The 69,219-nt window shown below is 34.9% G+C and overlaps 1 protein-coding gene and 1 long non-coding RNA gene across 3 annotated transcripts; one reads left to right on the top strand and one right to left on the bottom strand.

Moving 5' to 3' along the window:
* Window positions 1–6,550: 6,550 nt before the first annotated feature.
* On the bottom strand, window positions 6,551–19,920 carry LOC127838091 (uncharacterized). Its single transcript, XM_052365670.1, has 6 exons — window positions 19,792–19,920; window positions 13,218–13,308; window positions 12,655–12,816; window positions 12,294–12,439; window positions 11,755–11,970; window positions 6,551–7,214 (listed from the first exon to the last, which is right to left on the bottom strand). Exons 1-6 carry the CDS (start codon window positions 19,811–19,813, stop codon window positions 6,751–6,753), a joined length of 1,101 nt encoding a protein of 366 aa, XP_052221630.1. The 5' UTR covers window positions 19,814–19,920; the 3' UTR covers window positions 6,551–6,750.
* Window positions 19,921–31,371: 11,451 nt separating this feature from the next.
* On the top strand, window positions 31,372–59,045 carry LOC127838294 (uncharacterized). 2 transcript variants are annotated; one of them, XR_008029761.1, is made up of 3 exons: window positions 31,372–31,511; window positions 40,962–41,078; window positions 55,946–59,045. It is a non-coding gene; the product is annotated as an uncharacterized LOC127838294 (long non-coding RNA). The 2 variants fall into 2 exon arrangements; XR_008029762.1 differs by lacking the exon at window positions 31,372–31,511 and adding an exon at window positions 34,963–35,773.
* The last annotated feature ends 10,174 nt before the right edge of the window (window positions 59,046–69,219 follow it).

The following is a 69,219-nucleotide window of genomic DNA, read 5'->3' on the forward strand; positions in this document are numbered from 1 at the left end:
CAATTCTTGCAAATATAACTCTCGCACAGAGTTACATTCATCGTTAAACAAATCTTTGTTGTATAACTGAGTATTCGTTAGATAAAAATGCTTATTATTGAAAAAAGCACATTAAAACAATGCTCTGGCCACGTATCTAATAATGTCATATAACTTTTGAAACGTTTTATTAAAAGAGTCCCTTCAAATTATATCAATACTTCTGACAATATTGTGATAACTTGGTAAGCACAAGATAATGCATGAATGGAAGCGCTCCGTAATTTCATCGTTCCTATTCAAATTTATTTTGAACTGTTGATTATCGTTCTGATCAGGTTTTCGGCAGGCGAATTAAATACGCAAACGTGACTCTATTTATGCAATGGTTCAATAGTGATATTATTCATCAGTAAAAAATGGCGTTTATTCATAAAAAGATAACAGAACAGTTATTAGTCAAACAAGCCGTGTAGTTACAAGTATTAAATAAACGACCATTCGCAATATGAAGGGGCTTCGTTTTGCAAAGATCTATCAATTAAAAGACGTGATTATAAAAAAAAATATCGACCAAAGCCTGTACGGTAGAACAATCAGGATCATAGTTCACTAGTTCAGGTCATCAAATTAATTATTTACAAACTAATATGGGATTCATTCGCAGTTATTACTAACTCTACTGTTAAAATCGCAACATAAAACTACACATCCTAGCAAAATATATACAGAAACATAATTTTCAATTGTTTCAAACAAAGCAGTATTAATGCAAGTATTGACCGGATATTCCTCACGCAAAATGTATGCCCGGCACATATAAATATCTTCAACAGTTTAAAAAATAAGGTGATCCAGTTTTATCTAAATAAAAGTGTCATGATGCGTTTTAAATATGTTAATGCCATATTAGAAATTAATTACTAAATATTACTTTTAGAATTAGTCCATGATTCATACAGAAACCAAATTTCTGAAAACGCAATACTATTTAGAAATTAAGATGATTGCTGTTTCTCCTGTGAGAGTCATTGAAAGTTCCATGAGAGAACGTAAAGCTTACTTTTAGATTCCTACTAGCCCCAGACTTGTTTACCGTTTACGTTTAAGCTACCATTTACTAGCCCACATGTTAACCTTTGCTCCTAGTGTCATTTATCTGTTTTACAAGTGGTCGGCGCTTGTCTGATATCGCCTTTGGAAATTGTTCATACATGGAGCACTTGTACCATTGAGTATTTTTACACCCATTATTGCTGCTTCTTCCTGTATTTGCGCGATGATTATCTGAGATATTAACTCTATGATTCTATATTCTCAAATCTTTTCTATAAAGAAGGAATGTAGTTGACAATTGTTAATAGTTTTATTTAATCGTTCGTCAAAAAGTTGTAATTCTGTTACTCTTGTATCTTCAATGCAATTGAGTAATTAAATAGTAATTAAATTGAATGCGTTTTAATTCCCTTTTATTATTGTTTAATTTGAGTTACAATGCTATGACGTTAAATTTTATTTACAATTAAATGTATTATGAATATTGCTGGGCCAAGTGTGAGGTTGAGCGCTCTATAACCAGGTTTAAACCCCCAATGCTTTGCATTGACCGTTCCAAGGCGGTGACCCCAGCTTTATTCATATTTTGTGTTTATGTTGGTTTGTATTGTGCTGTATTGTGCTGTTTTGTACTGTTTGGGCAATCGGTCACTTGCCTTAAACTAATTGTTTTTAATGAAAATTCAATACTGCTCCAGCAGCTGGAGTTTCACTTCTTTATATTGCTTCCTATCCCAACGCAACCGTTCGCGATTCTTGAAATATTAAAACTCTGGACCTGTCGTTTTATGGAAGATTTTTTTGGAATTATCGGTTGATATACTCAATTGCACTTCGAGCCCAACACTGTTGAAATGTATAAAAACGGTTTAAGATATAAATGAGAAAATTTCAAATTTTGGTGTTTGAGATAAGTGTGTGCATACTTGCATTTAAATCACACAACCATGGCGGTATGCACCTCTAGACAACTTGCAGATGAAGTTTCTCTTGCTCAACTTTAAATTATTGTATGAAGCTATAAATGAGATTGAAGCTTCCGTCTTATTCTGTTATCCATTTATTTATGGCATAATAATTAAACAAACGGGCATAACTTGGAATCAAAATGTAACGGTTTAGTCACCTTGGATATATGTTAAGTCACTTATACATTCGGTTTTTCGGTTGAGTCACTTAAACATTGGGTTGATTCAATTTGGCGTTATGCAAGGTTCAAATGTCATACTGTTGGCTGCCTTAAATAGTCACTATGAAACAGAGTTTGGACAAACAGGCATTTTGTAAGTTCAAGTTTAATTAACATTTAGTTTGTGAGGTCAAAACGGCATTACCAGTACTAATGATGACATTAGGTTGAGTCAAACTGTAATTGTCTTGTGTAAAGATCATATAAGATTGAGCATTTTTGGCAAAAGTTGAGTCACAAAAGCATTTTGTTGGGTCAAAAAGCGAATTGTTTCAGTGATGTTGACATCATGTTCGGTAAATTGGACATTAGTTTGAGTTAATTTACCACTTAATGAGTCACATTAGCTTAATGTTGAGTAAAGAAATCATAAGGTTCAGTCTAGCTGTCATAGTGTTTGGTCAAGGTGGCATAAGTTGATTCTTACATTATGAAAGGTCTTGTTAGAAATGTATTGGATCATATTTGTTTTTGTTCCGTTTTACATTATGTTTAGTCAAGCGTTTATTAGATCGGATCAAATTTGAACTATTTCGGTAAAGTTGACATCAGGATTAGTCAAGTTGGCATTATGTTGGCATATATTCGGCATCAGTTTGAGTTAATTTAATCGGTTGGAGGTTTTATTTCTAGATGACTTCTAGTCACACTTTTGGCATAATGCCACCTTAGCTCAATCAAATGTCAATTGAACCCGTCATAATGGCCACTTGACTTCACCAATTTGCTGTTTGACCCAACAAAACTATAACTTAACTCAACTTTATGTCATATAAACTTTACTTAATGTCAAAATAAAGTCAATTACATTTCAACTGAACTCAACATTATGCCAAGTCGACTCAACTTAATACGTTTCTTTAAAAAAAAGGCAGTTTCGTTCTACAGTCGTGGGATTGCCCCGGACATATGTGCATTTAATAAGCTTTTTTTGACGAAAATAACGGAATATTTGTATATGTGTAAGCGTGTTATTTTTAGCGAAACATTTTATGGGGCGCATATTGTCGCTACTGTGCAAAAGATTCTTTATTTTATTATAGTATTTTAGTAGTAATGTATTGTGTAAGTGTCGGCGCGTAAGTGACCATATCATTTTAAGAATAATATTATAATAAAACTTACTTCTCTTATATCTTCTTACGCCGTAGAATATATCTTTACGATGAAGGTTGTGTATTTGATACAATAGTTGTTACACAAATAAATGGTATAAACGATCAATGTAAAAAGCAAAATAGTTGTTACACAAATGAATGGTATAAACTATCAATGTAAAAAACAAAATATAAATGTCATGTTATTGTTAATACTACTACGCAGATTAAAAAAAATATCAGATATTCGGCATAAGTTGCTGATTAAATAAAGGCCAACATGATCTAACATAATATATTACCCCACCCCAAAACAATATAAATTACATGGGCTAGTTATTATTCACTGACTTAATTTAAATATATAACCCATACAAAATGAACATTGTGAAAATTCAGCTTCATCAGCAGGATGGAATCCGTATTACAGAAGGCGGCCCTTTATTTTGAACAAGTAGCAATTACCAAACATAGAGACACAAAACCTCTTCGAAACGTTAATTGACAAAAAGCATTGGAGGGTTAAACCGGTGTTAAGGAGCTCCGAACATCACACTTGCCCATTGTTATCAATTATACATATAATTGTACATAAAAACTAACCACAATTCTGCTTATATAGCAATCAAACAGAATACCTTTCAATTTCATAACAATTATTAAGTGCTTAAAATAAAATACAGACAAAAGCACTAGAACCGTTACTTTTTGAGACACGATGAAATGAAACAGAAGCGATATTCAACTATGTCTCGTCATTATATTATAGTTTAACATTCAGATCATCGTCGTATTATACAGCGAGAAGCAACAATAAGGTAGTGAATGGCTACATGGTAAAGCTTGCTTGTGTAAGTCTATCTATAGCTAAATAAAATAGTACAACTACTTGCATATTCTAACATCTTCTGCATAAGCTGCCGAATACATTTTAGACCAAATTCCCTAACTTATTATTAAACAAGGGCTGTTTGTAAAACATGCATGCCCCCCCATATGGGCTCTCCGTTGTAGTGACAGCCATTGTGTGAATACGTTTTTTGTCACTGTATGTCAATGACCTGTGAAATGTATCCAATTAATAGTGCAAAAACCAATCAGGACCTATACTAAACAATTATATCCATTATATGATTGAGTCTTTGATTTTTTGGATTCCTTTCACACATTTTGACTTATTTGACAATATGTAAAACGTGCACACAATTTGTTGTTTTATTTATTAATGGTAATGAAACATGTTATTTATAGCAGTTAACTCCCCTAGTCAATGACCACCATAGATAGCAATGCAATCTGATTAAAAATAGCCAAGGCTAGTGTTGTGTTTTGGGCAAATGTATATAAGTGCAACTTGACCACATGACCAGTATCATGTGTTTACCACACACAGAAGTCAGTTATGTAATAGACCATTAATTCCACTCCCAACTTTGGCCACTTGCCAAGACACTGACCAGTATCAGATGGGGTTGTGAAACTGTGTAAACAGTGAACACCAGTCCATGTAATACTGGCCTACCACTTGTACTAGTTGATTTGGAGTTAATACAGTAATGCATGTACAAATGAGACACTAAGCCTAAAAGTTAATTATATGTGCCTCTGAAAACTAACCAGACGAGTGGGTTGAAATTTACAATCTTTACTTGGCATTTGAGGAAATCTGAACTCTCAGGGTTTGGATAGAACATCCCCAAATTCACTTTTCTTTACACTGTTGTTATTTTTGTTCAATACACAAATATTAACCTAACTTTACAAATCCTGTACAGTAAAGGAAACTAAATCTAAGTTGATATTTTAATATGCTTGATCCTATTTATGTATTAACATTGTTTTATACATACAAACTGTGTTGCTGTTTTTCAATTAACAAGCAGATTAAAAATTAATTATATTTTTATGTATAATTTGAATTGACAAAATTAAATGCAAGTTGCGTAGCAAGAATTACATGTTTGATTTATTGTCAGTGAATCGTGACATTTTCTCAATGTTTCAGACCACCAGTTTGTCAAAGCTATCAACCGCTTGGATGGTCAAGCTAAATAGAATTGACCCAGCAAATCACAACTGTCCTATTGCCATATAATATTACATATCATATTACATTGGTGTTTTAAATGTTGAATTCTCACGTCATTTCCATAAACATAGTATTTACTGGCACAGAAACAAAGGCTTATACATCATCATGAATTAACATGTGTCAAAAATTTAATTTGTAAGTCTCTTTACTGGACAGTGTGAAAACAGAATAAACTAGTGACCTGAAAATCAATAGGGGTCATCTGCGAGTCACGATCAATGTACCTATGAAGTGTCATGATCCTAGGCAAAAGCGTTCTTGAGTTATCATCCAAAAATCATTTTACTATTTCGGGTCACCGTGACCTTGACCTTTGACCTTGTGACCTCAAAATCAATAGGGGTCATCTGCAAGTCATGATCAATCTACCTATGAAGTTTCATGATCCTAGGCATATGCGTTCTTGAGTTATCATCCGAAAACCATTTTACTATTTCGGGTCACCGTGACCTTGACCTTTGACCTAGTGACCTCAAAATCAATAGGGGTCATCTGCGAGTCTTGATCAATCTACCCATGAAGTTTCATGATCCTAGGCGTATGCATTCTTGAGTTATCATCCGGAAACCATTTTACTATTTCGGGTCACCGTGACCTTGACCTTTGACCTAGTGACCTCAAAATCAATAGGGGTCATCTGCGAGTCATGATCAATCTACCCATGAAGTTTCATGATCCTAGGCGTATGCATTCTTGAGTTATCATCCGGAAACCATTTTACTATTGCGGGTCACCGTGACCTTGACCTTTGACCTAGTGACATCAAAATCAATAGGGGTCATCTGCAAGTCATGATCAATCTACCCATGAAGTTTCATGATCCTAGGCGTATGCGTTCTTGAGTTATCATCCGAAAACCATTTTACTATTTCGGGTCACCGTGACCTTGACCTTTGACCTAGTGACCTCAAAATCAATAGGGGTCATCTGTGAGTCATGATCAATCTACCTATGAAGTTTCATGATCCTAGGCGTATGCGTTCTTGACTTATCATACGACAACCACCTGGTGGACGGACCGACCGACCTACCGACCGACCGACCGACCGACCGACATGAGCAAAGCAATATACCCCCTCTTCTTCGAAGGGGGGCATAAATATCACCCCCAAAATATAAACACTCAAAACACCAACGTATATTCATACTTAAACAAAAGCCATTTAATTGCATCAGAACATATATGTGTCTGTTCATATACTTAATGAAAGTTGGAATAGGTTTTAATTAGCCAACAGTCAACAGATATAATAGTTGATGCTTGTAAATGACTTTCTATTCTGTATAAAGATTGCTTTACGCGCAGCGATGTCTCGCATGGTGTTTCTTTACATTATTTACTTGCTTGCTGGCTTGCTTACTAACTTGTAAGTACCCGCAATGAGTGCACATGCAAAAACTAGGCCGATGAGGATATATTGTTTATATAAATGGTTGTCTTCCGTAAGTTCCTTGCCGGACATTTGCCTTTGTTCAACTTCATGACGTGAAGGGACAGCAATGGAAGATGGGTCGTTTTCCATCTTATGTTTACTTCGGTCAGGTCGCATAATTTGCCTCAAGAACTTCAGAGCGATGTTGTCAATAAATGGGTTGTCTTCGCTATAACCGTCAACGTAGCTCACCCATTCGATGCAGTTGTCCTGCATTGCACCTTCAATGCTAAAATTCTTTGCCACCTTGTTTTTAAATTCCAGATATTCCTCCTTTGTAATTTGCTCCTGTCGGCGATCTGTACGAAATCTTTCCTGTCCATCCACTAAATCGTACTTTGTTATGACCACCAATACGTCGATATTATCTGAAATGCAAATACATGCAATATTAATATTATTACATATATACTTAGATCATTTTTCAGCTGTTACGATCTATATGTATGACTTAAAGAGATCACAGCCTGTATATAAAGAATATGCATAAACATGATGCGTCCTATGCGAAAGTGACCTTTAAGCATGCAAAATGGTTTTTGTGCGACAGGTCATCTTGATTTTGTAAAGATCAATTGTGACAAATCCCATCATGTATATCAAAGAAATGGGACGGACAAAAAATCTTCTTTTACTGTATCCATTTGATAGTGCTGCAACAATATACCGATATATCGGTATATATCGCAATACGCAATCCGCATATTGTATTGCGATACGATTTTCATCAAACCGGTACGAAAATTTTACAAAAATGCATTCACATTTCGTCCAGACAAGCCATCCGAAATAATGATAACAAGGTAAACAAAACAAAGCAGTGTAAATATTTTTTTTGTAAAAATAGCATTCTGAAAAGTATATTATACGGAGTAGCGGTGTTACATCGGAGCATTCGTTCGATGCTTTTGAACAGATTATCGTTGAATTAATTGCGCACAGCTGTACATGTTTCGTTCGATTCTGAATTGAGCATTATTAAATTTGTAATCCAAATTTCGGAAATACGCTTCAAAATGTTAATGCTAATGCGACAATAAAAAATTATAGCGTCAAATAAAAAGCGCTTTAATCTTTGTCTCAATAAAAAGCGCGCGAAAATTATACAGACATGTAGGACGTCGCATGGAAAGTATGGGTGTATTTTGTGTTGTATAAAAATGGGAACATCACGTCAGGTGAATTACGTGTGTTCAGTGGAAAAAAACGCCCGGGTTGGATATTATTTCATCACATCTTTAAATAGTAACAAATGCCAAAACGTATTTGATACTTAAGAAAAGTTGCGAATGTTTGTGTTTCTTGTTATTCTTGAGCACATTTACCGGTATATAATAAATATTTACCAAAATTTGCTTTAAAACTGGAATATACGGGATTATCGGGTAATTGGCAAGTTATCATTTTGGTACAAGTTAGCAATATATTGCGATATATTGCAATACGGGTTTTTGAACTGACAATATATTGCAATACGGTTTTTGGCGTATTGTTGCAGCACTACCATTTGAGAAACAATTTGGAAAACCATTTAAGCACAACTACGTAGAAATATGCGCAATCTAACGGGGAAATGGTCAATCTTGATTAATTTTTACTTATTTCGTTCGTATTTTTCCATTTATATTATTATTACTTTACGTAAACAGATTATTCTTAATATTACAAATGCATTTTTAAGAGGTCGCCGTGGTGTAATGGATATGGTGTCCGCCTAGCGACCTGGATGTCACGGGTTCGATCCCCAACATGGGAGTGTTCTTTAAATCTCCCCCAAAGACACCAAGTACTGGTTCTAGACCCAGGAAATGGACTCGAGAGCGTTTATATAAGTCATAGGCTTTCGATGCAATCGAGCTAAAATAAATAGGTTTAAACTAAATGCATTTTGTAATTGGAATAATGTTTACTTTAAATGGTTAATTACTCATTTTTGAACTTGTACTTTTAGTTACAAACAGCTTTGGATCAAGTGCTTAATTCCTAATAAAACACGCTAAAATTCTATTTATTAAACTGAAATCATTATCAACCTTATCACAGTTTACTTCCTATATTTTCTGTAGTAACGCCATAGTTTAATTAGCATGTATGTATTTAAGATTTTCAATATAAAGCTTAATCTGACTTTGTGTTTTGTATTTTATTATGTAGTCCTTAAACGGGAAAGACCATAGAGCATATATGTATATATTACCTTATGTTTATTTTATTCGAAAATATGTATATTTATATGCACCACAAGCTATTCGGGGTTTTATCATTCTACTAATTTATGTCTGATGTCACTGTAAAATGTGTGCGGACGTATTGGGAAAGACAACTTCCATGGACGAGACAGCAATTGACAAGTCGATTTGTGGTGGTGTAAGCTGGAAAAACCTCAGCTCTGACCACTAAATTGGGCAATCGTAGTATACACATAAGACTATAAAACACTATCCCACTTCGGGTCGAATACGGCCAATTCCGAATTATTTCGATAGCACCATAGTTTTCCACAACTGGTAGCCTATGGTGACAACATTTGACGTGATTTTCAAATAAAACCTTATGTCCAAATGACATTCAAATTGAACAACATAACAACTCTTCACATTAGTCGCCAGTGGCCACATTGGCTGGTTATTTAAAAATCAACATAATCATCAGCATTACCTTGCTTATTGCTTTTTTCTTAGGTGATATACATTTTGTAAACACAACATAAGGCTCTTCGCCTGATCGACTAATGCGTCAATAGTTAGCTATTTAAAAACGAAAGAATCCTACACTTTAAGAAAATCACTACTCTTCCACGTTGGGTCGCCTTTAGCAAAAAATGGAATTTATTAAAGAAAAGGGTCACGGTAAAGCAATGAAAAGTGATGTAAGGATAACGATTTCCACTTAACTCGTATGGCAATAAGTCTATTTCATTCGAATTCGTGATGTAAGTAAATAACACCAACAGGGACACAATCACACGAACATATATGAGGAACAGCGATTAAAATGTCTTGCATGTATTTTGTAACATAATCCATATATGGCTGGGGATTTGGGCGCATTTTGGCACTGGCGTCGTTTCCGAGAAAAACGACGTTAAGTTGTGACATCCGTTACACTTACCTTTTCAATACATCGTTGGCGATTTATAATAATTTTTAAATTATAACTAAACCGAAATCATTTATATTAATTAGTGTATAATATAAATTGTGTATTTAAAGAAAATTTATTATGTTGCTTGATGGACAAACGTTTACGCTCTTGATGAAAATGTAATGCCAGACAAGAGAAAATCGTGCCAAGCACATAAAAAAAATTATATCACTATTGTGTCAGCAATGCATACATGTTATCTCAAGAAGTAAATAAGCATTATATTTAACATTATTTACAAAATTAGCAATACAGCGGAAATTCGTCGTGAAAATTTGCAGCATGAGTTTCTAGACAACCGGATCATCATTTCTTGAATTCTTGCTAAAACAAGAAGTAAGTCCAAGGGAAGGACTAAAACAGAAAGACGTTCTATTTATGGCGGAAACAATTATCAAGGATATATCAGGTTACGATGTAACATGATACATAATTTACCTCTGGGCCATGTTTAGATAAACAAATCTAATATTCTATTTTATATTGTATTTATGAATAAAGTGACCCCTTCATCGTGGCCAGTTTTGGCCCCTGACGCATGATTTAAGTTCATATATTATTCAAAATGCACTTTATAAGTATGCCAAATTCCGTCAGGTATATAAAATAATTGTTCAGTCGCAGGACATGTTTTGTTGACGGATTGACTGACGCACTGGCAGATGGACAGACAACCAGACATGACGCACAGAGGCTAAACCTTTAGACCATTACGGTGCAATCTGCAGGTTTATTATACTGTATTTCATTTTAAATCTTTACAACACGATTTATCAGCAAATATCATTGTGGAAACACTGTTAGAAGTGAAAACATTCCACATTTTGAAGCCAATATTCTGAACCACAATTTAGACATTGGGTATTTTAGAGAAGACAATATACAGCGAGAGGCGGTGCATAAATAAATACCAAAATTTCCGTTTATAAAAACATAGCTTAATTTTTAACACTATTACTATTTTAAGAGGTCAATAAATATATACACTTAATCATTTTTTATCTTACGTAATATCATTGTTTTAAATTAGCTTTTCTTACATCAGTGTCTAACATAACAAAATATAATTCATCTTCTTTAACGTTGCATAAATTATATTTTCTATTTTCACAAGGAATAGCTTTTGGCATCTACCCGTTTCAGCCTTAAGCCTATGTGAAGAGACTCTCAATTTAGAGAGGGCCATTCTGTACTTGGAATGTTTACATCACTTAAATAGGATTGAATTTTAAAATCGGATAGTGATATGTATATTTCTGTTCTAGTTGATTCATTCCATTCGGTTTTCCAATTTTGTATAAACATATCTGTAATTCTTACTCTTAATAATATTACAAAAATTTATCTACATCCCATACGCCTTGATTCAACTACACATCGTTAAAACCACAATTACCTCATAGACTTTTTAGATCACAAGTTGTTTGTGTGGAGACAATGCATGTATACATTTACAACAAAACGGCCGCCATTTATCAAAGCCAAAACCGATTAGAATTTGTACTTAAAAATGAAATGAAGGTTGATTGAGTTATTCCATTGAAAGAGTTATTATAAAACTAAATCTTTAGATTAAGTTCATCTTTCAATTACAAAACAATTATTTATTTAACTTTTTATAATTTAGAAGATCACCGGCGTTTCACAGTGTCAGTTAAAATAAGAAGTCAATTGGTTAAAAAAGAAGTCGATAGCGTTCGCACTTAGTAGTATAATACTACGAAGATCTGCTCAAAACATATACAACTCTTTAAAACAACTTACATTTTTGACGCCCCGTCTTATCGTCATAAGAATTGAGAACTTCATTGAGACATTCAACCATCTGCATCGGAAAATCCTTTGTACAGCTTACGACAAATACGACTTTTGTCACTTTCAACTCCTCGCTACTAGTAAATGAAAGCTCCGAACCACTTGCTTTGACTCTTTTTAGTGCAGCTCGAAGATAGTCAAATGATGTCCCTACAGGGATACAACCTAAAGAAACAAACAAAGGATTATATATTCGTAATTTAAAAATAACTTTTCGCTCATACTTTAGTTTTGTTATTTTCATTTAATTAATAAAAAAGTGAGAGACGAAATGTAAAGCATCAAACATGTTATGCCAAAATGCAGATTTTCTTTGTGCTCTCTTAAATGTTCTGTACCTGCTTCAATAAACTCGAAGACAAAAAAAGAAGACAATGATAATAACATGAAAAATTGTATTCTGTTAAAATTACAAATATCATTAATCTTTCAGATGAAAGTTCTCAGCAAATATGAAATATTAAGTCAATCTCTATTTTTTTAATAACCTTCAAACACCATCTCCAATATTTCACGCAATTCATTTGCATTTGGATTGTCATTTCCAGGCGCATCTAGGACATTTGGCAACACAGAAAAGTTTACCAACACACCAGGTTGTAGTTCGAAGTCTTCAACGCCACAGTGTGCATACCTAAATGCAGAACACACAAAAACATGTAAGAATAATGGTCCTCCGAAGTGTGATACTTTATAAGAATAATTGTCGTTTGTACATCTAGAGTACATAAAGATATGTTCGCTCACATTTTTAATGATTTGCCTGTTCAATACTTGTATATCTCTTCAAATGCAAATGCTTGTACGATAAAAAAAATCCAATTGAAGAGTGTTAAACGGTAAAATTACCACTGGAGTGTGAGTGTTTTCGATTTTGCATTCCCACTTCCTGTTTTAGCTTTAGGATAGTATTTGCCGCGTATGACCTTGCCCAGAGTGTTTACCATGGCACTTTTCCCAACACCGGCACCTCCAAGAAGAAAGATCACTTCCGGTTTCCTTCTGTCCTGCCTTGAAAATGTTATACATAAACAGTTAAAATTCAAAATTCTTTCATGTAGTTTTAAACACATTAAAAATCCAACTGCTTCCCTATGACGATCTCTCTCTCTCTCTCTCTCTCTCTCTCTCTCTCTCTCTCTCTCTCTCTCTCTCTCTCTCTCACTCTCTCTCTTTCTCTCTCTCTCTCTCTCTCTCTCTCTCTCTCTCTCTCTCTCTCTTCTCTCTCAGTGATAATAGTAAGATATCATCCACGTGTGTTGTTACATTTAATATAAGATTTAATTATGGAATTGAATATAGAAAGACGCGCAATAGTTTTAATCAAGAAAATTAATATATGAAAACCGATACTAGTGTGTTTAGTGTGTGTAAATGTACAAGTATATACATTAAGCATAAACGTATTTTACCGTTTACAAAGTTGGTTGATTTCTTTGAGTAAAGCTTTATTTTCTTCTTGTGTTTCTGCACTGTCTTGGGTGGCTCCTCTTTCATATATAACTAATTATATAAAAAATATGATAAAATGTATATATCTTTTTATGGATGGAGGGTAAGTTGGTTCCTTTTTCGTAGTTCATTTTTCCTTTTTTGAATAAAGAAAAAGGAACTGTTCCTTGATATAGGGTTTTAAAGAAAACTAATGCATACAATTCTTATGTAAATTAAAAACAAAATAGCTCGAATACATTTATGTTATGTCTTACGTTACATGTGCATGTTTCTTCTTCGAGCTTGCATATGATTTCTTGTTTAAACCGGACCGACATTTTCTAATACGAATACTAGCTTCACATCAATAAAACCCACTTACTTTTTCGAGGCTGAATAAGTAACAATAAACCAGTTCCTTATTCCTTATTCAAGCCGAATAAGGAACTGACATTTTCTTACTTAGACATCAATGCAATTGATCAAACGTTAATCACACATAAAAGAAAATCATTATCTATAGGTTGTATATATAAAATACTTGATAAAAAAAAAGGTTAAAGTAAAATAAACTATAAATCAAAATGTGTCAACGTGACGAATAAATCAACGAAAATTATTGTATATGTAGGACGGTTATTAAAAGAATATTAATTGCAGTACATTTCTACGTTGTTGTATTTAATGATAACATAGTTCCTTTTTCGGTTTGAATAAAGAATAAGGAACTGGTTCTAATCGAATAAGGAACTGGCATTTTCTTACTTTACAAATAAACTAAAATGAATAAAAAGACGCATAAATCAAGGAAAATCCATGTAAATGTAGGTTGGTATTTAATATATATATTGCAGTAAATTTCGTCTTAGTTCTCTTTTGTAATGATGCCATATTTATGTATAGTATATAATAATAATTCTTTTCTTACAAAGAAAATAAGGTCAGAATTATGTAATTATTGCTAAAATTGTAAAAATACACGTATAACAGTGTAAGATCACTATGTATTAACCCCATCCATGTGACATTCTCACGAAATATGTTCACGAAATAAGTTTATTTCATGTTTCTTTAAATTTATTGTCCTTTAAAATGATGTGTGTTTGTGTGCCTTTTTCGCGGTTTGCCATTCCTTAAATCCCTATCAGTTCTGTATTCGCACCAAATGCCAATAGGTCGGACAGCGTTGTCATCAGTGCAACGTCACAATAAAGATTTCACAATAAAGCGTGACTGAACCAGAAGCAGCGGCCAAGGTGCCTCTATTAAACTGGAAAGTTTCATCGAAATGCCTCTGTATTTCGTTGTTGCTGTTGTATTGTTGTTGTTGTTGTTTTTTCAATTAAAAATCAAAACATACATAGCTATATTTGTGTAGTTTTATTCAATAGATTTTCGATCTCCGAAGCGCGTTTCCTCGGCGACCTTCAACATTGGCGCACGATTAAAAGAAGAGGGAACCGACAAAATGGCGCTGTTCTCGGTGGTTAAAAGTATTATTTTTGATAGTGCAGCTGGTTACGTTTTCCTTATTTAGCCGAGAAAAGGGCACTTGGTTATCATTACAAAAGAGAACTAAGGAGAAATGTACTGTAATAAATAAATAATAAATAAATCTACATTGACAGTGACTTCCATTTATTTATGTGCCTCTTTATTCATATTAATTTATTTGTTAAGTAAGCAAATGCCAGTTCCTTATTCGATTTGAAAAAGGAATAAGAAACCAGTTCAAACCGAATATGGAACTATGTTATAATTAAATACAACAAAAAAGAAATGTACTGCAATAAATAGTTGTATACCCGTCTTACATTTACAATAATTTTCTTTGATTTAATTGTCTCGTTGGTTCATTTTTATTTATAATTTATAGAAAGATCATGCCCGTTCCAACAGAATAAGGAACTTGATAATCATTACTTAAAACTCAGTGGAAATGTATTGCAATTAGAATTTTAAATATATCACCTATATGTCATTATGTTCATTTATATGTGGTTAACTTGGGATCAATTTCATTGATATTTAAGTAAGAAAATGCCAGTTACTTATTTGGCTTGAATAAAGAATAAGAAACTGGTTCCTTTTTTCTTATTCAGCCGCGAAAAAGGAACTGGATTATAAATAAAAACAAACATGTTGAAATGTACAAGATTGCACTTCATATCGCATAAATATAACATCCTTTTATATAAGTTATGTTAAATGGATTTGAAGTTAGTATTCGAATTAAAAAATATCGGTTTGGTTTAAACAAAAAATGCTATGCAAGCGCGAGGAAGAAACATGAATATGTAACGTAATACATACAGAAAATGTATCTGAGTTATTTTGTTTTGATTTACTTAAGAATTGCTTGCATTAGTTTTCTTTAAAACGCTATATAAAATATGATATGCTTGAATAATGAAAAAGGAACAATTCCTCATTCCTTATTCCAATAAGGAATAAGGAACTAGGAAAAAGTAACTAATTTACCGTCAATTATTTATGTACGCAATACTGAATAAATGCCAAGTTCAATGCAGCTTACTGGGAAAAGAGAAGAAGGCTGATGAGGCAATCGAGTGGGTGACCATCCATTAACAGCTGGTGTCCTGCTCTTCCCTATATGAAATGAAATGCGTGCTCGTGTGTGGAGTATTGTATTCTATCAATAATGAGTGCGGTGGGTTTTCGCCTTCGTATGGTTTTCAGTGTACATATTAATTATTGTGTAATAAAATATTGAGTTTCCCAATATTAAGTGTACATAAAGCTTTCTTCACAAGTAAGGTCGTGTTCTTGATGTGCATTTCATAGGCTATAGGTGTTTCTTGTTTTCCGATCGTTAGCATATTTGCATGTAGTTAATGTGAATAGTATTCAGAAAAGTTCAGAGAGAATCTTCTTTAAATAAAATTTGTCTAAATATAGAAGAAAAACGAAACTCAAGAAACAGTTAAACACTCCACATGATAACAAAGCGTTCGATTTCTCCCAAATCGAAATACCTGACTTCCTTTTATTATGTGTATTAAGCCAACCCTCCTCAACACTGTATGACATAGACTTAAACAGAAGTATATATATAACTGCTTTCCCGTTTGGTCATCAATGTGTATCTTGAGAAGAGTTTCACGGTAGTATTAACCTGGAGGAATGATAAACTTACTGATATATTTAATTTGAATAACAGATTTAAGACCGTCCATGGATTAAAATAATCATTTCTTTATTAAACTGTTTTTAAAAGCATGGTGCACACAGAACGTGTTATTTTTTTCTTTTAATTGTGTTCATTGTTCATGCATCTTAGTTTTAAATAAGATAAAGTGGGATCAGTGGTCTAATGGTAGGACGCTGGCTTAGGGATCGAGAGGTCCCGGGTTCGAATCTCGCCATGACCACTGTTATTTCCTTGAGCAAGAAACTGTCCCACATCTGCTCCTCTCCACCAAGGTGTATAAATGGGTACCTGTGAGGGAAATAAGCCAATGTGCCGTGGCTGCCTGGTGCGCCACATGTAAACGGGCGACTTAGATCCCAGTGATCGGTGATCGGGGGGGGGGGGGGGGTTGATTGTGAAGTCGGCTGAATATGTATATAGAAGCAGACTATAAACCGCACGTTTAACCTTTAAGTATCTCATTTTAATATCGTTAAGTTACGTGTGTATGTAAACTGCACTGTTCGAATATTTCATACATTAAAGTCCTTATTTAATAAATAAAATATTTAAAAAACAAATGTATACAAATATATCACATTTCTAGCTATATGTAAACTTTTCAACCAACATATCTCAACTCAACAAAGACATCGTATCACAATAAATGTAATAAAGACTGTTATATTTATTAATTTTAACTGGAGAACAAACCAACTCCATATATAATTGGGTTTATAAACTCAATATATAATTGTGTATAAAATTCCATATATAATTGGGTATAAAAACTCTATATATAATATGGTATATAAACTACATATGTAATTGGGTATAAAATCTACATATATAAGTGGGTATAAAAATTCAATATATAATTGGGTTTATAAACTCCATATATATTGATAATTGGGTATAAAATAACAACTCAAAGTAAACACCGGATGACAGCCTGCTATGAAAACAGGACGGCCTGTAAGTAAACAATACAAACGATTTGAATTTGTGTAAACGGTTTAAAACCTTCAAAAAAAACAAATTAAAGTAATCAGAACTGGCCAATTTTTTTGAGCATTTTGTCTTTTGAAGGTGATTTTACAAAAATAATAATGCCTAATATGATGTATACGAATGTCTTTACATTTCATTTTACTGTGTACAGTTCTACATGTTTTTAAATTTTAACTTACTTTTTTGCAATGTATTGTTATAAAATTTACAAATGCAGGTCAGATATCTACATTACGTGTAAAGAGTGTATTCGCGACAATACATTAAGGTATCATGTGGCTGGTAACAGCGGACAAGGAAGACAAAAACTCAAAAGGATTGGTAAACAAAAGGGGTATTAATTTTCTTTTCAAGTCCCCATTTGAAGATTTGAAGATAGCAGCAATACTCTTTCTTCAAACACGTCATCTTTATTTTCAAGAGAAAATGATTGAATGTCCGCAATGTAAAACTTAGGAAAGTAGATGAACAACAAGTAATTTTGTTAGGGCAAGTCACAGTGACGGGTACTACAAATCATTTGACTAACACTATGACTAACACTCGTTATGTAAATAACTGGAGGTTTATTGTAATCCCGAGCATGAGTTTTGTTCAATGGAAACAGTTTTGGTCAACCAATTTTAGTATGCGAATGCAGTTGATATTGATGTAAATAGTTACCTCGCACAATTTTTGAATAAAAAGGGCGACAAGCTTGCTGAAATGTTAAATGATATTTACCGTCTGCTGATACTTAGATTGTGACAAGAGTAAAAAAGGGCTTGCAATAATATGTCCATTCTGATAATAACAGATTGAAGTCTTCTCAAAAGCCACAGCAAAAGTTGTTAATTTTTCAAACAATCTAGGTGAGGCTGAAGAAACGTGTGACCTTTATATAACTATATGTACATCAGCGGAGACATTGCTTGCCCAAAACAACATTTAAATTAATATATGAATGAACGATGTTTTCAAATCACGTTTATCCTCACTAAGCAACCGCGTTACTCCTTGGTGTCATACTCTGTCAATATTGTTTAGTTAAGTGACGTAATAACATACACATATGCTATTTCTATGTTATCATTTTAAATTTAAAAAAGTAAATTATGTATCAACCAATGTATCAAACAGTGAAATTAAATGTAACACAGTATTGATTATATGTTCATTTGTAAAGAATGATTTGAATTATACATTCATAATACAAAGATGTCGTATAGTGAGACCTCTACAACTATTGCTTTGATTGTGACGTTTATTTCAAAATGACTCATATGTCAAACCTATATAAAACGTCACCTTAATTTTCAATAATTCAACGAAAACGCTGCCTCTATTAAGCGTCTTTCAACTTCATGTTCGGCATCAATCTGCGTCTGTAGCCAACATAATAGTCTTTTACATATATTTGTTTGCGTTGATATTTTTACAGGCAAAACAAATGATCTATGGTTCTGTTCCCATTGTCTACACTTATCCAGCCTGTATGTGTATTTGGAAAAACAATCATAATCCAATCAAATAGATAGAGATAGAGATGAGATTAAGTATTGAATTCAACAAGTTTAATCTTTCTTTCACCCCAACAACGTTTTGTTGTATCATTCGATTAAACATTAGGATTATTCCAGCAATATTTATATATAAACGCGCACAAATGCGCGCAATGTGGCACATACGTGACAAAATGCAATATATATATTACACACGGAAAATAATATATGTGATTCAATCTACCTTTTTATTTGAAATAAAAATCCATACTTTTACATGTACAAGAGCAACAAAAGGAAGTTTATTGGACGAAGCTTGATTTGTCAGCTGATTTAATATTACATTATTGATAGAAAACTTGTATTACCATATGACTTCAGTGTTTTTCTATCATTAATATATTAATATATTTACCTAATTTATAATGAAAGCCATACTTAAAATTGGAACAATTCGTTTGTGTAATATAACTAGTATACGAAAGTCATAACAACACATCTGGTTTCGTTTAAAATTATTTTGAATACTTCATCATTATTGAAGCATACTATAAATACCACATTAAACGAATCAGTATTTACAGAGAAGTTGAAGACTGTGTTAATCACACGGTTTGATAATTCAATTATAGGCACTTCCTCTTACACTTATATTAAAATCATTAACATTCTAATACTTTTTGGCATATACAGAACCTGTTCTTATGTTCTATTAAGCGTTCCACTTGCCAAAAAAAATATTTAACTTGGCAAATGCAAATTACTTGTCGTTTGAACAAACTGAAAGAATGCACGACTACGTCAGTGCAAAACAAAATCATAGCTCTACAGTAAAAATTACACAAATAAAACATTCAGATAAAGTTTTCGTATAATTTATATGTTTCATGGTTTAAAGCTCAAACTTGCCTTCATGACTTTCCGTCTCCATCGAAAATAAAATTGAAACGATTTCGTACACTGTCAAATAAACCTCGATGAATTAAATACGTCTTACGTGTCTTTTTCAATCGAGATACACCGACTATCTCCGGAAACTTCCGTAAGATGAATATATTTAATAAATATCTGCTGATTCAGAGTGGTTTGTTTTTATCGCTAGTAATAGGTTGCATTATACTAAATGCTTTATATAATTGCATAATCGACCTTATTACCGACAATAATGTGCACTATAATAATACGTGTCACTAAGCAATTTATAAATCTCTCTGAAAAAAAGGGATAAAGAAGTCAATTAAGTTTTCAATTTTTTTTTTTCACGCAAATGCGAATTAACATGATTGTATCCCTATTTAAAATAATAAATAAACCTCGAAGGCTTATCGCCGTAGTTTATTGGTCACTGTATGTATATTTGTTACCAACGAACCTTTCATTATACTTCACTGACATAGCATACTACTTTTAAAAAGGCATATATTCATAAAAATACATTTTGGGTATTACATTCACGTTTAAGGCTTTTTTGGGTATCTTATTGACAACAAGTCTTCAATACATAATCATTCACTTTCTGACATAATATCTTGTTCATGTCAGAATTTGCAATATCGGCCCGACATTGATTAATTTAAAACCAAATAAACATTGTTGCATATTTGTGGATTTGTTCAACAATATACCAACTATTAAATAGAACGTGCTCTTAATTAATGAAGCCTCTTTTAACCTGTATTTGTTCCCTTTATTTGCAATTGGCTATATTTTCCGTTTGGTACCCTTCGACTGGAACATACATTTTCTCTTAAAATCAGTGCGCGATGGTCAAACATAATATGAATAAAAAAATGTTTGCGAAAATTAAATGCAAATTGGACTTAAAGCACATGGTGGCGATGCTTAAGAAACAATTTATTCATGTTTTAGCCTAATTAGTTTTAATCGCTTTGTAGGAGAAAATAGACTTAAAAAATCTGCGTCCCGTCAACCTTGGACGGTTGTGTGATGGTATTATCAAAGTAATAATAAATGATAAATATTTCGAATACAATAAAAAAATATAATGTAAATTGTAGTATGCTTTGCTAGAACATTAAACGTAGAAAGACTACTATTTCTTATGAATATTTTAGAAAGATCTGATGCAATTAGGGCAAAGGATATGATAAATATTGAGTGCGGACATGTTAATTTGGGCTCATTATTTCGGAGGAGGATAAGTTTGGACGCAATAACTTATTACTTCGATAATGCTATTACGTCTTACAAGCCCCCGATTAAATGCCTGTATGCAGCCTATTCGGTGTTCATTTGTTCTATATTGCAATACAAGCCTTATTAGCTCTTATGAATATTGTCAGGACGCAGATAAAAAGAAGCGGTCGGATAACTTTAATATTGCTTTGAATACCTCCTAAGCCCCAATCATTTGTTTTTGCACGCAAATAAGAAGCGGTTAGTAGTCTTCTTACTCAAATAAAACCGTTTAGGAACCTGCGATGATTGTGTCAACAGATCGTGGTTCATTATTTTTGTGCAAGGAAGGCCGTATAAGTACCGTCTAAAATTGCCTCGATTGATTGGTCTTCCATTACTTCTTAAATACAATTATTTCCCTATAATCACATCTGAATGTACACTGGTTGCAAATGAATATGTGTGCTTTGCCTTAAAACCCCAAATTGAACCGTATAACCATATCGTGAAGGTTGTCGGGACGCAGATTAATAGAGGTTCATTAGTTCTCCATCGCATTTAAATACGAACAAGAACCTGAAAAATATAAATGGATACGCATATGAATACGCCTCCAAATTTATTAAATGCAATACCGACCGTATAAGCACCTACGATTGAAATGGACTTCTGACTAATATCATGCAAGTCAGTAAAAGACATGTCATGAACTTCTTGTGATATCGCATTATTTCGTACATTTCCGTCATACACAGCTGTCCTGAGTAAGTGTGTTTTGTTGTCATTATCGCGTTCTATCAATCAGAAACAAACGCATTTCTAAGAACAGTTAAGAATGATACACACTGGAACAAAATGAAAAATAATGTTACAGAATGAAACATAATTGTACTGGATGAATCATAATGGAGCCTAATGGTACAGGATGGAACACAGTGGTACAAAGTGTTACAGACTGGTACAGAATATAATATATTTTTAAAGAATGAAGCATAATAGTGCAAAATGGAACAGAATAAAACAGAATGGAACAGAATAGAACCGAATGGATTAGAATATAACAGAGATTTTTGCTATGTTGAAACAAAAACTGATTTAGTACGATAAACGACCGGTCAAACGAATTTAATATTGCAATAATATCTGATATTTCTATAGTTTGTTTATTAGTTTACAATAAAATTATCGATCTACTTAACGTTTCATATTTCAAGACAATAAGTCATTACAATTTGAATTTGTTTTTGTATATATAGAACTGATCATGTATGTGAGATTGTAAACATGAAAAACGGATTATTATGCGGAATAAGCTGCTTGCACACAAGCAAAATTAAACAACTTTGAATGCATTAACTTTGAATACATGATTAATAAATAATTAATCATAAATAATAACTAATAACAACATACGAGGTGTATTGAAGCTTCTCAACTATGCAAAATTATTCGCTGCATCGTACCAACTAGTGACAATTTTGACTATGGTGCTCGTCTATGAAAAGACTGTTGTACGTAAGAAGTAAAGCAATATATGGTTCGACTGATTCTGTTACAATAGTTGATTCACCCACATCTACATTAAAATATTCGCGTTCTGTTATAATTTTATTAACTTTAATGCTTGTTTGCTATGTGCGCCCGTCTGTGATTCTAACCTAACCGATCTTAAGACAAGTATTCACTTTTGAATTAAATGTACGTCATCAATCTCAATACATCCTCGTTCGTACGTTTCTATATCCAACTCTTTTTTTAAATCCTCCAAAGATCGCATCTCGCTTCCATTTGCAATAGTCTTGTTTGTTCGCCATTCATCCATGGACGCTACCAATGCATTCGTCTGTATATATAAAGCGAACTCTTCTTCCAAATGCGCTGAGTCGCGGCTTTGATCACAAAGCTTTTAATTAAAGACTTATACCGTTAACCCGTCCGACTCAAGGGCGAGTTTACCCTATATCAGGCTCGACACGAATAAAATAACGGCTCTGCAAGCCTCGCCGTTATATTATTCTAAGCCATGTTTTATATATTACAAAAAGATCAGGCAGTAACCTGTTATTCGATATATACTGACCATTTAGTTATAAGGTTATCGACAAGACAGATCAAGCGTTAAGAAAGATGTGTCAAGAGATATGGTCAACGAGCTTAACATTATATAAATTCGGAATGACACTTCAATATTAAAATCAATTGCTGATAGCTTAAGATCAAATGCAGGCGTATGATCCTCAAATTTACTACGAGCATCTCAGCGTGAGAGAACTACCGATCAGACAGCACTTACAAATAAGAACTAAAAGAATTCAAAGTCGATTGGTGACACCAAAAAAAGAAAAAGTGCACAGATACTCAAAATCTAGTGCATACCATTTGCTTCAAAAAGGGTGTGTACATATAACATTTTAATAGTCAAATAACACCTTATAGAAACATTACATGTTATTTCCTATGACAAAAGAGATTGACAATTACTATTTGCATACTCCTTAAGCAGTTTAAGTGTAACGAAATACAATAAAAAGGGTTAAAAAAAATTATTCTAAAAAGATTTTATTCTGTATTACATTTAAAAGTTAGGACATGTATATTAAGTTTTTCTAGAAACATAATTTTGTTAAGTCATTAAATAACACATTTTAGTCATTTAAGACTGAGAAATCTACAAATTATTACTAAATAGTTGTACTTTAAAGTGTTTATTTAAATCATAAGCTATCATACGTACCACTTTTGCAAAGTATTTAATGGGCATTGTAAACAAATGACTGTACATATGTATAAATACGAATTAATATTTATTAACTCATTATATTTCGATATTATATATTCATATTTGTATCATTTACTTGTAAAACACCGCATTGACATTATACGTATATATCGGTTATACGTGTCCTGTAAAAGACATTATACTAGTAGTTCAATGTAGTAATTTCGGTATAAATTTTAATAAATAAATAAACACTATGTAAGAGAAGACATTGAAACAATAAACATACCCGAATACCGACAATACTGAACATGTGTAATATTTATAAAAATAGTATTCGTACAATAAATTAGAAATCGAGTCTTGTTAACACGCATATTCCATCACGTAAATCATTTATTGAAAAAAAATCATAAACAATATGAATTTACAGTTTATTTATATTATATTGAGTTATTTGATATTATGGAATACATATTCTGTCAAATATGCATCATGCTTGGTTACATCCAAAATGATAACTTTGCAAATGTCATCTCCATTTGTTTGTATCTTTCAACCAGCTACATTGTACGAAACAACCTAATTATTGGTGCCTTTCTTATATGGAGGCAATCTTCTCTTTCTGATTTTCGAAGTTATTTACGGCAACTTAACACTTCTCTTTTGTTTAGAACAAGAAGCTGTGTTGTACATGTTTTTATTTTTGCTTAACCATATATGTTTAGTGTTGTAGCTCGTACAAGCACGTTATAAATGGCCAATTACGGGTTTAAAGACAACAAGACCATGCTACTCAGAAAGCGTTCATTACCAAAACTCTTAGTCGTACAAAACACCACAGGTTACATTCAACTATTCATTTACACACAACACTACATTCCTCCCCACCTTTAAAGAAAAACTGCATAAAGTTAAATTAAACAAATTACTGAGCAACATTTTAAAAGAATAAGTAATCAAAGTAATTTGTTTCAATGTCCATGTAAATAAAACACAAAACTTCACAGTCCTTATAGATTAATCAAATCTCCACTCTCATAATAACTCTGATAAAAGTTTCTTTACTTAAACATATCAAGGAAATCTAAAGTTTCACACAATTGTTCAAAGCATAAGTATTTATGTGGGAGGAAAGTCATAATGGTAATAATAAACAACTCACATTCAACATACACTCATGGTTCAGGCATATAATCAAAGATTACTTGACTAGACAATAAACATAAGCAGCCATATGCTTAATGGGAAATCCTTTTGATACTTTGTTTAATTATTATACAACAATATAATGTTATTAACTTAATCCTAATGTCTTAAGTTTAATAGCTTGTCATTGCCTATAAATGATCATGGCGTAAAATGATTATTATTTTACATTGATAAAACAATCATTTAACAATGTTAACAATTTAAACAAAAATTAAACTTATATCAAAACTTCCAATGATTTTTCAAATACCATGATCTTGAATAAAACAGACACTGCTAACCTATGTCAGTTCAAAATCACAGAGTCTCTTAGGCATTCCCGCTGCTCTAGGTGGATTTCTGCGCAAGGGAACAGGAGTCATTGTAGGAGACAAATCAGATTGACTCGAACCAAGGTCAGGTAACTGAGGGACTGGACATTCAACAATGCTTTCAGGTTCACCCTCAGGATCAGGATCAGGATCAGGAATACTAGCATTAACAGGTCTGAAATGTGAAGAATTGCGAGTAATGGTATGACCATTCCTATCAGCGATAACCATGCTTCCACGTCTCTCTTTGACTGTGTAAGGGTCAGGGTTATATGGAGGTGTAAGTTTGTCAACCTTACGCTGTTTGACCAGCACCTGGTCACCTGCTATCAATGTACACGGACTTGTGTGACGTCTGCTGTCTGCATACTGTTTCATCTTTTGCTTACTGTTTGCATCATTTATCGCCAAACGAGTAGAGACAGAAACAGGATAGACAGGCTTTGAGATTTCAGGTAGTCCCATACTCATCTTTCTCCCAACAAGGGCTTCAAAGGGGGATATCTGAGTGGATGTATGGGGAGTTGCTCTATAGTGCATGAGAAAATCATGAAGTTCATCTCTCCAATCACGGTTCGCAGCAACTGCAGCCCTAACAAACTTGTTAAGTGTGGCCATAAACCTTTCTACAGTTCCGTTGGCCTCAGGCCAAAGAGGAGTAATTCTTCGGTGTTTGAACCCACAGGTAGAAGCAAACTCTGCAAATTCCTGTCCCTGAAATGGAGGACCATTGTCTGACTTCAGGACAGAGGGAAATCCTTGTCGAGCAAAGATAGACTTCAATCTAGGTACAACAACTCTGGCAGCTGTCGAATAAACAATCTCCACTTCTGGGAACCGGCTGTGTTCATCCATTACAACAAGCAAGTATTGGCCAGATGGGAAAGGACCTGCAAAGTCAACAGCAACTTCTTCCCATGGCTTAGAAGGAAGCTTTGTAGGACAGATAGGTTCTCGTTTGTTTGGACCGGGATATGAAGCCTGACATGGGATACAAGATCTAACCGCATCCTCAACCATCTTATCAATGCCGGGGAACCACACCTTCTCCCTAACTAGTTGCTTTGTCTTAACCATGCCTTGGTGGGTATGGTGAGCAATTTCGACAACATGCTGCTGCAAGGAAGTGGGAACAACAATGCGGTGGTCACGCAAAATAACACCATCTACTATCGAAAACTCATCTCGAAACCTGACAAAGGACGTATAATCGGAGAGAGACCAGTTGCCGGACTGAATGGCTGTCATAACTTTCTGCAGTGTAGCATCCTCTCTGGTTGCGGTTTGAATCTCCTGTAAGGACATAGCTTTCGGTACTGCCTTCTGGACAATGAAAGCAACATGAGCCTCAGCTGCATTATCACGTTTTGGCTTCGTGAATGGGTGCCTGCTCATATAGTCAGCAGGATTCAGGTCATCTTTACCTGGACGATACTCGAGTGTGAACTGATACGGCATCAACCGAAGACGCCATCTCTCAATGCGCGCAGAAGCAGGTTTACGACTGTTCACAAGACCTAAAAGGGGTTTGTGATCTGTGATCACCTTGAATTCAGAAGCAAAGAGATACAGATGGAAGTGCTCAACACCATAAACAACAGCTAACATCTCACGATCTGTTTGTGAATATCGCTGTTCCACGTCTGTGAGTGCACGGCTTCCGTAACATATAACTCTACCTTCCTGAGTGAGAATCGCTCCGACTCCAACAGGGGATGCATCAACAAGAACCTCAGTTGACTTGTTCTGGTCAAAGTAAGCCATCACCTTAGTACTAGACAGAGCAGATCGCAAACTATCAAAAGCATTTTGGGCATCACTTGACCAATCCCAAGGAACATCTTGCCTAGTGAGACGTCTGAGTGGCTCAGTCATGGTTGCATAGTGAGGTATGTATCGAGAAACATACTGCGTCATGCCAAGGAAAGATCTTACTTCAGCTGGGTTTTGAGGAGCTGAGTGACCTACAATAGCCTTAATTTTTTCTGGATCAGCCGAAACACCTGTATCGCTGAAAACATGGCCAAAGAAAGAGATTTTGTTTACAGAAAAGACACATTTATCTCTGTTGAGTTTGGCACCACATCTGTTCAGTCGCTCCAATGTAAGGCTAAGTGCTCGATCATGATCTGACTGAGATTTACCATGAATAATGATGTCGTCTGCCAAGTTCTTTGCACCAGGGATGTCAGCAAGGAGGTCTGCAACCGTCTTCTGGAAAATTTCAGATGCAGCATTCACACCAAACAATAGACGTTTGTAGCGCCGTAAACCAACATGAGTGACAAAAGTAGTGATGTACCTGCTGGACTCATCAAGTTCAAGTTGGTGATATGCGTTGGACAGATCAAGTTTGCTGAATACTGTAGAACTATTCAAATCTGACATAAGTTCTTCCACAGTTGGCATAGGGTGTTTCTCCCTAGAGATAGCCTTGTTAGCCTCACGCATGTCAATGCAAACACGAACACCTTTTGACTTTTTGGGGACAACTACAACGGGGCTTACCCAGGGTGTGGGACCTGAAATAGGCTCAATAACATCAAGGTCTTCAAGACGCTTGAGTTCAGCCTCAACATCTTTGCGTACATGGAATGGAATTCGCCTATGACGCTGTGTCACTGGGGGAACATCATGATCAATGTGTAGTTTCACAGAGATGCCCTCTATCTTGCCCATCTTGCCATCAAACAGAGAAGGGTACTGATCTGGAATAGAACTTGAAGCTGCAAACGAAGAAAATGCAAACTGAACAATATCCAGAGCTTGAGCAGTTTTGGCCCCAAGGAGACAGCTGGACTGCCTAGAGTCAGTGTTACCTACAACATACATGTCAGCAGTAACTGTTTTACCCTTATAATTGATGTTTGTTTTAAAATAACCCTAAACATCTAAAGGTTGAGATGCACCGTATGCAAAAATCAATGGTACAGGCTGTTGAAGAGAAGGTTTGCTGCTCATGATATTGTAAATATTTTCATTCATTATATTTACACTAGAACCAGTATCAATCAAAAATTTAACATCACTGTTAAAAATATTAACACAAACAGAGGGTATGCTAGAATTTGTACAACAAAGGTTAAATACAGATTCATCACTAGAACTATTTTGTGTAGCTTCTGAAGTACTGGCTTCTGTATAGTTCACATGTTGTAATCTTGATCTGCAAACTGTTTGAAAATGATTTAATTTGCCACAATGATGACACTTCTTCCCAAATGCCGGACACTTCCGGTCTACATGTTTGCCACCACAGTTACAGTACACTCCACGCGTTTTCCCCAATTTCCCTCCATACTCCGCGGGTTTCGACCTGGAGGGAGATTAAGTAATCCCGCTATACGCGGCGTTTGCATGATTTTGGACGCGGCGGTTAACGATCGGCAAAACTGATAAGCCGACGCGGCGGCCCTCGGCGTTGGCAATGCGGGGGAAACTCCGCGTTTTACGAGATAACGATCAAATTAATTTTGTTTGACTTCCTGATTTTCAAATAAAATTACATTTATTACAAGTACATACATGTACATGTAGTATAATATTTACAATTAAAAAAAAAACCCAAGATAGATCGATCCCGACGTGGTTGTAGAAGTAGTTGTTGTTGTATAGAAAACTCGTTGATTTACGACACACAAAACGTCGTCTTTTAACTAATACTTACCAATTAATATAAACACAGTTTGCAACATTGTTTTTATTTTGATAATTTAATCCAAAGTTTTCATGTTAGCAGGTGATTTTCTATACTGAACATGTATACAAATGACCAAGGACCCTAAAAATCTCGCAAATCTGTGTGAATTGACAGTTTGACGTAATCAAAGAAAAGCCGCTTCCTGTCTAAAGGCATAACTTACTCTAGTGAACACGTTCAACGAATGCATAAAGAATGGTTTTAATTGTCGGAACAAAGTCAATTCTCTGCTCGCTAATGCATGGATTTTCTCTTTGTTTGTAGGTTATTCCATTGATTGCTAAAAGGTGGTAACTATTGACTTGATAATTGCATTTAATATTCACAGTTGTATTCTTGTTGCGTCGACATTCTAAACAATGTTTACCAGTAATTATGGACCAAATCGGCAGAGTGACATTCACACATGTTAATCCGTTTTGTCAAAACACCGCAGACAGCAGTCTACACAATTGGTCAGTAGACAAGCTTTGCGTGTTTTCATAACGTCAAACACTTAAAATCCAGTTCCGCCCAGATGTTTTCTTTATTCAGTTTACAGTACAATTAGTGTTAAAATAATTACTCTACTAAAATACCGTAACGATACACATTCGGCGTGTTCGATTTGAAATTATTTTAGAGGAAATATCAACTTATTCGCGATATAATTTCGTTAATAAATACCAAAGAAACTTTTAACCGAAATCAACAAAATTTAATGTTCTCTGCGCTACAAAGTTTGTATAAAAAAAATCAATACACGCACGCTTTGCAGGAGTATACATTGTACCTTGACCTTGTACATTGCAGCATAATTTTCGCGCGCTTTTGTCGGGAAATATATACATGATGACTGTATATTGGAAGCATTTGTAAACGTCGTGTTAACAATTAAAAATCGTAGTGTGTTTCGGATTACTAATTATTATTCTCATTTGGAATTTACGGAACATTATTCTTGTGTCATATGTGTTATGATTTAAATATTAATTTGTCAAATGTATTATATTAGACTAATTCATATTGTAGACGTACCTGTGAATTAAAAAACATAATTTGTATACGTATTAATTTTCTATACAATTATCTTTTTAATACTTGTACTACAGTATTTAAACAATTTATTATAACAATTTTTTTATTTTTTGGCATGCCAAGTAGCACACTGCTAACGCGGCGTTGCGCGGCGATCACTGATAAGAACGGAAAGTGTCTACATTTACCGACTAGCCTAAAGTAATACACGCCGCGGGAATTAGCGAACGCGGCGTAACGCCGAGCGTTTTATCGAGTTCACCTCGCTCTTCCAACGCCGCGTGAACACTCGCTAGCAAAAAAAACCCGCGGAGGGAGCGCGTTTTTTGGGGAAAACGCGTGGAGTGTACTGTACGACAGTCAGTGCCAGTTCTTGATGCCTGGGATGGGTTGTTGTAGGAACCACGACCTCGTGAAGATACACTACGACCACTCGAAGACACACCACGACCACGCGAAGACACACCACGACCACGCGAAGATACACCACGACCACGCGAACCACCAGGGATAGTGTGGATAGCGTTAGCGTTAGCTGCTTGCCGTCCCTCCATGTCAGACGCTCTAACCTCGGAAACCTCCAATGCGCGAGCCTCTTCAATAAGTCTGTCAAGAGTAAAGTTATCTCGCAGAGCTCGACGTCTGATACGTGTAGACGTGCATCCTTGTATAACTTGGTTAAGGATCTCAGTGTCCTTGTTGTGAAATTCACATGTCGCTGCAAGGGTTCTTAGCCTTGTGTAAAAGGTGTCGATCGACTCACCAGATTCTTGTTTCGACTGCCTAAACTTATAGATTTCGTAGGTAAGATTCTGTTTCGGAGTGAAATAGTTTTTGAATGAGGAACACAATTTTCCATATTCGTCAGGGGTTTCTATGTTATCACCGTTTTCATTCTGTACAGTTTTAGTAGAACCTACCCCTTTTTGTTCATCAGTGAACGAGTCATATATGTCGAAACACTCTTCGCCACAGTAATGCAGAAGGAGAGCCTTTTTGCGCTTGTCAATATCAATGTCCAGTGCACAGATTAAATTGTCTAATTTTTCCGTCCACTTACGCCACCGTACGCCGGCTGAATTTGACGAAGAATTTGACGTGTCGCCGCTGTCATGGATGTTGAACGAAGGAAATGGAGGAAGGTTGGCCATCCTCGTCGCCAGTTTAGTGTTGTAGCTCGTACAAGCACGTTATAAATTATGGGATACCAAAGGGGTCGAAACTTTAACTTCTGCTCGAGCAGAAAAAAATGCTGCTCGAGCAGCATTTAAATGCTGCTCGACCAGCAAAATGCTGCTCGAGCAGCAAATTTACTGCTCGACCAGCATTTTTTCTGCTCGTGCAGAGAAACCCTGCTCGACCAGCATTTATTTTTAGATTATGGCATTAGCCAATCAGAACTCTTGTTATATTTGCCTTTTGGTGCGAAACTGGTTTGTTTGGAAAAAATGGCTGCTGCCATGATGGTGCCTTTTTCACATCTTCTGCAAGTTTATGTGACGACCTGTTTAAAGTTTAACATTGACACGCGGTAAGTGCTTTATATTTTGGCTGCAAACTAGTCGATCAAAAAATTGTTGCCATTCGCTTAATAAGAAAATCGATCATAAATGTCTAACGGCTGTTAAAACTTTTGCGAAAATCACGACGATGACTGATAAGAATTGCTCAATGGGTGCGCAAGTGTAGGTTCTCTGTTTCTATCGATTTATTTTCTTAATGATTCTTAATAATTGCTTCCGTCACAGGTGCCGATTGCCTGTGATTGTGCCTTTCTGGTTAAGGTTCATGGGGGGGATAAAATTCATTAAAACTTCGCTTTGGTTTTTCTTCATTGAATGTGGTACAATATGGTCAAACTATATATCATTTTAAAGCTAAAGACGGATAGAATAACATAAACACATTTTTGACATTCAATATTTGTGTGCTTTATTCGTATTTTGGTTTAAAACCAATACTTTTTTTACACTAATTTACAAAATCTCAATCTAAAGTTAGGAATGATATGCACTACCTTAAGTTGAATAAATACAAAGCTATATACATATACAAGGTCAAGTTAGCAACATTTCACAGAAAATTATTGTCATAAAACAACAAATGAGTTTTTATTCAACTGCCTTTTTTGGATAAATATCCTAAACATAGTTCTAAAAATAACTACAGAGGCGTATTTAGGTGGGGGGCTAGGGGGCTAAAGCCCCCCCAGCTGGCTGGCTAGACACGATTTTTAATAAAAATGAGCCCCTTACAGTTTCAATCCACTTGTGTATTTCCTGTCATATGTCCCTAATTAAGCCATAAACAGCTGTCGATTTGTGTGATTAGCCCCCAGGCATGTGTACAGACGATCTAACCTTCGTCAGCTTAAGTGCACGCTTCATTGACTGTAAGTAATAAACTGTGCTATTTGATTGGCTGAAGAAGACACATTCATCCATACATTTAGCTATAGATAAATGTTTACAAATGGCAGCAATTAAAGAGTTTAGACGAACGCAATGGACATTCATAATTATTTTTTCGGTAATTTCTTTGATGAATTTAATTGGTATTAGCTCTTTAGAGTGATAATCCTTTTGAGTAACAAGTTATTGCCAGTGAAATTCAACTGTACACTTAATGAATGGCAATTATTTTTTATTTTATTTTATTTTTTTTTTTAAATCAGGCTTACTGCTTTGATGTTCATCCATAGTTTTTAAAATTAAAAAAGACTCAAAAATGAAGAATTACTTTGCTATATGAAACTAAATCATTTTCTTAAAGCGTGACAACATCGAGGCAGCAACAACCGAATTAAACTACACAAGAAACCTAACGACTCCCTTTGTTGACACTTTTGTGAACGAAATGGACACCAAATTCAGTGATTTGCAGACTAAGGCAGTCATGGGATTGAAGTTTATAACTGAACAAATGTGCTCCTCTCCTATCAGTGCTAGTGACCTTGAATGGTTCAATGATGATCTCCCTTCCCCTCAGTCCCTCCCTGCTGAGTTGCACTTTATATGGAAGGCTAGGTGGAAAGGTGTACCCAACCCACCTACTACCCTTCAGGGCTCTGTTGCACATTGTGATTCCCAGCTGTACCCCATCATTTACACTGTTTTGTCCATATCATGTGTGTTCCCAACTTCCCTGTCACATCATGCGAGTGTGAAAGGAGTATCAGTGCCCAAGGACTTGTTAAGACAAAACTAAGATCATCAATGGGTCAGGACAGGTTGTCCGCTGTGTGCCTGCTTTCCATTCATAGGGACATGGACATAAACATTTTAATGTTGTACCTAAGTTGACCTAGTAGGATATCCAACAAGGTTAAATAAGAGGTCCACCCATCTAACTCTGTTAAAAAAGTTATGGATACAGATAATGTCTCCCACCACTTTAGTGGTTTGAGAGACATTTGATTTACCCCTGTGTGTCTGTCTGTCCGTGTGTCTGTCACACTTGATGTGTGAACTCAAGCTCTTATTTGTTTTACATGCACTTTTATCATGAAAATGCTGATTAGATAGCAGGAAATCGCATCATTTCAAGGTGCCATTAAAAAAAAAATCGACGACGGAAGGGGACACCCCTCCCCCACCCTCCCCTGTTGAGCCCCCCCTCTTAAAACTTTCTGGATACGCCTCTGAACTAAAACGTAACTACTTTTTAACAATCCAGGTATGGTGGATAATAAGAGTCACAATTCTATTTCAAAGGCTTAACAATTTTGTTATTTACCTCTCAACCAAATTGCAAATTTTAAACCATCTCAAATTGAAATAGATTGCAGACGACATATAAAATTGTAAAGGAATATAAAGAAATTGGCAAAACGATTGATTTTATATTTCGATTCCTTCTACCCATTTGAAAGCGTGGCCATCGCTGTGATCCGTAGAAAAACGTGCAAAACAAATCGGTCGAAACCACGTGCAGTGGTGAAAAAACCGGGTATGTGTATACACATACCTGAGATAACACATGCTTATTTTGACAGTTTGGTGGCAACTTGTAAAACAACTATTAACATTAATCAGCAAGAGATCGCACTAAATAACAGAAATGACCGCGTAGAGATATCATCACTTACCCTATTTGAAATAGTTTCCAGCTGAAAATTGTCCCCCACACGTCTTTTTAGTTAATTTGTATTGTTTTTCTGGAGCCGAAGTGCATCTCACAGAATATCCAACCAACTTCCGTTGTTTTCACTTTCGTTATTAAAAACTCCGTTTAAAAGAATTATTACTACTTTTAGATTGTTAAAGCGATGTATTATTATATATTATCAATAGAATAGTATACCGTGATGAATTGAACGGAGTAATCTAGATCTTTCTGTCAGTCTGTAAGCGTACTATTTTATGCGCAATAATAAAGTATATGTGATTCGACAACGATTGTAAACATTGGTGAAATACTTCTTACATAGTTATTCTTTTGAGTGTTTATGAGGTCTGATCGTGCAGTTTGCAAACATCAACGGAAAGATTACAATCCAATGCATTTGTCATCGTCAACCGTATGGAATGTCAATTAGGCGATGAGTGAGTTTTTAGCATGTTTCTTTCTATTTTATTAATTTAAAAATGGCTGCCCCCATGGTGATGAAATGACATGTGTTCGAGTTTTGATATTTCTAGATATGCAAACTTTTTTTACTATTTAAGCGTAACTTGCCCTCGTCAATGTCGATATCATTCACTAGTTATATAATTTTCCGCCGAAATACGTGGAATAAACATGATTCAGATTTTTGAAAACAATGTATATTTTAGTGTTAAAATCTCTTTGTATTTTGATTGATTTTGTGGATGTTATGAAACGTTGATGTACAAAATTGGTAGCAGTTTGAAGGAAAAACATCCATTAAAGCATATATGTATACATTATCAATGTGGCACTCTTCCTTTAGTCAAATTTGAGTTCAATGCTAGGGGTCCCACATTTTTCAAAATGAAGCCTCTACATGAACCTTAACATTGTTTACGTTTCTCGTTCTCCCCATACATGTCCTAACTTTTACAATTATCCAAAATATCATGTCTGTTAACCAGTTCTCAGTGCCCCAGATAAGCTGCGTATCTGCGTCTTTCACCCTATTAAAATGTTTAAAAATGCAAAGAAATACAATATCATGAGTATTGAAAACGCAACCAATTTGACTTTTACGCAAATTCGTCAAATTAACGATACAAAACTTCGATTAAAAATGATTTGCTCATTTTAGGTATTTTCTCTTTGGAATTATTATCGTAACGCGGTGACGCTTACATTCAGCAAGCTCAGCAAACGGTCATAGTTATTCAAACGCTATGCGTTTTCAATCTGACCTAATTCGTCGCCCATTGTGCATGTATTTGTAAAGCGTCTGTACTTTCAGTTTCTATTACAATGCGAAATAAAAATAGCTAAGAGAGGTCGAAAGACGTCCGAGAATGTTGCGCCAAAATATCAGCCGATCGCAAACTTTTTTGAATCAAGAAAGCAAGAGCCAATAAGTGCCGAATCATTCGTGTTATCGATTTTGTTAGAAACTGTGTATACAGCAGTTGAGTTGACATCCAAAAAACATGATGGAAAGTCTGTGACTTAACAAACCTGTCAAAAGTATAAAAAGGCATGTCATTGGTTAGAAATTGTCGACATTTTTTAAAGTTTATATCATGGACAGTTTAAAGGATTAAAGATATTAGGAAACATCAGTTTATTAAAATTTATGATGATAGTTTACAGTTCTATTGAATCAATACAAGTGTGCAGCGTCAACGGAAGTAAATCAGCAATTATTTTAAGGTATGCATTTTTATTACTCATTTCACTCTATATGAAGAATGAAATCACCCTATTTTTCAAAATCAATGGTTGAAAACCCTATTTCCCAAATAATTATCTGGGGCACTGAGTTCTCGAGGACTTTTCTCAATTTCAATGTAAATTATTTTTCACCGAGGCCAATTAGCTTGTTCAAAGCTAACAACAGGTAAAATGTGAGTTGTGTCTGAATTACAAGTTGTTTATTTTTTCATAATTGAAATGTTTACAATTTACTATTTATTGAATAACTTGGCAGTGGATAATTAAGTTCTGGGATGTTATTTTCAGCTCTGAACTGCGAAAAAATTGCATAATAATAACATTGGTGGCACTATAATGAGTTACCTTTCATCTGTCCTTCCATTTAAATGTCCCTAAAGCAGACTTCCCAAACTTTGCAGAAAGAGTTTAGGCATTGTTTTACACACTCATTTTAATCATGGCATGCTATTGTACAACATGTCTTGACGGAAATAATTTCGATAAAAAATATTTGCAGGAAATAATTTTTCCATTGCGAATCGTTTGTATCTTTTTATCTTTATTCTGAAATGCCCCTCTTAAGAATAATGTCATGTATAGCTGGTTTAGAATTAAGGATGATGATATGTCCTAACAGCATTTTGTCATGTCATTTACTGTACTTCTTAACCTACATGTATTTGAATATTCAGTCCCCATATAACTACGCCCATATGTTGTGGACATTTTCATACAAGAATACAAACAGGAATATGTATTGGAGTTTGCTGTATAAATTGACAGTCAATCGGAGGGTAACAGGTTTATTTTTAACCAGATGTGAGGAACTAAACGCAATTTGCAGGGAAAAAAATATATCCCTTAATACCACTTAAGTATATTTGCATCAAAGGAGCTCTGGTGTCGTGAGGTTGAAGAAACTAGTGTTGAATCTAAAACATTAAGCATCATGAACTCAAAAGTGAGAAGCCAAGTCAGACACCGCTAAATGTAAAAAAATCTGTCAGATGTTTGGTCTGACAGGCTAGGAAATTCTGTCAGACTGAAGGATAATTTTTGGATTCTACTTATTAGCATACCTGATAATAGCATATTTATGTTATTAGCATATAGAATGTCAAAGCACAGATTAATTCTTATATTTTAATGTATTTTTCTTCTATTAATAGCATAATTTTTAACCCCAATATTCAGAATTCACTTAAAGTCTTTATAGCATATAGAACATTCTCAGAATGCCAAGAAAATATGCTTTAAATCTGCTAAAAAATGCTCAAATGCAAATGCAAATACCTTAGAATACAATTCCATTTGATAAATAGTTATCTTAAACATCAATCATATACAATGTTGCATTTACATTTCACTTTGACGATCAATTATTAACAGATTTGACTTATTGTATGCCCCCAGTTGCTATATTTATGCTAAAATGTGTGTTCCTGTTAATAGCATATTCCTGTTATTAGCATAATTTTTGCTGACATGGTATGCTCAGAACAGGAATCCACTGTAGCAACATATTAATCAGGTATTATGGTTTGAATCCGTGAACTATTATTTTTAATGGTGAAAGAAATTCTCCATTGCGCGTTTTCAAAAATTCCTAATCAAGCTTGGTAAAAGAACACACAGAATAGCAAATTTATTACAGCGCCAAGTTCCGGGTAAAAATGATTGATATTTTTTATATTCCGTAAAGACAAATGCCGCATCATATCCTATGGGTGATTTAAAAAATAATGAAGCCTAAATAAAACATGCATTTATTTTCATACCATTAAGCATGTTTGAGTTCTTTTTCTATCTTACAGAAGTGTTTCCATGTGATTAACTTAAATGTGAAAATTCTTCTCAATAACTTGCTTCATTAACAAAATATATTGAACAATATCCTTAAAATTGCCCCAAGTGTACTGGTTTTGCGTGACATTTTTTGTAAAAGGCAATTTTCAATTTTATACTTCAATAAAACTTTCAGAAATATAAGGTATTGCCAGATTTGTTTGTTTTGGATTAAGCTTCAACACCTTGTTTCGGAGGCATTTTTTCTGTATTATATATGACTAAGTTACACAAAGTTAAAGCAGGTTTTCATCCGGGGATTCGAGAAAATATCATAACACATTCTATTTAAAAGGTAGATTCTAATTAGTTTGTATTATACATCAGCGGCTCGACTAGAGCCAATCAAAAGACTTGCTGGAGTCTTCAAGCCTCATTCGGTTAATTTAACTCAGCGTTCATTGCTACACTTTTGACTCATACACAAGATGGTTTATCGTGATTCGCGTATGCGGTAATGGATACACTTCAGCAATGCGTCCGAGTGGACGCACATATTTCAAAACGATGCGTCTATTTCGATATTAATTTGTGCGTCATAGACGCGAGACGCACATGTAGATTATACCCTGGAATAACTAAATCAACAAAAGGTTACCAGACAACAACTTTTGAATGACCCACGTACATTTGTTCAAAACACATTAAATTAAAAATTAATATTTATTATAATGTGATACATTGTAATGGTTTAATTATACTCTTAGCATTGAAGTGCAATTTTATGCCTGGGACTTCCAAAATTTAATGCTTACAAATGGCTAACATGAGAAGGCTGAACTCCAAGGTCAAAGTCGCACTTACAGGTCAATAGTCAAATATGGCTATTAACAGGTTGTGTTTGACATAAGCGTAGTTTTGCGGCAAAAGTGGAATGTGGGGGCAACTGTGCCTTATGAACACGTCTTTTTTTTTTAGGTCTATCATATTTTTCTTTTACTAAGTTCATGCCTTCTATCAGGTAAATTTGTGTCCGTGAACTCATATGAGCTCTTAAGGGCCATCATGGCCCGCTTGTTATGTTAAATAGCTACTTTATTTCAAAAATCTGTAAAATTGATAATTTTTAAATGTGTGAAAACAACACAGACTTCAATTGGTATTAGTCTAATTAAGTCTACAACAAACATTTGACATTTTGCAATACATGTATAGCAAAACCATAATTTATATTTAATGAAATTTTATATAATACAGTTTAGAAAATGTCAATATGTGTGTCACACAAATAATAGAACATACATTATGCCACAGTGGATGATTGGTGTTTGAGACGCAGTTTGTAGTTAGGAAGACGCGCAAAAGCAACTCACAAAGTGTTGATTATTTTAGTGTTTATTTTCATAAAGTACTCAATTAACAGCAATAATAACAATTATCTTTAGATAACACAGTTCTGACACACAGTATTAATTGTTTAGTTAAATTAATGTTTGTTTAGAAGCAATGTTTTCTTGTTACGTTTAATGCAATTTATATATGTATCACAGAATAACACAAAGTCAAGTAAACAAGGACTTGACACATTTTTATCCCCCGCCAAAGGCGGAGGGATATAGTTTTGGTGTTGTCCGTCAGTCTGTCAGTCTGTCATCTGTTAGTCTGTCCATCACAAACTTTTCAGGTCTATATCTCAGAAACTATAATTATAAGAATTTGCATCATGAAACTTAATGAATTTATAGATATCAATGAGGAGAAGTGCCGTGTAGAAGAACCATAACCCTACACTTTCTTAAATAAGGGTTATTGCTCTTTGTTGTTTTTGTATGATGTAACTTTTCAGGGCTATATCTCAGACACGATACAAGATTTCAACATGAAACTTCATGGGCGTATAGATATTAATAAGGAGAAGCTCCATGCACAAGAACCATAACCCTTTACTTTCTTAAATGAGAGTTATTGCCATTTGTTGTTTTTGTATGATGTAACTTTTCAGGGCTATATCTCAGATATGATACAAGTTTTCAACATGAAACTTCATGGGCGTATAGATATTAATAAGGAGAAGCTCCATGCACAAGAACCATACCCCTACACTTTTTTAAATAAGAGATATTGCCCTTTGTTTTTTTTGTATGATGTAACTACAAAAAAGTAAGAAAAGGCACAACCCTACAAATAAGCTTTAATTAAGTTATTCACCCATCAATAAACAAAATTTATTTGGTGGGGGATATCAATTAAACGAATTTTCTTGTTGTTTATATTATAAAAGTGAGGACTTCATATAAAATTTATTTATCAAAATGAAGACTTGCCCTAAATTAGTTGTTTGCAAATAAGAATTTTCCCCAAAAATCTTTATATAATTTAAAGTGAGGACTTAAGACACACAATTCATTTGATGAAAATAAAGACTTGTCCTACAATTTTTTTTTTTGGAAAATAATAATTTTCTCAAATAAATGTGAGAACTTGATACACAATTCATTTGATCAAAATAATACTTTTCCTTCAATTACAATGTAGTTTTTTTTTGTTAAATAAGATTTTTCTCAAAAACATTCTAATCAATCAAAATGAGGACTTTACACAGAACTTATTTTATTATAAAAGTGAGGACTTGACACACAGATTGATTTATCATAAAAGTGAGGACTTAATGCACACTTCATTTTATCAAAATGATGATTTCCCCTTTAATTAGTTTTTTCAAAATAAGATCTTTTTTAAAAAAAGTATTTGCAATCAAAATGAGGACTTTACACAAAACTTATTTTATTATAAAAGTAAGGACTTGACACACATATTGATTTATCATAAAAGTGAGGACTTAATGCACACTTCTTTTTATCAAAATGATGACTTGCCCTTCAATTAGGTTTTTTGAAAATAAGAACTTTCTCAAAAAAATTATTTGCAATCAAAATGAGGACTTTACACAAAACTTATTTTATTATAAAAGTGAGGACTTGACATACAATTGATTTATCATAAAAGTGAGGACTTGATACACACTTCATTTTATCAAAATGATGACTCCAGTTTTTTAAAATAAGAACTTTCTCAAAAAAATTCTTATCAATCAAAATGAGGACTTTACACAAAACTTATTTTATTATAAAAGTGAGGACTTGACATACAATTGATTTATCATAAAAGTGAGGACTTGATACACAATTCATTTTATCAAAATGATGACTTGCCCTTCAATTAGGGTTTTTGAAAATAAGAATTAACCTCCAAAAACTCTTTATTTCATCAAAATGAGTTCTTAACATACAATTCTTGGCAAGCATGTCTTATGAATCATTTCCTGAATACAATAATTAGATGGACACTGGACAGTTATGTAGATTGATGTTGTGATTAAGCTTTCGATTTTGTGATGCAGGAGATGATGCCAATGATTCACCATTAGAAGATATGACGGTAACAGTGGTCCAGAACTTGGCTCAACCAGAGTTCCACCAACATTGCAACATGCACACAACCAGCAAAACATACCAAGGTACTTGGGAGAGAATATATTTGGTGCTCATATTCAACCATTCTTGTAAAACTTCAACGCAGACAAGTTTATGGAAGTTGTGACAAAGGATTGCTCTCTTTCTTGTGAAACAGCTGGTAAGGCTGGTGATGCCCCAGATGCACTAGAAGACATTAATTTTTAGCTTGTCTATTGTATATGAAATATATATAGTGGAGCTATCCTACTCAACCCGGGATCGGCTTCCCGTAAGCGTAAGCGTGCAAATGTTAAAGTTTGCGTACTACCCCAAATATTTCCTATGTCCCTTGACAAATTTCTTAAATATTTTGCATACTTCTTTACCAACATGACCCCAACTTACAAACAAGAGCAGACAACTGTATCAATCATTTTATAAGAATAATGGCCTTTTTTCCACTTAGAATATGCATATTATTAATAACTCTATGTAAAAGTTTGCGAACCACCCCAAATATTTCCTATGTCCCTTGACATATTGCTTTAATATTGTGCATACTTCTTTACCAACATGACTCAAATTTGACCCTGCCTTGGGGGGTCAAAAAATTGAAAATTTGCTTATTATATAAGGCCTATTTTGTGAAAACTTTAAAAATCTTTACATCCATAACCATTGGGCCTAGGGCTACCAAATTTGGTATGTAGTGACATCTAATAGTCCTCTACCAAGTTTGTTCAAATTATGCCCCTGGGGTCAAATCTGACCCTGCCCTGGGGGTGTCAAAAATCGAAAATTTGCTTATATAAGGCCTATTTTGTGCAAACTTTAAAAATCTTCTTGTCCTAACCGTATGGCATAGGGCTACCAAATTTGGTATGTAATGACATCTTATGGTCCTCTACCAAGTTTGTTCAAATTAAGCCCCTGGGATCAAATTTGACCGTTCCCCAGGGGTCACAAAATTGGACATATGCTTATATTGGGCCCATTTTGTGCAAACTATAAAAATCTTCTTGTCCATAACCATTGGACCTATTTCTACTAAATTCGGTAGGTAGTGACATATAATAGTTCTCTACCTAGTTTGTTCAAATTATGCCCCTGGGAACAAATTTGACCTTGCTCCAGGGGTCACAAAAATGAACATATGCTTAAATAAGGCCTATTGTGTGCAAACTTTAAAAATCTTCTTGTTCTTAATTATAGAGCCTAGGGCTACTAAATTTGGTATGTAGTGATATCTAATAGTCCTCTACCAAATTTGTTCAAATTATTTCCCTGGGCTCAAATTTGACCCGGCCCCGGGGGTCACAAAACTGAACATATGACGTTTACCAGTGGAGATTACTGCGGCCGTTTGGCTGTGACCAACAACAACATCAACATCTTGTAAACATGAGATAAAACCCTGTAATTTAGTGCCATTTTAGGTCAGATGGTGACTGCTTACAAAGGCATTGAAGTAAGAACATATGTGTTATGAATGTTTTTCTTACAAACTGAAAAAAGTCGGGTTTTATTTAAATATGTTGAAAGTGACCATATATCTGGATGAAAATATTTTGGATGACATGTTAATTTCATGTCTTTTTTTGTAGTGTTAAAACCAGTTTAATAATATATTATTGATTTTAAAAACACAACTTCCATGAACATAATTATTTCAAGAAAAGTCAATATATGATACTGCAAGGTAAACTCAAACTTTGTATCCAAGAGAAGGTGTTGAAATTAATGAAGTGCAATGTTCTTAACTATCGTATATGCTGCTTTTTAATAACTAATGATTCATTGTTCCATTTGTGAATCATGACTCATGAATTGTGGATATGTTTGTCAATTGCTCAACAATCCATATATATTTCTGACCATTTTATAATTTTCTTAATATAAGTTATGAATTGATCTTAGAAGTCAAATGTATTACTTAATTAAAAACATTTATAAATATAAAGAAATAATCTTTAGATTATCATAATATTCTCAGGCCTGTTGGTCTAAGGGATGTGTGGGTTGATGAGCAATTTCTCCTTTTATCACAATTATTTCTACCCTACCTGATCATTTCCTTCATATTCCATTTTAATTTAATTGACATCTGCAACCTCTTTCAAATTGGGAAAGTCCAAAATGTGTCGTTTGGTAAAGGTTTAAGGCATTTTCATTCCTATGGGTCTTGAGAATCTGTTTCAAATCAAATGCGTAGATTTGATCGTCGGCGTCTTAAAAATATGTGAAATAGAAAGAAAGACAATATCTTTTGGAGAGATAAATGTACCTACGTTATAAGCAAAGGACCTGTGCAACAATTCCCGGGCTTTTAAGTCTGTTTAGTTAACACGCTAGTAACTTTTTCCATTTATAAAAATGCTCACCCTTCCAACTTTAAACCCCCAGTGGGACGAGGGATAGAAAGAGAAAGTCACATGCTTGAGTACATTTCAACCCATGCGCATTGCACGTTTTTTTTCGCAAAGAAAAAACAGTGGAGCGATACAGGGCTATCATGGCCCTCTTGTTTTGAATATACAGTTATTATATATGACTTATTACTTATTAAAGATCTTTGCTAAAAGAATATACAAACAAGACTTAATATCTCGGCTATCAAAACTGATTTATATAGTTATCATTATAGTATTCAGATATTACATACTGATATCCATACACAAATTCTGGCATTCATTTATTTTCCTTGTCTTGACACTTTCTTCCAACAAATAACCACTTACTGTTAGATCAGCAATATTCAGACAGGTAAACTCTATCTAAAACCATGGTAAAGTCTAACCCCATTATTGCAGTTTATGGTTTATGTATAAATATGTGAAGTACATGTATGATTATAAAATTAAGAAATTTAGAAGCACAAGATAATGTATCACTTGTGACCAACCAATAGCTTTACAATAATTTTGCAAAACAGAAATGTACATGGAGTATAAAATTTAACTTAGATTTATTGGAATGTGAAATACATTTTTAAAAGCTGAATAACAGATCTATTAACATATTTCTCTCTGACAATACTAATGGCACAAACTTGACATTGCTTATTTGATGACTTGAATTGATAACACTCTTAAATAATTATAATGGACATGCTATGCCTTAAAAATGTTCTTAGGTCCAATTATGACATTTAAAAATTATTCAGTACCCATGCTTCAATAGCTCGTATAATCAGATTACCCTACCCATTGAATACCTGAACATTGTAATATATTTATAAGATATAATCGCTCCGCAAATTTCTTTGTGTGAGTGTAGTGTCAGGCAATTTGAAAAAGATCTACAATAAATTGAATTTCTTTCATATCATACCTTCCAAATCACTCGAAGCCTTTGACTAGTAATGGCTGCAATATGAGAACCATAGCTGAAACTTTCAATTTAAAATCCACTGGTGATCAGCAATTTAACGAACTTGTTCGAACATTTGGCCATTATTGAGGAGGGCATATTTTAGTCACACCTTACCTCTAATTCTGAGTTCTTGTGTGTGTATGTGTGTGAGTATTCTGTATGAAATTAGTATCATCTCTGTAATTTGTGCATTCCTAGAAGGATTTCAATGTCATTTCATATTTATGCCCCCCTTCGAAGAAGAGGAGGTATATTGCTTTGCACATGTCGGTCGGTCTGTCGGTCTGTCGGTCCGTCCACCAGGTGGTTTCCGGATGATAACTCAAGAATGCTTAGGCCTAGGATCATGAAACTTCATAGGTAGATTGATCATGACTCGCAGATGACCCCTATTGATTTTGAGGTCACTCGGTCATAGGTCAAGGTCACGGTGACCCGAAATAGTAAAATGGTTTCCGGATGATAACTCAAGAAGGCTTATGCCTAGGATCATGAAACTTGATAGGTACATTGATCATGACTGGCAGATGACCCCTATTGATTTTGAGGTCACTAGGTCAAAGGTCAAGGTCACAGTGACTCGAAATAGTAAAGTGGTTTCCCAATGATCACTCAAGAACGCTTATGGCTAGGATCATGAAACTTCATAGGTACATTGATCATGACTCGCAGATGACCCCTATTGATTTTCAGGTCACTAGGTCAAAGGTCAAGGTCAAAGTGACAAAAAACATTTTTACAAAATGGCTGTCACTACAACTGAGAGCCCATATTTTATATTTGCCTGACTACAGTACAGACACAAAAAGCCCGTCAGCAGTGTTCTTTTTTCTCGATGGGTGACACTTCCCGGGGGATGGACACGCTACTTACCGCGTTGTTTGGCCGTCATTCACCTTGTTTCACGATGAAAAGGAGTCGGCAACATGGGAATTGGAAATATGCATTCCGCAAACTAGGATACATTGTAAATAACCGAAATAATAAATATTCGGCCGATGGGGAAATGGCAAAAAATGACTTCGCAAACTGACAATCTGAAATTCAAAATTCAGCAATCCGGTACAAAGATAGCGACGATCACAGCTTCATTGCTTTATTGTCCGTTTCACCAATTTTAGATTTTTAACTGTGTAGAGGTTAAACCACTTTCGACAGCTAATTGGTGTTTATCTGTTGTGTAATGCCAATAAAGTTGTGAAAAACTAAAGAGTCAGTGTTTATTACATGTATTCCCTATCAGAGCTGTATGTGTAAGAAAAATAAATGAAATTATGAAGATGATTTATATACATGCTAACGCAGTGTAACTGTTAACAGATATTCATTTTCATTTTTACCCGTTACGGTTATCAGAAAGTTCCCAGGAAGCACTTTTTTTTCATAATTTGTATGACACAATAAAACATTATTTGTACATGATCGTATTGCATTTAATCTAAATAAAATTTGCTCGTCCAATGAAAGTTGTGTCCCATAATGCATTGTACTCTAATACACTTCTGATGAATGGTGTAGGCCTCAGATTTTGGCTTTTTGAGAAAAAAAACTGTTGAAAACATGCCCCCGGGGTAAATTTTGGCCATGCCCCATAACCCAGGTGAGTGATAAAGGGCATTTTTTCAATCTTGTCTAAAAAAATTCATAAATATAACAATGTTTCATTATAAATTTCTGCTTGAAAAGAGAGAATATGTATTGCTTAAATAAGGTTTATAGTAAATTAAAAACAGCGTTATTACATGTATACCCCTTTAAGCTACTGTAATCCTTTAGTTCAGAAACATTTCAAACAGCTTTATGGGGAACAAAATAATGTTCTATGGTCCAACCAGTTTGTATAATGTTTTAAAACTATTCAATATTCCCCACAGGATTTTGAATAGCTCAACAAATGAGATATTTTACACCTAAAGAAGATTCCTTTGTGTGAAATAGACATGCTCAAATATCCACAAACATTTTTTATGCTCCCCCAAAATTTATTTTGGGGGGAGCATATTGTCGCCGCTTCTTCTGTTCGTCTGTGTGTCCGTCCGTGCACAATTTTTGTCCGGGCTATTTCTCAGCAACTCATGACCGGAATTCAATGAAACTTTATGGGAAGTTTCACTACCAAGAGGAGATGTGCATATTATCAGCGGGTTCTGGTCGGATGATTTTTCACAGAGTTATGGCCCTTTGAAATTTTCCATTAACTGTACATATAGTGCAATTCTTGTCCGGGCTATTTCTCAGCAACTAATGACCGTAATTCAATGAAACTTTATGGGAAGCTTCACTACCAAGAAGAGATGTGCGTATTATTAGCGGGGTCTGGTCGGATGTATATTCACAGAGTTATCGCCCTTTGAAATTTTCTATAAAGCAATTATTGTCCCCCCAACTACTGTGCCCTCAAGACGTTTCCTTTTATCTGAATATATAGTGCAATATTGTGACAAAAAAACCCTTTGGGGAGCATTGATCACCGGTCTCCGACGGTTTCTTGTTTTATTATGTTTCCTTTAAGCTGAATAATGTTCAATATGATATTTAAGCAAATTAGCCAATGGTTTATTTAACCCATTCCAATAAGAATTGGAAACTTATCAACATTTTATTTGTATAACTTTATGTGCAATTTGCATGTCAGATTTTTGTGAATTAGTAGCTTTGATATTGCAATTGTTTAATTACTGTAATTTAAATCATACTTACAAAACCTTTAAAATCAATGCTATTAAGTTTCTATATATGAAGAAGACGACGCAGAAGAAGAGGAAAAGGATGCATTCTACGACGCCTTCAAAGTGTTTCAAAGGACATCCCCCAACACGACATGCTGATGTTGCTCGGCGACTTCAATGCTAAGGTTTGCTGCGACAACAAAGACAAAAAGAGGACCATGGGAAGACATGGAGTGGATGTGATCACCAACAACGGGGAGAGATTAGTCAATTCTGCCAACAGAACGACTTGGTCATAGGAGGGACCCTGTTCGCGCACAAGGAGATCCACAAACTTACATGGACATCACCAGACAGCAGGACCCAGAACCAGATCGACCACATCATCATCACCTACACAAGGTCGATATATCGTATTAAATATATCATGCGTCGCCGCGACTGTCAAGAAAAATATTGTGCGTCGCCGCGACTTTTAAGAAAAATATTGTGGGTCGCCGCGACTGTCAAGAAGGACATCCCCCAACACGACATGCTGATGTTGCTCGGCGACTTCAATGCTAAGGTTTGCTGCGACAACAAAGACAAAAAGAGGACCATGGGAAGACATGGAGTGGATGTGATCACCAACAACAGGGAGAGACTAGTCAATTCTGCCAACAGAACGACTTGGTCATAGGAGGGACCCTGTTCGCGCACAAGGAGATCCACAAACTTACATGGACATCACCAGACAGCAGGACCCAGAACCAGATCGACCACATCATCATCACCTACACAAGGTCGATATATCGAATTAAATATATCATGCGTCGCCGCGACTGTCAAGAAAAATATTGTGCGTCGCCGCGACTTTTAAGAAAAATATCGTGGGTCGCCGCGACTGTCAAGAAAAATATCAAGTATCGCTTCGTGTTTCTAGTTTCGCCCTTGATGAAAGAAGTGCAAGATTATATATGGCACTATCAGGATTCCGTATGTTTTAGTATTTGCTCCTTGTTGTCCTGGGTATTGAACCCTCAGGGCAGGCAAGTCTAGTGGTTATGTTTTAGTATTTGCTTCTTTTTGTCCTGGGTTTTGAACCCCCAGTGCAATTTTTGTTTGTATGCCCCCAGTAGGGTGGAATATGGCAGTTTTACTGTTCGTCCAATTGTCTGTGAAGTGAACTATTTCTAAATTTGTTAAGTGCTTGATTTAAAATATGTAATTACCACTAAATGTAGATGTAAAATGACACAATTTTCAATCGAAGTTATGTAAATGTTCCTGAATTATTTGCACATGCACTAAACCATGGCAGATTTGCAAAGCCTCTGACAAAGCAATAGATGGTTTACGTGGGTAATGTCTTTGACATATCTTTCTTTTCTTTTTTATTTGAGACATCTTCAGAAACAACGATAATTATTTGTAAAAATGGTTGAGTGTATGAGTGCACATTTGTGTGTCTGTTACTGTATGCATGTGTGTGTTCGGGTTTGTACAGACAGTAACTACATCATTCAGCACATCATTCAGCATGCAATTTTAAAATTAATAATTACAAAAGACCATCATTAGGAGGCGGTGTTTAACATGTTACACCTGTCTACCTTACTTAAAGGTCAAGGGCACACTTACAGGTCGAAGGTAAAATTTGTCCAAACTGTTACTTTGTCATTAATGGAGCAATAACTGACAACAAATGTTCACCAGTTTGTGTTAAGACCCATGTTCCCGGCTCAAAGTCAGACTAAAAGGTCAATGGTCAATCCAAACTGGTACTTCAATAGTAATTATGCACTTCTTAAATAACTTGCCAAATGTGTTTAACAGTTACATGTAGAAACCTCTTTCATGTTCCCTTAAAGGTTAAGGTAACACTTAGATGTCAGTTGTCATATTTGAGCATTATACAGCTTGGCGAAACTTAAAAATGGTCACGCATAAGGCATGTCTCCCTAATAATAATTACAGCGTATTATTTTCAGGTTTGCAAAAATGATATATTTTGATGTCAGATAGATCATGTGTTATTGCTAATTTAAACAAATTCATTTCAACATGCAATTTCAGCTAAGTAACCAGTTTATGTGATTTGCATAATAATAGCGTGTTCATGTCAACTTGTCAGTGTTATAGTTTATTGTACGTGTATTTCATATTCCTTTTTATTCACTTGTTTGAGAAATGGCTGAAATAAGGAAACATCAGACTTAATCCAAAGCATAAAGTTGTCCACCAAAAATGGACTGAATACAATTTTACATTTATGCTAACTTAATGGCAGTAATAATCAAAGCACTGAAAGTACTGGTGGATTATTGACATGAAATCTCACAACGTGGCCCTGATTCAAAAGGAAACTAAGTTCATTTAGAAAAACATTCAAGTTTCTGAACCCTGTCTTCGCCACTGCGATGTTTAGTGTGTTACTAGTCTCGGACCAGCTGGTGAAGAACACGTATTTTACTTACGCGCGTTTGCGTGCTGCTGCATACACAGAAGAGGCTTTTGTGGCACGCTCATGTAAATCTTTATTTTGATTTGACCATGTGAGCTAGTTTTTGACCCCACAAGACCCAGATTCGAACTAGTTCAAAGTATCATATGAGGCAAATTGACCAAGTATCATGAAGATTGGATCAAACTTGTGGCATTTACAGTGGGTTATAATATTTTTTAAGATTTGACTCTTAGGCCTAGTTTTTTTTTACCTCATATAACACAGATTTCATAGACAAACATTTTGACCAAGTTTCATAAAGATTGGATTAAAATTGTGCCTCTGTGGTTGTTAGGATTTTCTAAGATTTGACCCGGTGACCGTTAGATAGACTGAACGTTAAAAAATAATTGGGTTTGTCATTTTGTTACTACATATCCTCAAAAAGAAAAGCTTAGCAAGACATTGTGTACATGTTAACCCCGCACTATTTGACAACCTATTCACCGTTAAATAACGGAAATAGCCGATATGATCGGCTATTTCCGTGCATTTTCATATCGGCTATTTCCGTGCATTTTCAATGCGCATGTACTAACATTTTCACAACAATAGGAAAGTATTAAAAAGAGATATACAAACAAAATATCGCCTGTGTGAATCGATTATAGTACATTCGGATACTTTTTCTCGGTAACGGCTTTTATCGTCAAATTGCGTTAACAGAGAGTTAGTTCTGCGGCGTAGACAGAAGTGCTCCGAAGTTTGCAGTAATATGCAAATTAGGCTGAAGATTGGCTACTGTGTATTATTGCCGCAACAATAGGAAAGTATTAAAAAGAGATATACAAACAAAATATCGCCTGTGTGAATCGATTATAGTACATTCGGATACTTTTTCTCGGTAACGGCTTTTATCGTCAAATTGCGTTAACAGAGAGTTAGTTCTGCGGCGTAGACAGAAGTGCTCCGAAGTTTGCAGTAATATGCAAATTAGGCTGAAGATTGGCTACTGTGTATTATTGCCGCTTTGCGTCAATAATCCAAAAAGCTTGATGGGACAGTCAAGGTCACAAAGATGGCTTGGGACAGCTCTGGTTTGTTTACACCCCTTTTCAGTGTTTACATCCTGTATGCCAAGTAATAATTACTTTACCTTATTAGTGCACATAGCTTTTTAAAGGGGTTTATGGAAAGGGGTTTTATCCTCTGTATAACACTTGCTTTTTTCTTAATATTTTGTTATGTATTTCATTTTCATTTTATGTGATTCAATTGAAAGATGGAATTAACAAATTCCAAAGCAGGGTATTTATCATACAAAGAAACATGATATTCCCGTGGTAACTAAATTTACATTTATAATGATATAAAAATTTAACATTTCGTAACCATATCAGCTATAATCTCTTTTCAGTCGAATAAAACTTTACTGCCATGTCATGTGGTGAATTAAAAAATAACATTTTTTTGGTGTTAATATGATACCATTAACAACTCTGTCATATAATTTTGATATCACATACCACATCAATTATGTTAATTCGTTTAGGATAGGTGGATTTATTTCAGTTGGATAGCATATATTCAGGTGTTCAGTAGCCTGGTAGGCGCCTTGTATATCATTAAAAGCGGGATAGCATCATAAAATGTCACATTCAAATGAAATATCACTTTTCACATAGTTTATAGTCACAATGAAACATGTTTGTCTATATTTGTGTATTTGGTATTGCAGGGTATGTTTGTATCACCTGTAGTGATAGCTCTATTCTGTTTACCCTCTGTATACAAAAAACGATCTTGATGAGAAAAGACAGAAACAAACATGTACCGGTATTATTTCTGTAATGCCTTTCTATAATGGACAAAGAAATATTGATATAATACTCTTAATTTTCTTTTTTGTTTGTATTCAGTGTACTAATTGCAAATGCTAAACCAGGAAATATGAATAAAAGTATGTTTTCATATAACCTTGAAACCTGTGTTGAAAAAGAGAATGTTTTTTTTTAATTTAGGACAATTTTTTGGTCTGTGTAGCCCTTATTTCACTAAAATGGACATGTTTTATTTTCAATAATCAGATTTTTCTTGTGATCAGATGGCATAGAAGAGTCGAAAAATTGTTAATAGGTCAAACTAAGGATATCTGAGCTGAGATTCAATTTGTTAACTTATAATATGATTTGAAAAAATCTCAACAAGATGCTATGCAAACTATGTGTAATTTACTGATATTTTAGTCATAAAGCACAGTGTATTAGAATTTATCATACCACCACATTGATATCTGCCTGATAAAACGTTGCATGATATATTTTTAGCTCACTTGAGACTAGAAGCACATGAGGACGCTCCAACCCAACCCTCAAACCATAATCTGGGACAAGACTATACGCACATGAGGACGCTCCATACCAACCCTCAAACCATAATCTGGGACAAGACTAGACGCACATGAGGACGCTCCAACCCAACCCTCAAACCATAATCTGGGACAAGACTATACTCACATGAGGACGCTCCAACCCGACCCTCAAACCATAATCTGGGACAAGACTAGACGCACATGAGGACGCTCCAACCCGACCCTCAAACCATAATCTGGGACAAGACTATACTCACATGAGGACGCTTCAACCCAACCCTCAAACCATAATCTGGGACAAGACTATACGCACATGAGGACGCTCCAACCCAACCCTCAAACCATAATCTGGGACAAGACTATACGCACATGAGGACGCTCCAACCCAACACTCAAACCATAATCTGGGACAAGACTATACGCACATGAGGACGCTCCAACCCAACCCTCAAACCATAATCTGGGACAAGACTATACGCACATGAGGACGCTCCAACCCAACCCTCAAACCATACTCTGGGACAAGACTATACGCACATGCTCTGGGACAAGACTATATGCACATGCTCAAAGCCCAGTTTTCCCAAAACGCGACTCAAATTTTAATGCTTCTCTTACTACATAGAAACCATACAGTGTGAACTTCATTTCAATTTGTAACCCTGATATAGTGATCAGTTATCTCAGCAGTCTCAAACATCTCACTTTTCATTATTCCCCTCAAAATCAGCATTCATATTGGCCGTAAAGAATGTCATAGTGGTATAAAATTGCATAAGCTAAAATTCACCAATCCATACAACTCCATCATCAGACATTCAGTTGCAACCATCCGTTATATATATGAAATTTATGCAACTTTTAATTTATTCAACGTTTTCAAATAAATGAAATTCTTAACATATCATATCTTATTATCCATTCATTTGTAGCCGACCGTCAAATATATATCATACATCAAAACATGATACAAAATATATCAAATTTAAAACGCATTTCTACCGAACAAATGTTAAAACATATTCTAGGTCAATCACATTAAATTAAATATATACCCTACAAACACATAACTTTTGTTTATTATAATTTCTCAAATATCAAACATATTTTTTATAGGTCAATGACACAAAATTTTAACCCATTTATGCCTAGCGTCCTGAAAAAAAGGACTTTGCAAACAGCTTAGACCCAGATGAGACGCCGCATGATGCGGCATCTCATCTGGGTCTGCGCTGTTTGCTTTAAGGAATTTCTGTAAGAAATATTCTAAATATAGAAATAAATATACTAGACATCCCTAATTTTGGAAATAAATTGATCCAATCTAGAAGGATGGGAGAGTCCACTTGGCATAAATGGGTTAATGACTATTTGATTGAGAACATTACATCAACAAATAGCCTTCATCAGCTAACCAAACTGATGCGCTACCCTGTCTAATTGGGGATTAGCATGTGAGAGCATCATATGTCAGCGCTAATTAGATAATTAATCTATTTCCAACCGTAACTAATTTATGTATGAAAGGTCTTGTATTAGCAAGGTGTCCCATCAAGCAAATGACACACTTAAGATCAACCCTTTGCATGCTGGGAAATTTGTCGTCTGCTAAAATGTTGTCTGCTTAATTTCTTAAATAAGCATTTTCTTCGATTTTTTTTCAAAAAATACTATCAAAATAGCAAACAGTTTGGATCCTGGTGAGACGCCACGATCTGTGGCGTCTCATCTGGATCCAAACTGTTTGCAAAGGCCTTCAAAATTTGGTTCCAGCACTGAAAGAGTCAAACAAACCATCAACCACTTTTTCAAAGGTGTATCATGACCCAGCAGAGGTTTGTATAACCCAGCTATGCAGGTTTATGACAATAATACAATGACCCTGTCACAATTTCCATTGAAGTATTGCATTATTGACTCTATCATTACTTTGTATAATGATTGGGTTATGATAGTATAGGTATTGATGTTTGTGTTAATTTGTATGGTATGCCAGTAGTGTAAATGTTGTAGTTTACATTAATCCTTTGCCAGTTTGTTTTCTGTTTTCTTTGGTTGGATTCTTATTGAATGACACTTAATTGTGTGTATTCTTTTACTTGATATCTCATTATTTGGCAAGATTGTATTTCTTATTCTGTGACTGGATTCTTTATTCTTTGACTTGATTTCTCATACAATTTAGCAATTTTGACTGTATTCTGTATTTCATATTCTGTGACTCCTAGCTGGTTTTATTAATCTTTGACTTGATTTCTTATTAAGTGGATTCATTGATTGGATTCCCTATTCTTTCAATGGAATCTAAAATCCGTCCTTTTTGTCTGAATTCCCATATTATTTGACTGGATTATGTATTATTATATGTTTTTTTACTGTCTTACTGAATTTCTTGTTTATGCTATATACTTTATTAATGTACATAGCCGGATTCCTCATTTGTTTTCTTAAATCTGTAAGCTTAGTAGTCTTTGGCTTCATTTCTTATCCTTTGGGTTAATTCTTAGATCATTTTGCTAATTTTATTCTTTGGATTAATTACAATTTGTTTGTAAGGATTCTGTGTTGGCTTCATTTATCTATCACCTTCCATTCTTTGACTTGATAGGTTTCTATGTCTATACTGCACTCTTGGGATGTATTGATATGGCTTGGTTATGTCATCAGCAAACTTAAGATTTGTTTGAACTGGGGTAACATAAACATTTAGTGCCTGTTGATGTTAAAGAAGGATGTCTAATGCTTTATCCTGGCAACTATCAACCAACCACATGCTGTTGTTTCAATCGCTTACTTTCATTTTATGAAAGTCCAATGTTTACTTCATGCATTTACTTCATGTGTGTTGTAAAGTACATTTTTAAAGTACATTTCTTTTAGGATGGAGATAAATTATTTTACCCTTTCCCACTCAGAAGCAAAGTGAAAATGGCTGTGTGCAAACAGCATAAACCAGAACAGCTTGCGAGTAACTCGAGTCACTTGCGGACTGTTCAGGTTTTATGCTGTTTGCTGCTCATCAGTATCTAAGGGATGGAAATGAAGCCTTTAAAACATGAATTCAAAGGTAAAAAATGGCCATAAATGAGCTTGTCCGGGCCATAACAATGTTGTTCATTGTGAGATTTTAAAATCATTTGGCACATTTGTTCACCATTATTGGACGGTGTGTCGCGCGAAAGAATTACGTCGATATCTGCAACGTCAAGTTCACACTGTGAGTTCAAAGGTCAAAAATGGCCATAAATGATCTTGTCCGGGCCATAACTATGTCATTTATTGTGAGATTTTAAAAAAACCTGGTACATTTGTTCACAGTCATTGGACGATGTGTCATGCGAAAGAATTATGTCGATAACTCCAAGGTCTAGGTCACACTTGGAGTTCACAAGTAAAAAAATGGCCATAAATTTGGACGGCATGTCATGCGAAAGAATTCAAGATTTCAAAAGTCGAAATGGCCATAAATGATAATGGCATTATAATTCTAAAAAATCGCCATAAATTTAATTCTCTTGTTTTGTAAAGACAGCATGCAAAATAGTCTGTGTCAATGCGGCACGTGGGGGTATACATCACGTCTGTGACAAAGCTCTAGTTTGCTTAGTAAAGATCTTCATTAACTTTTATTCAACAAAATAATGGGAGAATGTAGAATATAATCATCGTACCTTTCTGTTGGTGCATTGGTTTTTAGAGCCTTGCATTTTCCTTTAATTTATAAAGGTCATGATATTTCAAACTGTGTTATAGAGTCCCACTTTTGTCAAATAACCCTGAAAATTAGGTTAAACAAGAAGATTACTCATATTTTAATTTATTAATGTGTCATATAATGAAATACAGCATTCTCTTTGCTCCATTATATTATTTTGTATAAAAAGTAGTTTTTTTGTGTCTTAATGTGATTGTATATTTATGATGCATAAAACATGAATACTTTTCACTGTCAAACTATCGTTCTTGCAATTTTATTTTCAGAAATAGTATTTTTTGTGAACACTTAATCTAGTGAATATAATGCTTTTCTTATTGCAAACAAATGTTGTTGTTTTTTACGTTATGTATGAATGACTTTTACTTTATTTCCAGACTGCCGAATGTTTGGTCAGGAAAAAGCATCCCACAATGTTGCGACAGGCCCATGTTTCAGTTTATCGAGACTAGTCGTGAAACACAGACTTCTGATTCATGAAGTGCGGCAAACATATCTGTGCGACTCGTTCACTCCACTGTAAAGACCCGCACGGCATTAAAATGGATATCATCCGACGTTTGCAAACGATGGCTGCATGAGGTCTGCGTCTCACAACCTACATCCCAAGATAGCTTTGTGTGTGATGTTTGTATTGCACAATATAGTTGATGTATTTAAACCAGGCTTTAAAAATAAATCAAGGTCAACTACAATTTAAAATTAAAACTAGAAATGGCGCGGCAGAGGCCGACGAGTATCCCCACGCCGCATGTTTGACCCAGGGGCGCCCTAGGTTTGGTAATGGGGCCATGCATAGTCGAGGCTTTGTTGATTCTGGTGGCGGTGAAAATGTTAAAATCGAAGTCCTTAATACAAGAGTAAAATTCACTTGGATTTAGGTCCTCATCCTGCTCTCCTAAAAAATCTAATACTGAATCAACTTCACTGACGTCCATTATGTACATATCATCCTCATTGGAATGAGATGGCTGAACTTGCTCTGTTATAGCCAATCTTCATGCTTCTGCTTTGGAAAAGTTATGTTTTGAGGTTAAATGGTTGACTAAATAGTAGCGTCTCAGAAATTTTATATCGCAATCTTGTACACAACAATGAAAATGTTAAATTTCATGTCTGTCATTGATGTGCCTGTTCAAGAGTCCTTTTTGCTTTAAATTGTTTGTCACATTTTTCACACTTGAACATTTTGAAAGATTTTCATAATGAGTCTAAAAGTGTGATTGAACAAATTGAAAGTTTCAGCCCTTTTATAGATTCTTGAGGCGCTATTCCATGAGTTTCTCATGCTTTTTATGCTTGACTGCATTCTATCTCTTCTCTAAAATACAGGTGTCCCTTTGAACCAATATTTTATAATCCCTTGTATAAACATTAGATGGATGAGCTAAACCATTTCACAGATGAATAAACACAAATAATTGACTACTAAAAACATCTCTGCGCCACTACTGTGTAACTCTATATATGTTTTCAATACACAAGCTTCATTGTTGAATAATTCCTTTGTCCGATGAAAATGCTTGCACTTCTTCTGATTGGGTAGATAACCACTTAATAGATTTCGAAATTTAAACGCGGACCTTAAGTTCAAGGTCAAGGTCACAGGGGTCAAAACTTTTTAATGCGCATGGAAAGGTCTTGTCCAGATACACATGCATACCAAATATGAAAGCAATATCTGAAGGTACACAGTAGGTATGAGCCTTTTTCGAATCGTGTTTGCAGATTTCGAAACCTAAACGCTGGCCTAAAGTTCAAGGTCAAGGTCACAGGGGTCAAAAATTGTATGCGCATGGTAAGGTGTTGTTCAGATACACATGCATAGCAAATATTATACCAATATCTGAAGGGACACAGTAGTTATGAGCCTTTTTCGAATCGCGGTCGCAGATTCAGAAACCTGAACGCTGACCTCAAGTTCAAGGTCAAGGTAGCATGTACAAAATTGTATGCGCATGAAAAGATGTTGTCTAGATACACATACATACCAAATATGACAGCAATATCTGAAGGGACACAGTAGTTATGAGCCTTTTTCGAATCGCGGTCACAGATTTCAAAACCTTAAAACTGGCCCAAAGTTCAAAGTCAAGGTCACAGGGATAAAAAATTTTCATGCGCATGGAAAGGTGTTGTCCAGATACACATGCATACCAAATATAAAAGCAATATCTGAAGGGACACAGTAGTTATGAGCCTTTTTAAAATCGCGGTCGCAGATTTCGAAACCTTAAAACTGACCCCAAGTTCAAGGTCATAGGGGTAAAAAAATTGTGTGCGCATGGATAGGTGTTGTCTAGATATACATACATACCAAATATGAAAGCAATATCTGAAGGGACACAGTAGTTATGAGCCTTTTTCGAATCGCGGTCACAGATTTCGAAACCTTAAAACTGACCCAAAGTTGAAGGTCAAGGGTAAAAAATTGTATGCGAATGGATAGGTGGTGTCTAGATACACATGCATACCAAATATGAAAGCAATATCTGAAGGGACACAGTAGTTATGAGCCTTTTTCGAATCGGGGTCGCAGGAAAATCACTGACCCGGCCCCACCCTGACCCCAATAACTTTTGGCCAAGGGGTCAGATCAAAATTCCGTCGCTGTCACCATCGTATATATGCTTATAGCTACCATGTGTGTAAGTTTCAAGGTTCTAGTGCTAATAGTGTAGGAGATAATAGTGTCCAGGACGGACAGATAGACAGACGGCGGAGCTAAACACAATATCCCCACGCTTTTAAAAAAACATGGGGATAAAAAAAAAGGGTAAAGATGAGTACTAAAATTTTGTGTGTACATGGTTTACCTGCATAAATAGTTTGAAATTGCATATATATTTAAATTTTAGAACAACAAAGTAAATGTTGAAAATGGTTCATGATAGTTCTTTGTATATTGTTAAATCACTCATTTTAGGGCAATTATAATTTTTTGTTTAAAAAGGCAATCTTACTCAACATCTGCGGATTTAAGGTGATACATGTATTGATACTGATTTTAAGTTGATGCCATGTTTTATACAGATAACTTGTATGTACCGATAGTTTTCAATTCATTGCTTTGTAACTGAAATAATGAATTTTTTACCACCTTCCTGTTACTTTTAATTTAGTGTTTTGTGGAAAATGAGATTTTCATGTTAAAAAGTATGCATTATTCAAGATAGATTAAATCAAAGACAACTGTTGATACCTGCACATGGATATTTCATTCCTTATGTGTGTAATTTCCTATCCTTGACATGCATAAGTAATCATGTAAGAAACAATTTGTTTGCAGCTGGTTGTTACTGCATGTGTAATTTCTATTCAAAATGATGGTTTTAATAACATGTGATTCAATGAGAAATGCATTTCTCAACTGAAACATTTCTTAATTTATATATAAATCATATTTACTATATCATGTGCTCATGCATACATGTTGCTTATTGTTGATGTCTTAATAAACCAAGAGTATATTATCAATATGTGTTGTTGCTCGAAAATATGTTTTTGTAGCAGGAAGTGCTTTGGGCTCGATTAATCTGAGAACTCAACAAAATATTAATAAAATCCTTCTGTGCCTTTTAGTTCTGAAAACAGAAGTAGCCAGTTGGTATTACACATCTCCTAAACAAGTACAGCACAATGAAACTTAAAGGGATCTTTTCACGCTTTGGTAAATTGACAAAATTGAAAAAAGTTGTTTCAGATTCGCAAATTTTCGTTTTAGTTATGATATTTGTGAGGAAACAGTAATACTGAACATTTACCATGGTCTAATATAGCCATTATATGCATCTTTTGACGATTTTAAAACCTAAAAATTATAAAGCGTTGCAACGCGAAACGATTGAATAATTTGGAGAGTTCTGTTTTTGTCGTTAAATTTTGTGAAACTACGAAGATTGCTTATATAAGGTATAAAATACGACAAGAATGTGTACTTGGCGGAATAGCTCAGTAGGCTAAAGCGTTTTTACTTCAGGACTCTGGCAGGACTCCAGGGGTCACTGGTTCGAAACCTGCTCCGAGCAATGTTCTTATCCTTTTTTTAATTTTATTCTTGATTTTTTTACTGGAGCTTTTACGATCCAATGTTTACATTTATCAATATAAAGCATTTAATGAATAAGTTAAAAAATGCCAAAATCTGTGAAAGGGCCCCTTTAAGGTCCTAAAATCATAAATTTTATAAAATCTTTATATCCACACAAAAAAATTGATGATTGTGGTGCTCAGATTGCAAAACCACCTGTTTGGCAAAAATAATGCAGATGGTTAGATTATGATAAGTGCAAGAAAAAAAGAATAACTCTGGAGATAATAATTGATATGATAATCATTGCTTGACAGAATCACAATTGACCTAGATATTTATTTATGTAGTGATGTATTTTTCAATGAGTGCCTTAAGATTCCAAAAACATATTGACTTAAAATAAATAATCGCGATGGCGGAAATGACTTATCATTTCATGTTCATGAACCGGTTTTAAAATACTTTGTAGACTTATCTGCTAGGCGGTGAGGACTTTTAGACGACCTGATAAACTTCAACTATATTTGCCCTAGTTCAGTAATCGACTAAAGATATGCTAACATAATACTGATGACTGATGAGTCTGTTGTGTCTTATATTCTCAATGCTACTTAAAATATTAAGTCCATTTCAAAGTTTAGACTAATAATAAGCAAATTCGTTAAATTAATATCGCCCGCCAAATAAATTTTGATTATTGATGGGTGCAGAACTAACAGAAAAGTTTATTTGAAGGGTTGTACCCTTATCCCACTTATTTAAAAGTTACAGCATAAAAATAAAACAACAATTGGCAATAACTTATTTAAGACAGTGTAGGGTTATAGATTTTGTGCATGACACCTCTCCTTATGATATCTTAACATCCAGTTAATTTCATCTTAAAATTGTGTATAGTATCTGTGATATAGTCCTGAAAAGTAACGTCAGACTGTTCATGTCACTTATTCTCATTGACAATTATACACCCATGAAATTTCATGTTGAAATCTTGTATTAATAGTTTCTGGGATATAGCCCTGAAAAGTTACATCATACAAAAACAACAAAGGGCAATAACTCTTATTTAAGAAAGTGAAGGGTTATGGTTCTTATGCATGGTTCTATAAATGAGATATAGCCCTGAAAAGTTACATCATAAAAAAAACAATAACAAGAAAGGGTAATAACCGTTATGTAAGAAAGTATACGGTTATGGTTCTTGTGCATTGATAATTATACACCCATGAAGTTTCATGTTAAAATCTTGTATAGTATCTGAGATATAGCACTAGTTACATCATACAAAAACAACAAAGTGCAATAACTCTTATTTCAGAAAGCGACGGGTTATGGTTCTTGTGCATGGCACCTCTCTTCAGCTATATTTATACACCCATAAAGTTTCATGTTGAAAACTTATATTGAGTTTCTGAGATAAAGCCCTGAAAAGTTTGTGAGTGACTGCACTGACAGACACACCGACGGTACGTTTAAGTATATTTAGCGTACCGGGGGTACATTAAAGTATACTTAAGAGTACACGGGGTACTTTAAAGCATTACCCGAGCCAAACCGACAATTACCAATCAAGCTTATTGACAAATAAATAAATGATGATAGTGGTAATTATGATTGTGTGAAATATAATACAATAGTTTTCCTGAATTGAGTGTACATGTGAATTAGCTAAAATAATGATAAAAACACTGATTGGGATTATACATTTCTGGAATATATATATATAATCTGAAAATATTTTCTTAAATCAATGTTATATCTTTGTATTAAAACACTGAAACACTCATGACTGTAAATTAGGCATTACCATATTTCTTTACAACGTAATGCATGTACATCATCGATATATATAACATTTAAAACGAAAATCGTTTTAAAATTCAAATGTTTGCATGGTGTTAGAACTACTGTTTTGATATCTTTGTTGTGAACAACGTGTTTAGGTTCAACGTCCGAAAAAAAGATGTCCGAAAATAACTGCAAGCTGTTAAAACGCGAAATTAAGTTGAATTGAAACAACATTGCGTTAAATATTATTTTTCATCAATCTGACATTTTTCACGGCGACTGATCGGAGAAATCTCACGGGGTACTATGAAAATCGTCAGATTTCCGATTTATGTGACAGATCTCACGATCAAACAATATTCACGCTACACCGGTCTATTTCGTTTCCGTAGAGATAGCTTATGTCGTCCGTTTGAAAGCTTAAATTTGATTGGCTGACGGGTTCAATGGCTTATTCTAAAAATAAATGCTTCTCGAGCAGCATATTGCTGCTCGAGCAGGGATTTTGCTGCTCGAGCAGCATTTAAATGCTGCTCGACCAGTAAATTGCTGCTCGAGCAGCAATATGCTGCTCGAGCAGCATTAAATGCTGCTCGAGCAGCATTTTTTTCTGCTCGAGCAGAAGTTAAAGTTTCGACCCCTTTGGTGCGCCAATAAATGGCCAATTACGGGTTTAAAGACAACAAGACCATGCTACTCAGAAAGCGTTCATTACCAAAACTCTTAGTCGTACAAAACACCACAGGTTACATTCAACTATTCATTTACACACAACACTACAATATGGAATGAAAAAAATCATCATGCTCGATTACATCGAAAAAATTATAACGAATTGCATCTTCTTTCGGTATCATCCAATTATGTACATGGTTAAAACAACTTAGACGTATGTCGTTGTTTCTTCCTTCTATCAACTAACTTTCAGATATGTTAGTTTTTAACTTTTCATCAACCCGAAAATTAAATTGTTCCTCTTAGATTGTCCCTTTTGAATAAGCAATGTTGTCCCGATGTTTGTGACGTTGCTTTTCCAACAAAGTAGGACAGTTCGCTACTATCGAAGGAGCAACACCGAACTCAACACCGAACTCTAACTTTAACATATATCCCAAATAAAACTTGTATATTGCAAATGCATATTCCTTTCCTCTTAACACACCACCTAAATTTTTTTTCGGTGATACTATAAGAAGATACCGATGTCTGTTTCAACGGTTCGACGAAGCCAACGTATCAGTGGCGTAGCGCAGTCGATTTCATTGGCTCTCGAAGTATAAACCATCATTTCACAATTGATAAATCCAGACAATAATTGTTATTAATTATTAATTATTATTTGCATGCTTATTGTTTGATGTTTCAATTTCTTAAGACGAACATGAATTCACATGATATACAATATGCCATATTCAAATTTAAATATAATTTATAGAGGTTAATCAGATGAAATGTTGAATACATAGAGAACATTAGGAAATTGTTCAATATGAACGGAGTTAATGCCTTTTTATGATATTGTGCGAAACAAAACTACATGGTAATTGAATGGAATAAAATGCAATGTGAAATAATGAATTCATATTGACATATTGAGTCACAACCCAATATCTTTTCCTTAATGATAACAGCTTTGCAATGGGATGTACCTTACTCAAAAGTTCAACTGCAGAATCTGATATTTATCAACTGTATTAAACAAATGTTCTTATTATCAAATTTTATATATTTTATTTAACGAAAAATGGACGAAACTATAGTGTTAGTGCGTATTTATTTTATGTAATACCAGAATATAATATAAACGTTATATTTTAAGGCGACAATAAATTAATCAATTTTGAGCCGTACATTTGCTAAAAAAATTGGAGCAAACGAGAGAAATAAACATAAACATATGTTTTGCCTTTTTATATCAAAAAGGGCGAACAAAAATCGCCGAAGAAGATAATTAGTTTGTCCTCATTTATTGAACATTTCTACCACACACATTCAAATCTTTACATATTGCCCATAATGAACTCCGGCAAAGTATTTGTCCTAAAATTTTGTTAGTAATTGCTTTAATATGCCCATGACTTGTGCCAATGTAAAGTATCTACAGTCACTCATCGAGTATACAGTTTTTACCATTTCTGCCTCTATCAGTTTGCGTTGTCCAATGATGCATTTCTATTTATTTCTTTCAAATTTTATCACATCACGACGTTTAATACAACGTTAATGTGTAAGCATATTACTAAAGGTGAAAAGAGAAAAAAAAATCTCATGGATATTTGTATTCGCATTAAAGCTGCTATTTAAGATATGTGTGCATCATACTACATTTGTTTTTATGATCTCTGCAGCAAAACATATTGTCTCCCATCGCGGTTTCATTGTCAATGTAAATTGTCGATGAAATATATTGAGCGACTTAACGAAAACAACAAATAAATCAGTTGTTCGACGAGTTTAGGCCCAAAAATGATGTCTATGAATTCATTTTAGTTGAGATAAATTTTGAAATGTGTTCTAAGTTGACAATATTTAAAATGGGTCTGTTTTACGGCACGCTCATTCAAAATGCACATTTAATAAAAACACGTTAACTAAAATGATATGCTGTCGTTAAAACATTTACATTGTGTAATAAGTTTGAAGGTGTTTTTAAACTAACAACTCAATTTTCCTCCAATGTTCTCCTGCAAAGATATCTGAAGTTAATCCTGAAAGAAGTAAATTATGATGAATTAGTATGTTATTAAAAGGTTTCTAGACCTGTCACTGCACGCCATTAATACAATCACAAATTGATCAGTTGCTCGATGGATTGTAGACCGAAAATAGATTTATAGAAAATAGTGTCGTCTCAATACAATCATCTAACCAAGTGTGTGTCCTTGAATTGTGCTTGTGAATCTTAAAAACTACCCGAGAATTGTGGCAATGTGTAATTTCGACTGTCAATCATGCATGACCAACAAAAGTTAGACAGTACAGTTCTTACATTCTGTTATATTTAATAACTGGAGGCATATCGTCGAAAATCGAAGGCGACAATCATAACCGATCAACCATATCCAGTATCCTCACAACCACAGCTAGCACAATCACAGCTGCTGCTAGTATCATTAGTCCATTAAATAAAACCATCGTAGTTTTAAAGGATCCGTAATATTTTACTTTGTCATTTGTGAGCGATTAATTTTTGTATTTGCTCTTAGCAACTTATCCAGTTGCCCATGTTCATGCACTGAAACCATTCGGGCGACCATTCAGAAGCACTGACCGCTGAGCGTAATAGATCTAAAAAATGTAACAGGCCGATTAAGAGCAACTGGAGAAAAATGTCATCTGGTGTAAAAATGGACATTGCGGGTGCAGTGAAAAGAAAACATATCTTTATTTCATGTTACAATTTTCAGGCAACTATAGAATGTAGTTCCCACGAGCTAGCAGTGTCGTTTCAACAATTTGCTTAGTCTTCCACACCAGTTCGTTATCGCGCTCCTACGACTTATCAAGTCGCTTCCACGAGTTACTTAGTCCTCGCCGTTATATTTGTCTAAGCCTTGCCTGATATATTACAAAAAGATCAGGCAGTAGCCTGTTATTCTCTATATAACTTCCCATCTAACGCGGAGTGTGTACAATTTGAACATTGGGTATTTCAAATGGATAGTTTGATAAAGTAATAAACAACTTTAAAACTTGAAAAAGCATGTAAAGCATTCTTTAGTACCACTAAATCACATTATGCGGAACTGTATGAATTCAGTCTGGTTTTCGAACAGCTTATTCATGTATTTGCAAAGCCTACAATATAACACAGGTGTAGGGCACGTGGCCAAGTCACTTTAAAAGTATCAATTTGTCATAAACAATTTTTTTATCATATTGACAAGAAAAAAAAATCTAAATTTTTTTTCTGATATAATATATATAAACAAGGTAGGTATCTCTTGACACAGAAAAATCACCTTCATCAACATTTTAAGCGATTAAATGCCTAAATGGCGGTCGATTTTCGTAAACTATGTACCATTTTGTTGGGAAAGGTTGTCTCGTGACGAAAAATGACCACAAACGGCTACTTGCCAACAGAAACTACAATAAAATACTTCTCGAACTCGTAGAAATCCTAGGTCGGCTTCGATCTGACCGATAGTTCAGTGCCGATTTTACAAGAGTAAAACTATCGAAATACCTCAGCTACCGAACATAATACGCATTATTACAATAAACAAATACGGGTTTAGCAAATTACAACACAGCTTTGTCCTTTTGTTTGCGTTATAACGTCGAAATCGTTGTAAATCGGGAATTTTTTATCGGCAATTTCGTGTCAAGCTCCGTGTCGATTAGACGCACAATGTAAATACGGTTCTCGGTTTCAGGTATTCGGTAACTCTGAAGCGCGGAACCAAAAGTTCGATAAATAGCGTAAAGTGAAGGACGGATCATCGTACACGATTGAAATAAACATTTAAACTTTATATATTAGTGTTTGGTGTGTACAAAAAGACAAATCTGTGTTGTAATTTGATACACTCGTATTTGTTTATTGTAATAATGCGGATTATGTTAGCTAGCTGGGTTTTTTCGGTTCTTTTACTTTTGCAAAAATCGGCATTGAACTTTCGGTCAGATCGAAGCCGACCTAGAATTTCTACGAGTTCGATAAGTTTTTTCTTGTAGTTAGTGTTGGCAAGTAGGCGTTCGTGGTCACCTGTGCAATATAGGAAATGTCATATTATTAATTTTACATTAGACCTTCGAATAAGTAACGAGTTTCGTTGCATTGACCTTGAAGAGACACCAGTGTGATAGTAATCTACCATAAATCAAATGTCTGGGTTGGCGGGGACTTTAATATGCCAAAGATAAACTGGTCAAACATTGCCCCAACTGAAGACTGCAAAAATCAATCATACTACCGCGATTTTATTGATATCTTATATGATAACAACATGACCCAAATTGTCCAAGACCCTACAAGAGAAAACCATATCCTTGACCTATTTTTGACCAATAATCCCTCCATTGTCAACAGAGCTAATGCTAGGTTGGCGCTAAGGAAAAAAACTTAGTCGCCAAATCTAGGGGGGTCCGGCGGCATGCCCCCCCCCCCCCCCCGGATTTTTTTTTGATCCTAGATTGTCTGTGGTGCGTTTTGGGGCTATTTTCTGAGCAAAATTAAGACTATTTGTTTCTGAAATTAGCTCTTTTTGCTTGAAAAGTTTTCTTTGCTGGTGAGCCACTTGCTGACATTTTGCAGTCAATTTATTTGTTTACATAGACACCAGTGGCGTAGTGATAATGATACACTAACACCGTTAAACAGTTTTCGGTACATGTGGTATTTAGGTTTTAAACCACTAAAGCAGCCCGCCCGTCTCGGAAGTAATTATACGACATTTTATAAAATCCAAACATTTTTTTTTTGTTTTTGAAGAAATGCGTTAGAAATTACTAAGTCAGCATGAGACCGCCATTGCACGTCAAAAACCGTGAGACTCACGACGAAACCGTGAACCTTGACAGGTATAGACGTTTCTGATTCTGCATTCACGTCTGCACTATTTTAGACGTCCTCCGATCGCGAACCTAACATTTGGTCATTTCCTGAGTTTACATTATTCTGTCCGCTTTCTTTTCTAAAGAATTGTGTTAATTTTATGTTGCTTCGACTTTCCATTTTCGCTCGCAGCATCCATTTTTCCCAGAATCTGCAACTCACTTTCTAAATCGGTCTTTCAAGTCGCATAGCGACCGTAAAGGGAAGTAACTCTTATCTACTTTTTTAGCCAATCAAAATCGTTGTGTCTTGGGAAATTAGTTTATAGTGGCTATGTCAATGCCATAACTCCGCCCATCTGATTAAACGACAATTCCGTACTGGTCGATTCGATAACGTTGAATCATAAATTCATAACATCTATAGCATAGGTCATACACGGCACGCTTCAATGATTCAGTCATCGCGTAAATAGCCAAGTAACCCAAATGTTAAAAAAGTCTGGTCGCAGTGTAAAGCTTGACCAATTAAGACATTAGCCATGTGGATTATCGACCTAGGCGGTCGTCATTATCCCCTGGGGCCTTTCCGGTAAGGATGTTATCTGTGTAATCTTAGCGATGTTTCTTGCGATTGATACGGCCTGAAAACAGGCATTTAGAGTGTGCATTTGTAAAGCATAGGGTCTATTTTTTCTCAATCGCCAATTTCATGAAAATCTTATTTTTAATCGCCAGCTAGGAATTGTAATCGCCAATGGCGATTTCGGCGATCGGTAACGCTAACGTAGAGCTAATGTTATCCCTGGTATAAGCGACCATGATGCAGTCCTGGTCAATACAAATACATCTGCCCGTATGAGACCTCAAAAACCTAGAAAAATACATCTCTTTAAAAAAGCAAACTGGGAGGACTTTAAGGCTCACATTAATGAACTGCATAAATCTCTTACCAGGTCAAACAACTATAAGACACAATCTGTAGAAGAACTTTGGCATTCTATTTCCAGTTCCATAGAAGAAGGGGTCAACACTTTTATCCCGTCAAAACAGTCATCCTCCAAAAACAAGCTCCCATGGATACAGGTCACCCTAAAACGTCTTTACAGGAAACGGGATAAATCATACAAAAAATACATGCAACACAAAACTGACAAACACAAAGAACACTACCTTGCTCTCAAACACAAATGCAAAAAAGAAACAAGACATGCTTACCAAAACTACCTTGCAGACATTCTCAACATCAACAGTACACCAGAACATGAACACAGCAATAAAAGACCAAACACCAAAAAACTATACTCATTACTCAAACATGCAAATTAAGACTCCACTGGCATTGACTCACTCAAGAAAAACAATAAACTGCACACATCAGGCCAAGACAAAGCCACAGCACTTAATGAACAATTTCAGTCTGTATTCACTTCTAAATCTCCCATCTCGCTCAAATCCCTGGCCGAAATAAAGGTACAGGACAACGCAGATACAGGAAGAGAGACTCCAAATGAAACGTTTAGTCCTCATTACCCCATGCCTGACATTGAACTCTCCATTAATGGTATCGAAAAACTCCTGAAAAATCTCAATCCTCACAAAGCTGCAGGGCCTGACCAAATTAGACCAATAGTTCTTAAAATGCTCAGTAAAGAACTTGCCCCCAATCCTGTTAGAGCTATTAAAAAAGTCACTGCAGCATGGCTCCCTCCCTGAATTATGGAAAATGGCAAATGTGGCCCCAGTCTACAAAAAAAGGATCAAGGTCATACCCAGCCAACTACCGCCCTATCTCTCTTACCTGTATCCTGTGTAAAACCCTGGAACACATAGTCTCATCAAGCATCACTAAGCACTTCACAAAATCTAATCTGTTCTATGAACTGCAGCACGGGTTTCGAGAAAAGAGGTCATGTCAATCCTAACTCCTAATGCTCATTGATGATATTCTTCAGGCTGTAAACCTAAGAAGCCAAGTTGACCTCATACTACTTGACTTCTCAAAGGCTTTCGATATGGTCAATCACGAAAAACTACTTTATAAGCTGCACTACTACGGAATCAGAGGCCATACTCTTAAGTGGATAAAAAGTTTCCTCGACAATAGGTCACAATCTGTAGTTGTCAATGGCTACACCTCCAGTACCATCCCCGTCAGTTCCGGTGTACTCCAGGGTTCGGTCCTCGGACCTCTCTTATTCCTCATCTATATAAATGACCTTCCTGAATATGTCCGCTCCTCTAAAGTCAGACTCTTTGCTGATGATACTGCCATCTATCTCTCCCTCACCGTTGCCTCTCACTCTAGCCTACTCCAACAAGACCTACAAC

Source organism: Dreissena polymorpha, chromosome 7 (genome assembly GCF_020536995.1).
Source record: "Dreissena polymorpha isolate Duluth1 chromosome 7, UMN_Dpol_1.0, whole genome shotgun sequence".
In the NCBI taxonomy this organism is placed as follows: Eukaryota; Metazoa; Mollusca; class Bivalvia; order Myida; family Dreissenidae; genus Dreissena; species Dreissena polymorpha.

Excerpts from the sequence above, each read along its gene's own strand:
- LOC127838091 (XM_052365670.1), bottom strand. The coding sequence starts at position 19,813 with ATGGAGACGGAAAGTCATGAAG. Across the intron at positions 12,440-12,654 it reads AAAACACTCACACTCCAGTG|GTATGCACACTGTGGCGTTG; the intron begins GTAATTTTACCG and ends TTCTGCATTTAG. Across the intron at positions 7,215-11,754 it reads TAAGACGGGGCGTCAAAAAT|ATAATATCGACGTATTGGTG; the intron begins GTAAGTTGTTTT and ends TTTGCATTTCAG.